This window comes from Miscanthus floridulus, chromosome 8 (genome assembly GCF_019320115.1).
Source record: "Miscanthus floridulus cultivar M001 chromosome 8, ASM1932011v1, whole genome shotgun sequence".
In the NCBI taxonomy this organism is placed as follows: Eukaryota; Viridiplantae; Streptophyta; class Magnoliopsida; order Poales; family Poaceae; genus Miscanthus; species Miscanthus floridulus.
In genome coordinates this window covers 178,869,228-178,938,112 of record NC_089587.1, presented here as the reverse complement: position 1 = coordinate 178,938,112, position 68,885 = coordinate 178,869,228, and the positions used below count along the sequence as shown (strand labels likewise).

At 47.0% G+C, this 68,885-nt stretch overlaps 7 protein-coding genes across 8 annotated transcripts; 5 read left to right on the top strand and 2 right to left on the bottom strand.

Annotated features, from left to right (window-relative positions):
- The first annotated feature begins 2,656 nt into the window (after positions 1-2,656).
- On the top strand, positions 2,657-6,568 carry LOC136477622 (serine/threonine-protein kinase AFC2-like). Its single transcript, XM_066475834.1, has 12 exons — positions 2,657-2,959; positions 3,560-3,740; positions 3,827-3,853; positions 3,971-4,124; positions 4,589-4,637; positions 4,734-4,848; positions 5,028-5,119; positions 5,246-5,402; positions 5,486-5,550; positions 5,622-5,719; positions 5,802-5,904; positions 5,986-6,568. The coding sequence occupies exons 1-12, from the start codon at positions 2,810-2,812 to the stop codon at positions 6,133-6,135; spliced, it is 1,341 nt and encodes a 446-aa protein (XP_066331931.1). The 5' UTR covers positions 2,657-2,809; the 3' UTR covers positions 6,136-6,568.
- A 3,672-nt stretch (positions 6,569-10,240) lies between these two features.
- On the top strand, positions 10,241-12,708 carry LOC136477621 (high-affinity nitrate transporter-activating protein 2.1-like). Its single transcript, XM_066475833.1, has 2 exons — positions 10,241-10,538; positions 11,383-12,708. The coding sequence occupies exons 1-2, from the start codon at positions 10,388-10,390 to the stop codon at positions 11,850-11,852; spliced, it is 621 nt and encodes a 206-aa protein (XP_066331930.1). The 5' UTR covers positions 10,241-10,387; the 3' UTR covers positions 11,853-12,708.
- Positions 12,709-12,912: 204 nt separating this feature from the next.
- On the bottom strand, positions 12,913-20,965 carry LOC136477619 (eukaryotic translation initiation factor 4B1-like). Of its 2 annotated transcripts, XM_066475831.1 has the most exons (5): positions 20,302-20,965; positions 18,390-18,516; positions 16,089-18,043; positions 13,683-14,063; positions 12,913-13,252 (listed from the first exon to the last, which is right to left on the bottom strand). In XM_066475831.1, exons 3-5 carry the CDS (start codon positions 17,243-17,245, stop codon positions 13,228-13,230), a joined length of 1,563 nt encoding a protein of 520 aa, XP_066331928.1. In that variant the 5' UTR covers positions 17,246-18,043; positions 18,390-18,516; positions 20,302-20,965; the 3' UTR covers positions 12,913-13,227. The 2 variants fall into 2 exon arrangements, with proteins under 2 accessions (XP_066331928.1, XP_066331927.1); XM_066475830.1 differs by having other exon boundaries at positions 16,089-18,516.
- A 147-nt stretch (positions 20,966-21,112) lies between these two features.
- LOC136477620 (elongation factor Tu, chloroplastic-like) lies at positions 21,113-22,808 on the bottom strand. The gene has a single exon (XM_066475832.1). It carries the CDS (start codon positions 22,723-22,725, stop codon positions 21,325-21,327), a length of 1,401 nt encoding a protein of 466 aa, XP_066331929.1. The 5' UTR covers positions 22,726-22,808; the 3' UTR covers positions 21,113-21,324.
- A 2,051-nt stretch (positions 22,809-24,859) lies between these two features.
- LOC136477618 (isocitrate dehydrogenase [NAD] regulatory subunit 1, mitochondrial-like) lies at positions 24,860-28,991 on the top strand. Its single transcript, XM_066475829.1, has 4 exons — positions 24,860-25,571; positions 27,507-27,746; positions 28,118-28,196; positions 28,467-28,991. Exons 1-4 carry the CDS (start codon positions 25,038-25,040, stop codon positions 28,739-28,741), a joined length of 1,128 nt encoding a protein of 375 aa, XP_066331926.1. The 5' UTR covers positions 24,860-25,037; the 3' UTR covers positions 28,742-28,991.
- Positions 28,992-29,959: 968 nt separating this feature from the next.
- LOC136474137 (uncharacterized) lies at positions 29,960-30,981 on the top strand. The gene has a single exon (XM_066471740.1). The coding sequence runs from the start codon at positions 30,195-30,197 to the stop codon at positions 30,795-30,797; it is 603 nt and encodes a 200-aa protein (XP_066327837.1). The 5' UTR covers positions 29,960-30,194; the 3' UTR covers positions 30,798-30,981.
- A 29,596-nt stretch (positions 30,982-60,577) lies between these two features.
- LOC136474136 (uncharacterized) lies at positions 60,578-63,631 on the top strand. The gene is made up of 5 exons (XM_066471739.1): positions 60,578-61,140; positions 61,232-61,406; positions 62,685-62,817; positions 62,916-62,987; positions 63,091-63,631. Exons 1-5 carry the CDS (start codon positions 60,724-60,726, stop codon positions 63,254-63,256), a joined length of 963 nt encoding a protein of 320 aa, XP_066327836.1. The 5' UTR covers positions 60,578-60,723; the 3' UTR covers positions 63,257-63,631.
- Positions 63,632-68,885: the final 5,254 nt, after the last annotated feature.

Here is a 68,885-nt window from a genome sequence, read left to right as displayed (position 1 = left end):
CTAATAAAGTTTGGGACTTGAAAATAATTCCTAAAGTAGCCAAAACAGTAGGCTGTAAAATAGGTCTATAAAACAAAACTTGACTCTCAAGGAAATATAGAGAGATATAAAACACGACTTGTGGCAAAAGGCTTTACGCAAAAAGAAGGGATTGATTACAATGAGACATTTTCTCCAGTCTCATGTAAGGATTCCTTCAGAATCATAATAGCATTAGTGGCACATTATGATTTAGAATTACATCAGATGGATGTAAAGACGACATTTCTCAACGAGGACTTGGAGGAAAATGTTTACATGGCACAACTGAAAGATTTTGTCATGAAAGGAAAAGAACGAATATGATGCCGTCTAAAGAAATTCATTTATGGATTAAAACAAGCTTCAAGACAGTGGTACTTGAAGTTTGATCAGACAATAAGAAATTTTAGGTTTAAAGAGAATGTAGAGGACAATTGTGTCTATGCAAAGTTTAAGAATGAGAAGTTTATCTTCTTTGTCCTGTATGTGGATGATATCTTACTTGCTAGTAGTGATGTCAGTTTACTGTTGGAGACAAAGAAGTTTTTGTTCTCAAAATTTGATATGAAAGATCTTGGTGAAGCTTTGTTTGTTTTAGGGATCAAGATTCACCGAGATAAAAGTAAAGGGGTATTAGGACTGTCACAAAAGGCATATATAGAAATGATCTTAAAGAGATTTAGTATGCACAAATATAGTCCCTCACCTACTCCTATAGTCAAGGGCGATAGATATGGAGATTTTCAATGCCCCAGGAACCAATATGAGATCGATCAAATGAAAGCGGTTCCATATGCTTCAGCTGTCGGAAGCTTGCAATACGCTTAAGTATGTACGCGCCCTGACTTGGCTTTTGTTATCGGGTTACTTGGCAAATTTCAGAGCAATCCTAGAACAGAACACTAGAAATTAGTAAAGAAAGGCTTGCGTTATTTGTAAGGAATGAAAGGCCCCATGATGACGTATAGAAGATCTGATTCACTCCATATAGTGGGATATTCAGATTCTGATTATGCGGGAGATGATAGAAAATTCACGTCTGGATATGTATTCACTCTCGTAGGGGGAGCTATTTCATGGAAAAGCTCAAAGCAAACCGTCACTACATCGTCCACAATGTATACCGAATTTGTAGCGTGTTATGAGGCAACGGGGCAGGCGAACTGGCTAAAGAAGTTCATACCCGGTTTGAAGGTGGTTGACGACATTTATAGACCACTTAAGTTATACTGTGATAATAATCCGGCAGTATAGTATGCTTACAACAATAAGTCAAGTAGTGCTGCCAAACACATTAACATAAAATATTATGTTGTGAAAGATAAAGTCCAGGATCATGTAATAAGTCTTAAGCATATAAGTACCGAAAAGATGCTCGCGGATCCGTTTACAAAAGGCTTACCACCCAACGTGTTCAGAGAACATGTAGTCGGCATGGGTTTAAGGGAAAGCCTATAATTTCTACACAAAAGAAGATACAAAGATAAGTATCTATTCCAAAACAGAGTAGTGTATTGTAGCTGTTAAATCTATCGGCAATTGACCGTGACGATAAGACATACTCTATGCGTTAATCTGTAATAGAATGAACAAAAGTAAATGATATGAAAGTGAAAGATGAAAAGAGATCAATGGGGAGATTGTTAGATTGATCTCTAATCCTAACTGGACCCAACGGCCCAGTTAGATCTTTGATTCGCGCCCTGATCGGGAGCGCCCAGCCCACCATGGCTGAAGGGCCCCTGTCACACTGCACTATAAAAGGAGGTGGGGGCCGGTGGCTCTTATCACGAGGTTGACCTAAGCCGAGCTCCCCACCGACACCAAAACCCTAATCCGACCAGAGAGGGGCGCAGCAAGTGACGGGAAGCCACCAGCCGCGCCGCCCGCTCCATCGACGTCGACGTCTTCATCACCCTCTTCACCGACTGTCTCTGCCCGTGCGCAGACTACACCAACGAACGTGATGGCGTCCACTGAACCCTCCCCCTCTACGGTGTCAGGTTCAACACCTTCTCCCTTCCCTCTCTGTCTCTCTAGTTCTACATGTATTAGGATGAACTGCGTCTTTTATCCCGAATAGAATCACTCTACTGGCTAGATCTATGATCCTAGTGATCCTACAGCACTAATAGGTGAGATTCGCGGTGAGCGCGGCGCGGTGGGGGGCGATCCGCGGGGAGGAGTCGAGGCGGGTCGGGAAGAACTTGGCGGCGGCGAATGCCGTGGAGGCCATGGCGATCCGGACGCGAGGGGATCGCGCGCGTCCTGTGCCCCGCGTGCGAGACGGCGACGGCGGCGCGATGCGGGAGATGAGTAGTGAGACGACCTCAGATGGGGAAGGGTTTTGGCTTTTTTGGGGTTGGTCAGTTGGTCCGATGAAGCGCTCGCGGAGCAGCTGAGGCCGCGGCACCCGGAAGAGGAAGCCGAGGAAGGAGGCTGCGGTCGGCGGAAGGGCAGTTTACGCCTTGACTAGGATATTTTGGACATTTTCACTGACCAGCCCACGTGTCAGGCTATCAAACAGAAAGTAAACGTAATTGATTTGGTAGAAAAAAAATAAAATGTCATAGCAAATAAGTGTGTTCGAATTTTTTGTGGCACATATGCCGCACCATCCTTTATAACGGCACACGGCTAAAAGGCTCATCAAGCGCGGCGGGTCGCTAGGGTTAGCGCATCGGAATCAATCGTGTCCTCACCCGCACGCCGAGACCAATCCCAATCCAGCCGCCGCCTCCGCTTCGCCTAGCCTCCGGCCTCCCCTCCGATTGGATTCGAGGGACCGATGGAGTGCATCGCCGAGATGCCCCGCGCGCCGCTGGACAGCCGGCCGCGCAAGCGGCAGCGGCTCGGGTGGGACGTCGGCCCCGCCGAGATGTACCAGGTTACGCGGCCGCGGCTCGGGTGGGACGTCGGCCCCGCCGAGATGTATCAGGTATAGCATCTTTTACCGCTTCTGTTTTCTCTCGCCGACCTATCACTGGGATGTCGATTTCCCATGCGCAGCGCGTCTATTGGTGCTCTTTCTAGGGTTAACTGCCATGCGCAGCGCGTCTATTGGTGCTCTTGTTCTAGGGTTAAGTGGTGGATCTGTAGAATAGCAGTACTCGTCGCCGTAGATTGAATCGTTTTGGTGTGGACCTATCATATTCCTCCCAGATGCTATTACTATTGCTAGGGAGCGTATGGTGGGTGGTGGGTGTGGTTGGCGTTGCTCTTTTTCGTGTCGATAGTATTATTTGGATTGGTATGGGTTATAATCTGTATAATCATACTGTTTCTTCGTTATTTATTCTACCTTTTGTAATGATCTGCTCGTCCTATTTTGTGTTTATAGGTAGACTTTAATTTACAAATTGGAGTATAGGTAAATTTGTGTAGTCACTGAAGGCGAATTAACTGTACCATTGAAGAACTTGGGAACTTTCTAAATTTGTATTATATATAAGCTGGGTGTAGCAGGATTTTGTGGTGATTTGGTTGCTTAATTGCTCAGTTAGATGGATAATTTATTGGTTCTTCTTTCCATTTTCAGTTAGGACTTTGTGGACAAGAAGTTGTGAGTGCCATCAGTGCTGTGGCGTTGGGCCTCTCTTCGGGCTGTGTTTCTTCTCAAGTCAACCAAGAGCAGCCTCGAGATGGTTGCCCTCCTCTGAGGGAAGATGACAAGGATGGGCATTATGTTTTTGCTGTTGGAGATAACCTCACATCTCGCTGTAATTATCTGCCTTCATCGTCTCTTGTTGCCCATATGAATCTGTTTCCATGGTTGGTTCTTATCGATTCTTTTCTATGTTTGCAGATAAGATCAATGCAAAAATGGGAGAAGGTCAGTTTGGATGGCCATGTCTTGTGAAATAATTGATTAACTCGCATTGGGATGCTGCGCAAGCGCAATACACGCGGCAGGTTATGTTCATAACTGAATGTGTCTGGAATACATCAGGTACCTTTGGTCAGGTGTTGGAGTGTTGGGATAAGGAAAGGAAAGAAATGGTGGCTATCAAGATCATCAGGGGCATTAAGAAGTACAGGGATGCTGCAATGATAGAAATTGGCATGCTTGAGCAGCTTTGTAAATATGATGAAAGTAGATCCAGGTGAGTCCGCTGGTTCAGTTAGGGCGCGTTTGGTTTCCTGGATGCAGCCCAACCAGGCTCCTCGCGTGCAGCTAGAGCATGATTGGTTGGCTGTGCTAGCCACTAGGCCTGTCCCAGGCCATGCAAAAAGGACGCCCGAAGCTGGCTCTGTGGATACGAGAAATTTTTTCGTTTCTATCGGGCCAGGCTGCCGTGGTGCAGCGCACTTGGGCGTGAGGTACCGAATGAGAGAGCAGTGGTGCGGGACAAGGGAGCTACCAAACAGCGTCTCTCCGTGACTTGGCTAGACAGAAACGATAACCAAACAAGAGAAGCTGCATGTGCTAAGCCTGACCGGCCGGAGCCAGGACGTTAGAATAAGAGCCAGGTTTCATTCATCCGGAAACCAAACGCGCCCTTAGCACCTCTCTGTGTGCTTTACATTCATAAGATTGCTTGTATATATAAGCTGGTCTATTTTGCAGTTGTGTTCAAATTCGGAACTGGTTTGACTGTCGTAACCATATCTGTATTGTAAGTACATTGTTAGATTATGGCAATTATGAACTGACCCAAAAAGATAACCATGTGGTGCTTAAACGTTGGTGAATTTGGATTAATGGTGAGCAGGTCTTTGAGAGGCTTGGACCAAGCTTATATGATTTTCTGAAGAAAAACAATTACCGCTCATTCCCAATTGCCCTAGTTCGGGAGATTGCCAAACAACTGTTGGAATGTATAGCATGTGTGTGCACAGTTCTTTCTATTACCCCTCCTGCACTATAACGCATATACATTAGTTTTATGCACTATCTGTGCTGCATTGCAGCCTATCATTAATCCATTACTCCTGCTTATCCTCTAAGGAATATCTAACATCTTGGGATGTTTATGTATTTACCCCCTCTCTGTAATGTGTTGCAGTTATGCATGAATTGCGCCTCATACACACTGATTTAAAGCCTGAGAACATTCTCCTTGTTTCTCCGGAGTACATTAAAGTGCCCGATTACAAAGTATATTTTGTTCTTTTTATTTAATTCACCTACTCAAGATTTACCTTGTGCTGTGCTTGTTTATTTCTGTTGTATTGCTTAGTGAACATCGAAAAATATGGTTCTGATCCTCTTTTCATTTGCTAGGTTTCATCCCGATCCCCAAAGGAGGGATCCTATTACAAGCGGTTGCCCAAGTCCAGTGCTATCAAGGTGATTGATTTTGGTAGCACTACCTATGATCAACAGGATCAGAGTTATGTGGTATCAACGAGGCACTATCGGGCTCCAGAAGTTATATTGGGTATCCATCGTGTCCAGTGAAAAGCTTTTCCTAGTTCAGCCTGATTTGGTGACATTTTATGACTGCGTGGATCTTGTGTTCAGGACTTGGATGGAGTTACCCTTGTGATATCTGGAGTGTTGGTTGTATTCTTGTTGAGCTTTGCACGGTATGTTATTGGGCCTAGGTTTGATTTGGCATGTACAAGTACAGGGAATCTGAGTTACCAAGGTTCTGCAGGGTGAGGCGTTATTCCAGACTCACGAAAACTTGGAACATCTGGCTATGATGGAGAGGGTTCTCGGACCTTTGCCGTACCATATGCTTAAGAGGGCAGAGTATGTTTCATACCAATGTAGTCTGAACATCAGTCCTGTGAGGTCTGGTCGATGTCTTGTGCTTATTAATCCTTGTTTGTAGTCGGCACAGTGACAAATACATCAGAAAAGTACGCCTGAATTGGCCTGAGGGTTGCACTTCACGGGAGAGTATGAAAGCTGTGATGAAATTGTCCAGGCTTCAGGTATGTCTAAGCAATGCTTGACAAAACATTCATTTAGTCAGCACGTGAAACTTATGTCGATGTTGTCTGTGTTCATGGCAGAATCTGGTGATGCAAAATGTGGATCAGGCTGCAGGAGATTTCATTGACCTTTTGCAAGGGCTGCTGAAGTATGATCGAGCAGACCGTTTAACAGCACAAGAGGCATTGAGGCATCCCTTCTTCACCGAAGGGTTTGGGCGAAGAAGATGAAATTCCTTGCAGCCTTCTTCACGGAAGGGTTTGGGCTAAGAAGATGATATTCCTTGCAGCCTTCTTCACCAAAGCGTTTTGGGCGAAGAAGATGGTATTCCTTACAGCCGACCTTGTTTGTCGGATTTGATGTCTTTGTATTTGACAGTCTGTACTTTTCTTTTTTCTACTGGTCAGTGGTATATATATGCCCTGTTCGCTTGGCTGATAAGCCATGGCTGAAAGTACTGTTGACTGATTTGTTGTGAAAGAGAAATACTGTTCGTTGGCTGAAAAAGTACGGTAGACCAATCTGTATGTAAAGCTGTAAGGGAGTTTCAATCTTGTTTGAAACTCGTGTAGCTAAAGTTGTAGCATAGGGAAAGCCAAATGGACACATTTGACTCTGAATCCTGACTTGTTTGAATTTTTATGTGAATGAAAGTTTGGTGAATCCTGACTTGTTTGAATTTTTATGTGAATGAAAGTTTGGTTTGAGCAGAATGTGCTGGCATCATATATTAAAACTCACGTCTATTTGGAGTTATTATCCAAGTTGTCGCACAGTAGTGTTCAGCTAAATAGACGCCGGTTGGTTGACTGCATTTTCTCGAGTTGTGCAAGGTGTTCATGAGCGAGTGTTTGCACGATTTGCTATTTGGGTCCGTAGTTTATTTGGAGCTTTTAGTATTTTTTTAGTTCACTCTTGTCGTACCCTACAACACAGCCAAGTAGCCAACACAATCGCGAATGGGCATGTGGTCCGGAGCTTTTAGTATTTTTTTTAGTTCACTCTTGTGTACCCTACAACACAAACAGTCATGTAGCCAATGCAAACGCGAATAGGCCCAGTGGTCGGGCTGTCTAGTGGGGTGTTACTCATCAGAGTTTAAACTTTGGTGATCGCACATTTTTCTAGAAATTTTAGGCACACTTACGCATGCGTGTTCGATGGTACTGCGTGTTTTCCACGCACTAGTGTGAATGTGGGAGTGTGTGGGTTGTGTACGTCCAAGTTGTACCCAATAAAAAAAGAGTAGCCAATACAAACTCTTTAGAGCGTCCTCAACACATTTATTAGGGCGTCTTTAACACACATCCAAGTAGCCAACATACATTCTTAGGACGCCTCCAACCGTGCTCAAATCACCAGCTCAACGCATACTCCTTAGGGTGCCATCAACAACACCCAACGATTCTCAATTTGCCACCTCAACACATAACCAAGTAGCCAACACATAATCCTTAGGATGTCCAACGGTGCTCAAATCACCACCAGCTCTAGCTCTGGTGGAGACGCTACTCAAATCGTCAGCTCAACACATAATCCTTAGGGCGTTGGTCCCAACGCTCAAATCGCCAGAGCCAACACATACTCGATACTCCTAAGCACATCCCCAACAGCGTCCCCGCGGTGCGCAAATCGTTAGCTCTAGTGAAATTTTGTTGTCCGCTAAGCCCACAGTCGCTAGGCTCACACGTACTCCGAAAAAACTCTCTCATCTTCAATGCTATGCATACCTATATTCTCCATTTCTCCTTTTTTTTTAGCTTTCAACCCGACTGGCGATTTGGTTATCCTGTTGGGGATGCTATGCTCGTTGAGGCTAGCCATCACATAATGCGACTATGCGATGCTCGGCTGGTGGCAGTCCTATTGTGGAAAGACGTTAAAGGCAGACTTATAAAACAATAATGGGGAAAATACTTGGTACAAGCTATGTTGAGCAGCAGACCTATAAAGCAATAATAGAAAAAAATACTCGGTACAAGCGTGTGTTGAGCAGGGCTCGAAGGTATGCGGTAGAGGTTCCTTGATCGAACTTACCACCGAGCATCGCATGGTTGAGTAAAGCAGAGAATTTGTGATGACCATTTGTAGGCCCACCTCGCTAAAATGGACTGTCACTCGTCCTTAATTGTGTGTGTGTGTGTGTATATATGTTGTTTTTGTAAAGTGGTTGGTAGTATCCTCACTGTGTGTTTGTAATTTATGATTTATGACAAGATTTGGAAGAAATATATATGTTGTCTCTATAAGTGGTGCATCATCCTATTTGATATAGCTGTTTGGAAATGGACGCATGTGGTACACCGGTGGAATTGTTTTGTTTTGCTTAGTGATGGATTTCTTGTAGAGTTTGTGATTGTCATTGATGCTGATTTGTTGTGAGAGGAAATTTAGCTGCTGCTGATGGTGATGTTGATTTGTTATGAGAGAAAAACACTGTTTGTTCGTTGAAAATTTCTGCTGAAGTAGTGCCGAAAAAACAGTGCATACATCTTACTAGTTGTATGGTTCCTTGGTTGGATTCTTTTATAAAGCAAAGCATTTGAGAGATAGTTGACGTATTACTAAACTTCTGCACCAATATCCTTGAAATGGAATCAAGGCCACGGAGGAGCCGTAAAGACGAGCAGAAGATCAGTGGCAACAGCGAGTCAGTTTTACCCCAAAAAAAAAGGAAGGCCACATCAAAGCTGAGGTGCCGACTAACAGAAAATGCTAACATTGCAGCTGAGTCCAACAACCAAAAAAAAAAACTCAGGCTGCGTGGTGAACACCTCCAAGCTAACAATGCAAGTACTGGGAATTTAACAATGCCTACAGAAGGCATCATCCCCTCAATAATTCGGTGCCTTCCTTTTATTTATCCATCATCAGTAGCCTAGCTATATACAAGTTTGATCTGACGAATCAAGGATCGCTAGCTCAGCCGAACCTCCTATCACTGTCATGCATGACATCTGCTCTTTGATAAGCCGTGCGCCTTGTCGCTAATTCTTGTTACGCGGTCGCGGAGGTAGAGGCGAGAGTCAAACAAACGCTGCACCTCGTAGCCCTTAATCTGCGCTAAGGGTCACATGACCCTGTTCCCTGGTGTGTACGTCTCCTGCATCACTGTATGTACGGAGTACATTTCTAATCGGCGAATCAATGCAAGGGTTTTGCCACGTCATTGGTGCCGGCATGCTGTCGCTCTGCTAGTTTGGTCGAAACAAATCAACAGGGGCCACCGTCAGCGACGAGTTCATACGTAACCTGAAATGAATTCGATGATCCAGTCGAAGATGTTGTGTCCGACTTCGTTCGCCGATGGAGCTTCGATTGTGTTGCAGATATTCTATGGATAGCAAGAAGGAACACATTTGGAGCTGGCCGTGGCCGACTGGCCGGTGACTGCGCAGATAAAGGACCGTAACCTCAGACGCGCGGAAACAGCACGTTTCGTCGCCGCTGGATCCGCGGCCGTACGATACGACGCTCCATTGTCATCATCTGCCTTGGGGGCTTGCGGCTGCGCGGCCGTGCTTTGCATTGCAGGCCGACAAGACCACGCGGTGAGCAACTGATACCTGTGATCTGTGAATGATGAGTGAATCTCCTGTACACCTTGTCGGCCTGGCCTGCCCGGTCACCGCGCCGCTGGAGGACATGCATCGCCAGCACGGCGCCACGAGACGGCAGCTGAGGAGCCGCAGTTCGTTCGCCCCCTGCGTGCCGGTTCGCGGATTCGCAGGACGGAGTCGGCCGCCGCAGTTGCCGCATCCCAGACGGCCGGGAATCTTTTGGGGCTCTCTACAAGCAAATCAGGTTCCGAAACATTATTAGACAAACACTCAAAATACAAGGCATATTCGTACTTTAGGTAACGCTATCGATACATATTTTTGTCTTCCCAACGATAAAAAAAAACTCGACCCGTAAGGGATGAAACCCAAAAAAACAACCATTTCTATAAATAGGTCTTCAGGAGAGATGATACTTAGATTTGGGTTATGTCTTTCCTAACATCCAAAATAGTTATTTCATATAGATACTCTATTATAGGCCATAGGCACTGTGTTGAAGACTCATTTTGAATTTAGGTTTGGTAACATGTCGGAGACGGACTTACATTATTAAACTGGCTGCTGCTGCCCTGCCCTTTGCCCTGCCTCGTAAAGCTCTGACTTTTGATCACATGATTGGCATCATGTTCAGCTTCACAATGAGTCGTACTCCTCGCCCATAGGTAGGGGCCACCACGGCCGCAAGGTCAACTACTCGCACCACAGCGCCTATATATTCGCAGCCCTGTCCGTACTCGTCCTCCAACCCAACCCAACCCAACCCAACCCCGACCTCGGATCCCTCATCTCGTCTCCGATCGACATCCAACAGCCACAGCAGCTAGACACCGAGCTGCCGGTCGAGCCAGCAAGTAGAGGCTCCGGTAGCGTAGCGTTTGGTTAGTTATAGCAAAGGGATCGGCCGGAGGAGCACGTAGCGATGGCTCGGCAACCAAGCATTCAGGCCTTGTCTGTGCTGTCGGCGCTTCTCTTCGCCGCCGCCTGCCTGCCGGCGCCGGCCGCCGCGGGGGTGCACCTCTCCACGCTGCCCAAGGCGCTCGCCGTCACCACCTCCGCCAAACCCGGCCAAGGTACGCGTCTATCCATCCATTCCCATTCTCATCCTGCTCCGTTATTCGGCATGCCGGCCGGCTCATAGTAGCACTTTGACTACTTGTGCCGCGAATGGTAGGCTGTGAACTTATCAGCCGACTTATCTAGAGTAAGTATTTTTCTCCTATAATAAAACAATTTTAGCTGGTTTATCAGCCGGCTTTAATACCAGCCGAATAGAACCTAAATTTCTACCATCCAATGTGCAGCGCTTTAACTACCCATGTTATTTAGACTTTTCAAAAATAATATATTGAAACGTACTGTAGGCAGCTAATTAACCCCACGAACAAGGATTGATCATGAATACGGTCTCTTAATTAGTAATATTTTTTTTGCATAAATTGTTTTTTTTACGAAAAAAACTCAAATGACATTGGTGCACGAAATCGGAGAATATGCTTCAGGTGCTCGTCTTTCTCTTAATTTCTTGCTGAGACAGCTGAACTATATGTTCGTCTGTTGCTTATACAAAGTTACAATGCGGCCGCGAAAGAAATGACACACTGAGAAAGATTTTAAAATCCATCTAGGGCGGCCAATAGTAGAATGGAGACACTTTCTCTAATCCGAGTGCTCTCAAGGGCAAAAAAAATTTGCAATCTCTGCCTTTGACAGTTTGTTAACTTGACTTACCGTACGTGTTAATTTGCGTGGAATATGACGCATTATCTCTAAACCAAATGTTTAGCTAGCTACTAGTTGTAGGATTCTACTTTCTCTACATAAGTAGTAGATAAATATTTTGAAACCTTGCAGTCTCTTTATATTTGTTCACAATTAACGAGCTAACTAAATATGTACACATGGGCATGTGCGCAGTCCTGCACGCCGGCGTGGACTCGGTGACGGGGACGTGGAGCCTGAACACCACGGAGCCCGCGGGCGCCGCCGCCGCCTACAAGAACGTGAAGGTGAAGCTGTGCTACGCGCCGGCGAGCCAGAAGGACCGCGGGTGGCGCAACTCCAACGACGACATCAGCAAGGACAAGGCGTGCCAGTTCAAGGTCACCCAGCAGGCGTACGCCGCCGCCGCCGGATCCCCCGACACCTTCCGGTACGTCGTCGCCCGCGACGTCCCCTCGGGCTCCTACTACGTGCGCGCCTACGCCACGGACGCGTCGGGCACCGAGGTGGCCTACGGCCAGACCAGCCCCACCGCCGCCTTCGACGTCGCCGGCATCACCGGCATCCACGCCTCCCTCAAGGTCGCCGCGGGCGTCTTCTCGGCCTTCTCCGTCGCCGCGCTCGCATTCTTCTTCGTCGTCGAGAACCGCAAGAAGAACAAATAGAGCAAGTGCGGCTGAGCGCCAAAGCGGGTCATCGTGCGCGCGGCGCGCCATACATATAATCGTCGTGCGTGATGACTTCTTTCCGGGCGCGACTATTTTGGTGTATGTTATGTTACTCTTCTGCAGTGTGCGTGAAAATTATGAAATAACCTGTACCGATAAGTGTCTCTGCTGATCCAGTTTGTAATGCGAATGGATTCAAAATCAGTCTACTCGAAACTCGGTTGATGGTTCATTGCCCACTTATTACAAATTTATTTATAGTTTATTTTGCAAGCAGAATGGGTACAAAAGCTCAGCGTAGTCCCTATTTACACATGATTTTTCTTCTTCTTCTGTTTACAAAAACAAAATTGAATAGCTTGGCTTAAAAACTATAATGTGATAGCATAAAATTTGCCACCTCATCTATTTCCCACTTAATTAAGTTGAATCTATCAATGAAATGGCAGGGCATGCGTCATTGACTTCCAATGCAAGATTCAATGCTCTTTCCTCTGAGCTGTTCTGAGAAGATAGTGAGGGAAGTATAAACTTCTTGAAGCTTGTAGCAAACATGACAGGGACAACAGAGATCATTCCATCTTAATATTAGAGTATGCAAAGAATCGTAAGCGTCGGATACTCCTTCAAACGCAATGAAGGGCCAACAAGGTTATGCCACATTGTTTCGACGGGTATTAGTCGAAACGAAGAGCCAATGAACATTGTCAACGGAGCAAGAAAATTGACGATGCGTGTGGATTGAAACAACACTATGGGCTAACAACGTCACAATCCTTGACAAAAAAACATATTTTCCACAAAGGCGAACCAAATCTTAGGTTTCCCTTTCAAGTTTCCAAGACGCAAGGAACTCGATTGCAGTGTAGTACTATACATGCAACAAGGAAACCATGCCAACAATAGAGGATTATACGGCAGCACAACACCAAGCATCCTGGCCATGTGGCTTCCTTCGGTATCTGGGGATTGGAGCCAATTCGCCCGTAGACTGGGGAGTAACACAGATTCATCTCCCTAATCTGGAGAGATATGGTCTAATCTACAACATTTTAAACAAGCCATTGACAAAGAATGTTAAAGCATAGTTACGCAGGAATCAACAATAATAGTTAGCCTATGAAAGGTTCAAAGCACCTGTTTTGACATGGAAGAGGAGGGCAAAAGAAAAATTACACGCAAAAAAAAAAAGGAAATGGAAGAAACACCATAAAGGTGATAATTAACAGCTTGGTGCAACGTAATCTGTATTGCCCACGATCCTCTCCGCTCTTCCAAGCCAAACAAAATGGGAGTCAAGTAGCAAGAGGAACATAACTTATTTTTCCGCAGTTTCGAAACGATGACAAAAAATCTGACCCCTATAGAGTTCTCACCACCTCTGTCCTGCGGGTGACCTGCAAATGGAGATATTATGCTTTATATACAAACAACTAAATTCACATGGCCACACTCGAGAAATGGTTTGTGGTAATAGAATTCTGAACTTCGATTCGTTGTATGTTAGTTATGTTGTGGTTTCTGTTGGACGACACATAACGAAACCAAACTTAATTAAGGGATATATATACACAGTAAAACATATGGGTACAATACTACAATGAGCAGTAACCTCACAGGTCAAAATCCAAGGACATAACATGTGGAAGAAGAACATGTGCTAAGGTTACATTATTAAATGATAATCGCAATTAACAAACAATGAAAAACAAGGACTATCCAATTAAATTTATGTTCATGTCTTAAGTTTGCAAGAATCATAGTAAGTTGTTTGTTTTGGTTCGAATCGAAAACTCATAACAAAACAAGCACAAGAAATTAGCATACCTCTCTGAAATTCTGTTGCCACCAAAAGAGCCTCTGTCTCTGCTCCCCTGAAACCCCCATCTTTCTTCAGTTGGTTTTGGATATTGCTCTGTGCCACTGCGGGAACGTGGCCTTTCCATGGACTCTTTTATTTGGGGTTCATCTACAAAATTAGTTGGCGGTGATGCTATAACCCTGCCTGCTCCAGAACCAGGTCTTTGCGAAAATCTGATCTTGTCATCCATCGCAATTCTAAGAAGTTCCAGCTGCTCTTCCATCTGAGTTATTTTCTCAGAGAGGCCTTTTGCATCTTCATGACTTATCTTGCCTTCACTTTCATTTAGTTCCACCATAAGTAGGTTGATCTCTTCTTTCAACACACTCTCTTCATTTGTCTCCGGTCTGAAATATCCATTTCCATGTCAAGTTCAATTGGAAATTATTCATAGGATATAGAAAAAAAAATGTAAATGTTTGTGTGATACGCATATATGTATTTAAACAAAAAAAACTAGCAAATTCATAATTCGGCAAAGCATGCAGCAACAATGAACTAAGTGGATCAGCCAAAAATAGGCAACTAACTGGATGAGTTCTTTGAAGGATTGCTTAATTTGAGTTGATCGAATTCTAGACAACGTACCCTCATAACAAAATCAGTTCACCCTTGTGACAGGCTATGCCACAGATTGACTTACTAATTCTTCTCAACACCAAAGCACAGACTTTGCAACCAAAGGGTAGATTATTGAAACAAGGAAAGTGAAAAGATGCATAGCTCTCCAAAAGACAAGCAATGGACCTCTGTATCTAAACTAAGGGAACTATTAAGTTTAGTAAAACTCTCACGATTCATTTGTGCATACTGCAGTCTGCACAGTTATTTCTGAAGGAATATAAAATAAAATTACTCGACACCATCTTAATAAGGTCAAGAACTCAAGACACTGGCAGTGGCAGAGCATTTTGAATACATTCTGATGCCGTTTTAGTGAATCAATAACGTAGACTTGGGAACTTTCCTAGTAAAACATTCATGATTCAGTGCTTATTCTATACAAGTGCATGGAAAGGCAAAATACTTTTCAAATGGCTGAGTAATGTCAACTATCTCATCATAAAGGACCAGAACCCCTTTTTTTTTTACCAAAATAGAACATTTATGGATTGACAGAGAACTTGCTAACCATGAAGAAATAAAAAGTTCTTATTGCATGATATTCAAACATTTTCTCCAAACAATACAGTGACTGAAGCACTAATGGCTTTGTTAGTGGAACGTAAGTGTTAGGATTACTGATCCATCCTACATGATGGCATGAGGACATGCTGGAAGTAGACATAGATGTTATTCCACAGGATCAGCAGGGAGTACACAAACAAGTTATTCCACATTGTTGTTATTGAAACCATATTACTCCATGACTCAGGGTGGACTAGTACTCCAAGTGGTAGATGATAATCATACTCATACAATACAAGGTGACTCAACCTAACATCATGTTTCCAAAGCAGATTTTAGATTGTAAACATATGAAACACCACACTATATAAACATACTACATGATACAATTTTAAAACACATTTCAATATAAACTTAGCATTAAAATCAGAACATTGTATGAAAAATACAGTTATTTTACAACAGAGGAATGAAAAATGAACTTTAAAGTATTTATTATCTTACCAGCAAAATTCTTAGGACTGCTAAAACTAAAAATAGAAAGATGATATATGTACTGCCAACTTAACAAGTGATTGGTAAAGAATTATTAAAGAGAAAGCAAAACAAACAGTTAATACAGCAACTCATCAGTATCAGTCAGAGTAGAATGGAGTCAAACAAATCAAAACCCTGATGCAACAGTATTTAGTATATGTACATATTCAGATTAACCAATCATGGAAACCGAAACGGTAGTAAAAGAAGATAATAAAGCTTTAACAGATCAAATGCAGCTAGCAGCAATACTTAACATATGCTCACAAGCTTGTTAAGTTTTTATTGACTGAAAAGGAAAAAATGAACACTCAGCTCCCAACCAATACTGGTTTGGCGTCCACAATAAACATTAGAAGCTCAAGGGAAATATGTAACAAATGCCGGCATCACTAACTCGCTATCTTCAAAAGGAGAATGTACAGCTATGATAATAGCCATAGCACTGTTATGGATGCCCCCGCCACTAAATAGTAAACTAACTTGTATTAGGTCATTTGTTTTAGTTGAAGCAACAACAAGGTGGCTATTAGCAGCACTAGGAAAATGCTCTAGCTAACTACCACAAATTCAAGCAGAGTTCTAATTATACCAAAACCAAATATACGAGCGTGCAGCGTTCCTAGTCTTAATTATTGAATTCACAGGCGAATGCTAATGGTGCATGCTTTGTGAGAATCGGCTCAGATCAATATATGGGCATATACCTATCAATACGGCGATGCTCCAGCTCTTGGTCAATCTTCCTCCAGTCCTTCCCTTTCTCTTGCAGAATCACCTCCCTTGGCTTTGCGTCACCAAAAGGATTCGTCTTCGGCCGTGCCCTAGGTGCGGCTTCAGTACCGGTGGCTGGTATTTGTGACCCGGGGCTCCCAGGCCGTGACGATTGAGCACTCTCTGGCCTGCTCGACTGCGAGCTGGTGGGGCGGCTAGTCCTCTTCTGATCAATCTCAGTTTCTATCTTCTTCCAGTCCAGCCCCTTATCGGCCAGCACGTCCTCCCGTAGCCTCGCGGCTCCAAATGGGCTCGGCCGGCTGCGTCCCGCCTCAGCAGGTGGGGTAGGGGTGGCCGAGGCATCACGTTTGGGCGGATCGAGCACGATGCGGGGCCTCTCACGCTCGCCATTGCTCGGCGCGGCACGGGACCAGCGGTCGGAGGAGTCGGCCGAGACGGGCGAGTCGCGGAAGACGCCGCCGCTGCCGCCGGAGCCGAGGCTCGGGTAGCGCGACGGGCCTGACGGCGGTGGCAGCTTCTTCCCGCGCGACCAGTCGCCATCGTCGTCGGCGCGGCCGACGGACGCGGGCGCGCCACCCCCGAGGCCGCCGTACCGGCTCCGCGAGCCGGAGTCGGCGGGAGAGGGCGCGAACGACTTCTTGCTCATGGACCAGTCGCGATCCTCGTCGGCGCGGGAGGGCATGTCGAGATCCGAGCCCCTGCCGGGCGGCCCGCGGCGGCCGTCGTTGTCAAACCCGCCGCTGCCGCGGTCCCCGGAGCCGTAGGAGCGGAAGCCGCCGCCGAGGCCGCGGGGCTGGTCGAGCTCGTCCGCGGACCGCTCCCTGGGGCCCGTGGGCAGCATCATCATCTCCGCCGTGGTGAGGCCCCGGGGCTCCGGCGGCGCCGGCGCCTGCCGCCGCCCCGGGACGAACCCGGCGAACTCCGAAAGCGAGAGCGTGGTGCCTTTGCTCTTCTTCTTGGACTTGCCGGCGGCGGCGCCCGCGGCGGCCTCGCGGAGGCTGGGGAAGCCCGCCGCGGGGGCGGGGGTGGGGGCCGGGGCCGCGGCGGCTTCGCGCTCCTCCTCCTCGGCGCGCTCGGCGTCCAGCGCCCACGCGCCGGCGCCACCGAGGCCGCCCCAGGGGTTGGACATGGCGGGGTCAGGGATCTAGCAGGGTTACGCGAGATCGCGGAGGCGAGGGAGGGAGGGGAGGCGCAGCAGGCTGGAGAATGCCGATCGAGCGAGCGGGGTGAAAAGGCGGGCGCGGTGCGGTGGACGGCTAAAAGGCGTCGGGCGCAGCGGCGGGCGCGCGGTGCGTCATGCGTGGGACAGTGGGGCCCCGGTTGGAGGCGTGCCGGGCCGGGCCGGGGCCGGGGCCGTGGCGGGCGTGACCTGACCTGACCTCGACTCGCCTGTCATGTCACCTCGGCTCCTCTGCTTCGGTTATTGGGCGTGGTGAGGATAGGAAACCGGCCAGCGCCTCATCTATCGCCGCCGGCACGATGGATCGCAGACGGGATTAGCACGTCGTCGTCGTTTCAGCGGCGTTTGCTTGGCCAGTTGGCGGCGCGGTTGCAGATCACGGGCTGCTGGTTTACGAGACTGTCATTGTACGTACGTGATTGAACGACTGGAAGACATGGCCGCACCGCAGCCGCAGCAGCAGTGTCGGAGCAAACGGCGGCGGGGCGGTGGTCACATTTTTTTTTTCGAATCGAAAAAAAAAGCACCACGAAACTGCGGTCATCTTTTTGGCGACGGACACGGCTGACGACGGAACACGTGGCTTCATCTTGCTCTCCATGAAAATTTCAACCTTTTCCTCTCTTGTCTTGGAAAGTTGGAATAAAAGAGAGTCGGCGGCATCTTTGTGGAATAATCTTCTCCGCAGCGGAATAACTTTCCGCACCGGCACCGGAGTTTGTGTTGCCATTCTGCTCCCTCACAGCCCTTAAAAAACTCATATTTTTATAAATATACAAATATTTTAAATTTAATTATTTTACAGTAACTTTATTTGAAGGTATAAACTCCCATTTTTTATAAATATAAAAATGTTTTAAATTTAATTATTTTATAGTAAATTTATTTGAAGGTATAAATGTTGATACTATTTTTTATAAATTTGATTAGAATTAAGAAAAGTTGACTTGTTCTAAATCCAGAACTATACTCTTCTAAGGGCGGACAGATGGAGTTGGAGTCATGCTCATGCTCATGCTCATGCTCGGCTGACAATGAATTCCAGTAGTCCTTTTCAAAAAAGAAAAAGAAGAAAAAACAGTAGTCATCTGACCTCAGTTCTTCATAGTGCGTGAAGTCCTCAGGCAGTTTGGTACATCGCCCCAGTATGTCAGCGTCAATGGTTAGGTATTTGCGTTGCGTTTCAAGTTGTAAATAACTTCGACTCAGTACATCGCCCCCTATATGTAATGTAAGCATCAATGATTAGAGAATTTTAGTTGCATTTCAAGTTGAAAACCCCTTCTGCTCGTTTCATTTTTCTAAGATGATGATGAGATAGCAAAGTCGCAAAAAGAAACGAAGACAGCGTTTCTGATCAGTTTATTGGCCAAAGAGCAACTCAAGGTACAAGAGAGGAACATATGAAAAAGGTAGCCGTGAAACTTGTTCGGTGGGTTGTAAAGCCGTTGATGCTGATTTGTGTGGCTGATTTTTTTTAGAAAAAAATACTGTACTATGACTTATAAGTCAGCGAATAAGCTGGCTGATAAGACCAGCCAAACACTACCTTTGTTGCGAAATGTATAGTAGAACAGGCCAATAATCTGGCCTGACCTGTACACAATCAAACGAGTACTGAATGATCTTTCAAAAAAAAAAAAAACTGAACGCCAGCATGAAGACTTTCTGGAGTGTTCGGCTGGCCGGCCGGCCGGCCCACTCACGGAATCACAGTGATTCCAGGCAGAACAATATTTCTCTCTCACAACAATTAGCTAAAATAGTGTTTTGGTTTATTTTCCAGTGCTGCCGAAGAGGTTTCGATCGATTAGGCGTTTAGTTTTTCTGTTCGTGCACAGTACTTCCGACAGGAACAGGAGTATTGTTCACTGCTCAGCCATGACGAGTAGTAAAGCAGGTAAGAAATCCAAATAGCTTAAACCAATCTCAATTCATGAGAAACACTACCTTTATAGTTGCACAGATGTAATGAATTTCAGTATCCACAACAAAGTTTTTCATTGACATCAAAGATGACGAAGCAAATCCAAGGATATGTCTAGTTATACAAAGAATGTCAATTACAGTCCATGCACATACTGGCCTGCTGCTCAAAGGAACCATCTCTGCAAGAAATACTCAGCTACTGTCCACTGAAACGGTGCTCATCTCCACAATGTTAAACCATCTTATATTATAAGAGACACACGTTTCGTAATACACGATGGAACAGTGCAAGCTCATGATGCGAATGTCAGAAGGTGTGAAGACTGAAGACATGAAGTAGCAATAGCATTATCAAACATAGCAAGCCAGTAACAAGGAAATGGCTTGAGCTTAACAGAAAAACACCCTCTAGTCCAATGACAATTGAAGCAAGTGTGGAATAGTGTGGTTGGCATGCATAGTTACATTGAGTTAGCCACCTTAATAAACAGTAAATAAAACTATTTAAAACGTGTTAAATTCCAACATAAACTGAAGCAAGCTTAATAACCACAAACCAACATTCCATGAAAAAAAATCGAGTGCCCAAGAGATGGCCACATGTGTAGTTGTTAATTTGCCGAAGTTTGATTTAAATCACGAAACATTAACAGAAGAATCAAAATAGATTCACCAAGAAAGTTTAGCAGCTGGAGTGAAGTAAGCCTTCAGAGATCTGACCTGGTCTGTATGATTAAATAGTTTTCAGTTTCTGGTGCATTACTTCAGACACAACTTAGTTTTTCGTTTCTGGTGCAATACTTCAAACACAGCAATATAATAGCCTAATTCGAGCCCCTTAATTTCCCCTTTAATACTGAAAGATGAGAAGTGAGTCCACAAACATCAACAGCTATACAAACAAGAATGTCATACCAGCCCATCTTCATACTGTTCTGCTGCTAATAGGACCATTTCTGAAAGAAATACACAGCTACTGTCTAAAGAAAGAACCAGTGGTCATCTCCATAATGCTACCCCAGCTTTAGAGCCACAAACAAATGTAATAAACACTGGACAAGAGGAATAGAGCTCACACTCATGATGCGAACGCCAGAAGAGGTGAAGTAGCATCTCCATAAGGGATGAGTGTCACCTGTGGTGTTTGGCAGGGGAGTCGGGACTTCGAGAGTTCCTCTTCAGATCATTGATCTCAGTAGCTTAGGCTCTGGTGGTCAAGTTTTTATTTCCTGTTTGCGGTGAGTTTGTTATCTGGTGTAGGGAGTTTTGGGTGTGTGGGTTTTTGGACTCGGGTTGGGCCTCTGCTCTCAGCTTGTTGTACTTTTTTTCTCTATATTAACAAAACGACACAGCTCTCCTGCGTAGTTCGAGAGAGAAAAAAAAACAGAATAGAGAATTATTACATTACATGAGTCTTAAACATGGAACACCCAACAAAATACGACTAACAGCTTCAGAAAGCAGCATATCTGCTACTGCTAGGACACAAGAACACAATCAATGAATGCGGTTGCTATACACAGACAGAACTGCAATAACCACCTTAAACCTCTAAGAAAACTTCTACTCCAGCATAAAATAAAGCAAACATTCCACGAAAACAATCAAGTGACAAATAATGGAATAATAAGAAAAGACATGATGGCTGCTTGCATAGTAACTAATTTGCAATAAATTGATTCATATCACAAAACCATTATAAATGAATCAAGATAGGTTTGCTAAGATAGTCCAGCAAGCAAGACTGTATCCGTTTTAGTGCTGCATATACTCTAATAAAAGGTGCAAACAAGCGACAGTCATGTGCCCGTGGCATCACCAAGCATCTTTAAGCATATCAACATTATACTACTATAGGGCAACACAATCAAGAAACAATTGAACATGTAACAGTAGATGGCACCTCTTAGACAAATCAGTTGCAACCAGAAAAGTGTATCTTTGTCGTGAATGTCATAAAGCATGCAAATTCACTTGACAAAAAAAGGCCATACTACAATTTCACATGAGCAACCCCTAAAACTCAACGCGTAATAACAACTACAGAGCATTTCGCTGAGTAAACAATGAAAATTCTCATGGTGGATGCTATATCCAGTTTACTCAATGATTTTGTTGATGACACCGGCGCCAACAGTCTTACCACCTTCACGGATAGCAAACCTCATACCCTGCTCACAAGCAACAGGCTGGATGAGCTGAACAATCATCTTGATACGGTCACCAGGCATGCACATCTTCGCCTCCTCATCCTTGTCATTCATAATCGTTGTCACACTCCCCGTCACATCGGTTGTCCGCATGTAGAACTGTGGGCGGTAACCAGGGAAGAAAGGTGAGTGCCGGCCACCCTCTTCCTTCTTAAGCACATACACAACAGCCTCAAACTTGGTGTGCGGTGTGATAGAGCCGGGCTTTGCCAGCACCATGCCTCTCTCTATGTCTTCCTTCTGCATACCACGGAGTAGCAGCCCGACATTGTCCCCAGCCATGGCATCATCCATGGTCTTCTGGAACATCTCAACACCAGTCACGGTGCAGGTACGGGTGTCCCGGATTCCAACGATATCGACTGTGTCACCAACCTTGACGGTGCCACGCTCGATACGGCCAGTGGCAACTGTACCACGACCGGTGATGGAGAAGACATCCTCAACAGCGAGCAAGAACGGGAGGTCGGTCTGCCGCTGTGGGACTGGAATATAGTTATCCACTTCATCAACCAATTTGAAGATGTAGTCCACCCACTCATTGTCGCCGCGCTTCAGGGCAGGGTTGGCCATGAGGGCCTCGAGCGCCTTGAGGGCGGAGCCAGCGATGATTGGCACCTCGTCGCCGTCGTACTCGTAGTTGCTGAGCAGCTCGCGGACCTCGAGGTCGACGAGCTCGAGCAGCTCCTCGTCGTCGACCATGTCCTTCTTGTTGAGGAAGACAACGATCTTGGGGACACCGACCTGCTTGGCGAGGAGGATGTGCTCCTTGGTCTGCGGCATGGGCCCGTCGGCGCCGGAGACGACGAGGATGGCGCCGTCCATCTGCGCGGCGCCGGTGATCATGTTCTTGACGTAGTCGGCGTGGCCGGGGCAGTCGACGTGCGCGTAGTGGCGGGTCTCGGTCTCGTACTCGACGGTGGCGGTGTTGATGGTGATGCCGCGGGCGCGCTCCTCGGGGGCGGCGTCGATCTCGTCGTACTTCTTGGGCGCGCTGCCGCCGACGGAGGCGAGCACCATGGTGAGCGCAGCGGTGAGGGTGGTCTTGCCGTGGTCGACGTGGCCGATGGTGCCGATGTTGACGTGCGGCTTGGTGCGCTCGAACTTGCCCCTCGCCGCGCGCACCACCAGCAGGCGCCCGCGCCGCTGCCCGCCCGCCGCCGCCGCCCGGCTCCGCAGCCGCGCCGGCTGCGCGGAGAAGCCCAGGGAGGTGGAGAGCCGGACGCGGCTCCTGCGTGAGGAGGCCTGCTGGAAGAGGAGTGAGGTGGAGGCCGAGGCGAGGGAGGCCATGGCGGGCGGCGGAGGCGGGGGGCGGGGAGCGGAGGAGCAGCGGGAGGTGGGGATTATTCTGGGGATGGATAGGGAGAGGCGACAGGCGAGGGAGGGGGTTTGCGCTGCTTATCTAGAAGGGAAGCGCAGCGAGAGGGCGGGGGATGGCCACGAGCGGCCGGCGGGCGCAATCGCCAGCCGCTCGATGGGTGGGCGCCTCGGGGCCGTGTCGGAGAGGTAAAAAAAAATTGGGGCCGTTTGGGCCAGAAAAAATGGGGGTGAGGCCCATGATGCGCCGCGGTGAACGGCAACCTTGGCTTTGTTTGGTTTGCTCCGCACCAAACTGCTCCGTCTACCGTGTCACATAGAGCCACGTAAACCGCAACGGGGCTTCAGATTGTTGAGCACAGCGTAAGGTCGGAGACGAGTGTCCTGCCCTCCTACGGGTCATTGGAAACGAAGATACCGTGACAGTGAAATTAGATTTGGTGTATTGGAGTTTGGAGACACTGATGACTGATGAGAACTTTATATGCACACGGCATGGTCCAGTGAAAGGTTTTTACGATTACGACTACGATTGAAAATTGGGTACTATGTATAGGAGCTAAATGCCCATTTAGCTGTGATCATAAGCGCACATCTTCCGAAACACAATATATAAAAAATAGACGCTCACTCACCTCTATAAATGTGCGATCAAGAGATATGCCACCTACAGTATTCGCGTCAAGTTGAGAATTTAAACCTTGCTAGACAGGCATCAAGTTTGAGTTGAAGACATAAGGTTTAACCATATCTCTCGTCAAACCAATTAATTTAGGTTCACTTCCTATACAACAACATGCTATAATATATATAATATAATGATGTTAAGAAAAATATTATGTTCAATTTCATGGGCATAGCAAAAAAAAACATACAAATTAAAGGCATACTCCATCCGTCCTGAAATATAGTGTAGTGTGACTTCTAAAATTTGTACTAAAATATAATGTATTCTATGAAGCGACTATGCTTAGATTTGGCAAAGTTTGTTCAAAAAAATAAAATCATAATTTGAGGAGAAACTCTTTAATTGGGTTTAATCTATGGGTACATGTGTCATTTGAGTATTCTCTTAAGTCGTTTTAAAATTTTTAGATTGCGTTATAGTACATGATGGAGGGAGTACGAGACTAATAATTATAATAGCAATACACCATAACCGTGGCACTTAAAGGAGTTTTAGTTTCACGAGAGCTCGTGCCGACGGGGGAATAATGTTGCACCTCATGGTGCATAAACATCTAGACCGGTGAAGGGAAATGGAGAGCAAAAGCAATCTAGGCCTGCCCCTTCTCTTCATTATCTTAGAACTCTTCATTATATAGTTAGTGGATACAACATGGATGAGAAAAATTCATGCAAAGAAAAGAAGAGTAACTAAATGGAGAAAATCTATATATCTAGATTTAATATTAAAAATCATAAATTCTATCGCGCTCTTACTCATTGGGCTCGATGTTGATTCAATTTAACTTGGCTCGGCTCATTTTTTTTCTTAAAGTGATCAACTAACACTTTATTAGCTTATTAAGCTAATGAGCAAGCACCAAGCTAGCTCGTAAGTTAAACGAGTTAAGTACTTTGCGGTTCAAAAATCTAAATAAACTATACCCCTCCATCCAAAACACAATTCTAACACTGCGTCATGTTTTAGTATTAAAATATCAATATACTAAAAAATATCAATATTGATATAATATACTAAAAAATATTAATATTGATAGTTAAACGGGTAAGTTTGATCAATTATAAATAAAAAAATATCAATATTTATGATATTAAAATATTATTAGATTAATAACAAAATGTATTTTTATAATAAACTGATTTAAAGTCATGAATATGACTATTATTTACCAGAAACTTGGTCAAATGTCTAAAATTGATTTATGTTACGTATTATACTTATTTATTTATTTGTCTTGACATATGTATATAATAAATGACTCCCTCCGTTTCAAATTATGCATGGGCTCAGAGTAATAACTAGTAAAATATATTGGTTGAGCCGCTTAATGAGCTGGCTCGCGAGTCAAATAATTAAGCTGACTTGCGAACTAAATAAGCTAAAGTTGAGCTAGAGTTTTACATGGTGAGCTGAGTCGAGCCAAAGCCAACGAGCTGGAGGGAGCCCAGCAGAACGCGGAAACCTGTCGGCCCGTTCTTCCCTTGGCCTTCTCGAGTCCTCTCCCTGTCCCTGGCATCCTCGCTGCCGCGGCCTTCCTCCTTCCTCCCCCTCCCCCGATCGCATCCACCCTGAAACCCTAGCGGCCTAGCCCCCGGCCATGGCGCGGCGGTCGACCCCTCTCCTACGCCGCCTCCTCGCCCCGTCACCTCCCCCCTCCCCCTCCACTCCCCTCGCCGGCGCCGCCTCCCGCCGCACCGTCACCTACATGCCCCGCCCGGGGGACGGCGCCCCGCGCGGCGTCACCCTCATTCCGGGCGACGGCATCGGTCCCCTCGTCACGGGCGCCGTGCGGCAGGTGATGGAGGCGATGCACGCGCCGGTCTACTTCGAGATGTACAAGGTCCACGGCGACATGCCCACGGTCCCCGCCGAGGTCATCGAGTCCATCCGCCGCAACAAGGTCTGCCTCAAGGGCGGCCTCGCCACCCCCGTCGGTGGCGGTGTCTCCTCCCTCAACGTGCAGCTCCGGAAGGAGCTCGACCTCTACGCCGCGCTCGTCAACTGCTTCAACCTCCCTGGCCTGCCTACCAGGCACGACAATGTGGACATCGTCGTCATTCGGGAGAACACCGAGGGCGAGTACTCGGGGCTCGAGCATGAGGTCGTCCCTGGCGTCGTTGAGAGTCTCAAGGTATGGAGAATTCCATGTATTGCTCTACAAGTAATAGCTTGGTCGATGCAGTGTGTGGCACGCTGGCAGCTAATATGTGCGTACGGCTAAATGTGCCAAGCTTCTAGATACTGTGTCAATTATTGAATCTACTGGTCTAATTGTTGATAGAGTTATACACACCCAGTCTCCAGATTGGCTGGTGAACACAAGCATGATGATAGAATTGCATCAGGAAGTTGAATCAGCAGTCTTGTTTATTTTATTTGGGAAAATTAATCTGCAATCTTTTTGGGTGGCCCTTATATTATAGATACGATGGTAGATTGACATGCTTGCTATACTTGTTTAGGGTTTCTGATTGGTAGGTTAATGGTTGAATCTTGAAATATAGTAACCGGTGCATTTGGGCATTCAGTTGAGAAATCAACGCGTTTCTGCATTTTGTACGGAAAAACCTGATGCGTTTTTGGCAGTTTACTTTATTTTTATGTGTCCAGCAAGCTGATCTACTTGCTGTGAATCTGAGGTTGAGATATCGATGTCATTGGATAGTTCATACAGCGTTCCATGGTGACTTGCTTAAGTGTAGCCCCAAGTTAAGTGAGATGCATTTATAATTTATAGGTCTTCTATAAAGCTATTGGATGTTTGTGAAGGATGTATGTTATCCCTGTCATTCTTGATAGTATGGAAATAGTGAAAGTGATATATTTTGCTCAAGGAATATTAATCATTATTACTAATCTTTGATTGATCTGTACATAAAGAAATTTTCTATTGAAGATTATGTAGTCACGTTATTACAATAACAATAGTCTTTGTGTTCATTTATAACTATCATTGTAATATCTATTTCAAAAAGTGGTGAGCACCACCAAGCTTAGCATGTGGGAGTGTGAGTGGGTTTGGTATTGATCTATGAAAGAAAATGGGACTATTGGAGATGGAGGAAGATGAAGTATGGTCATGGAAATCATGGACCTGTGATAATACTAATGTCTTTCTTCTAATATGCATATCTTCTCTATTTAACATGACATCACTCTAATTGATCAGAAAAAAAATCCAATTGCCTAGGATCCTTAGGCAGTGCCTGACCGCCTGCCTAATTCCTAGTGTTCTTTTGAAACATTGGATATAATAGTAATGGCAAATTTAATGGCTATTACTCTTTGTTAATGACATCTTGACATCTGAGCACATAACATGCATGTTAGAGTTTAAAGATAACTTGCATCACCTTATTCTCTAAGTTCTCCGTGTCACGCGAATCAAAGAATACAATTTTAATTTGCTATGTTCATGTGTGGAGTAGTGAATGTAATTTTTCATCATTAATAAAATATAAAGTTCAAAGGGGCGTTAAGTGTTATTCGTTCATACACCCCATCTAACTTTCAATAATGTAGTAACAGATAGGGACTGGAGTTCCTAGTATGTATCCCGATTTATGGCCTAGTTGATGTAACCTTAGAAAGTTGCCAAAAATACCACAGTACTGTGCAACCTATTTTTGTTAACTTGGTTTTTTTAGTTTGTTCCATGACATTTCTATTTGATGTCATGAATGGTGGGCCTAAACTCCAAATATTGGTTTAATTTTTTAAATTTTGTTATACTGGTTGACTATGGTACCCTGTTTTGACTTGGCGGCGAATGCTCTTTGGGTTATCGTTGCTCAAAAGCCAGATATCTCGGAAACCCACATTTTACAAGTTGCAGTGTAATAAACCTCTCTTTACATGAGTGCTTTTTCACCGAAACTGTATCTGCTGTTGGAACATATTGCAAGTTCTTTTAGTACACATTCTTATGGCACGCCGAGTTTTCCCACAATGCCATATGCCCGTATCTATTGTAAAGTGCATAAAATATTGCTGCTCCTTTCTATTTTTCCATATAAAAGAATATTTCACCTCATTACTGTTTACTATCACTTTGTTGATTTGCTAGGTGATAACAAAATTTTGCTCTGAAAGAATTGCCAAGTATGCTTTTGAGTATGCATACCTTAACAATCGAAAGAAAGTGACAGCAGTGCATAAAGCCAACATTATGAAGCTTGCTGATGGTTTGTTCTTGGAGTCTTGCCGTGAGGTTGCAAAGAAGTACCCTGGAATTCAATATAATGAAATCATTGTGGACAACTGTTGTATGCAGCTTGTTGCAAAGCCTGAGCAATTTGATGTTATGGTACGTGTATTCACTCTTATCACTTAATTGACACAGTTTCTCACCTAGGTGATGTTTGATGTGGTTTTCTTATTCTACAAAAGCAAAATACAACACCTGTTGTCTTTATGATCTTGGATATGCCACATGTTATATACTCATATACCTACAATCTTATGCTGGTCTTTTGTGGACTATATGAATACCAAATGAACTATGCTCTGCAAATGTGATATAAAAGCATGTTGGTTGGTAATGTCGCCAAGCTCACATTTTCCTTTGTTTTCTCTGTTCTATATGTTTTTTTTTTCCAGAATAATCTGAAGATTTCAAATGATTTACTTAGATTACCTGTGGAGTTTGAACATACTTTTCTTTGGTTCCTCTTATAGGTCACCCCAAATCTTTATGGCAATCTGGTGGCTAATGTAGCTGCAGGTATTGCTGGAGGCACTGGTGTCATGCCTGGAGGTAGAGTTTTAACTATGATTTACGAATCCTACACGTGCAAATAGCATACATGGTTTTATGTAAAGTTGTATTTGCATCTGCCCATTGTTTGATCTTTTTTTGGCTCGTTTACTGCATCCATCTATGTGTTTTTTTTGTTTTCGTACTGCTGTTAATCTTTTCCACGAGTTTTGTATAGCAAGATTGTGCAAGTTTAGTACTCATAATTTGAGCAGATGCAGTATACAAATTTGGAAGGCCTGTGAATCTTCATGTGCTGCATCTTTTCAGGTAATGTGGGTCAGGACCATGCTATCTTTGAGCAAGGTGCTTCTGCAGGAAATGTTGGAAATGAGAAAATTGTGGCGAAGAGGAGAGCTAACCCTGTTGCGCTGCTGCTATCTTCTGCCATGATGTTGAGGCACTTGCAATTTCCGTCATTTGCTGACCGGCTGGAGACGGCAGTTAAGCGTGTCATTGCAGAAGGCAAGTACAGAACCAAAGATTTGGGCGGCACCAGCACCACCCAGGAAGTCACAGATGCAGTCATTGCCAAACTGGGTTAAAGACCAACCGTGTGTTTAATACATTTTTCTTTTCTCTTGGGCTAGGTAACTAGTCCTGACTAAATATTTGTTCCTCGTAGGTTTAGATCACCATTTTGTTCGGCAAATCCTTGTACAATCTTCAGGTATCTCGTTTCTGACCTGGTTTGGGTTTGGAGTAACTGAGCAAACTCAGTATTAATTTTTACGCAAATTTTTGTGACCTTAATTCTTAACTGGAAATAAGAGAAAATATGGAACAGTTCTCTTTTGGGCTTGCTGGTTGCTGTCATGCTATCATGTATCCTTATGTATTTCGTAATCAAGCGCGACCTTGTCTGTTTGTTTCATAGTGCTTACCGTCCAACTGCTGTTTGCGTTGGTTGCATTCTTATTGACCATTAAACCGAACAGTACCTTTTGTATGCCTTGAAACTATTAGAGTACTCTCTGCGGTCCTGTTTATAAGGTGGCATGTGCGTATTAAGGTTCATAGTTTGGAATCTCTGACCAATAATTTATAACTATTGTAATACAAACTGGATATGGTTGTATTTATAATAAAATGTACTAAATGATAGCGAATTTATAATCATAAAAAATATGGTATAAAACAAATGTGGCAGTGTAATTTCAGAGAAACTGAGTGGAGGGCGTAGTTTCTATATGTGGAGGAAACGACTATCTTTTTTTTTTTTTCCTATAAGAGGAAAATATGTTTGGTCTTCACTCGACTTTTGATCAATACTAGAGCCTCTTTGGCACGGCTCCTGCAGGGGCTTCAACTCCAGCTCCTGCAGGAGCTGTGCCAAACGTCTGTTTTGGAAATGGCTCCGCATGGGGAGCCGGTCAAGAGCTGGAGCCATTTTTTGCCTGCGTAGGAGAAACCTCAAAAACGAGCTTCGCGCGGCTCCTTGCTGTGGGTTCACGTCGTATAGTGCGAAGGAGCCGTTTTGCCAAACGTTTTTTCAGAATGGCTTCAGCTCCTCCAGAGGAGCTGCTCCTTCAAAGGAGCCAGAGTCGAAGCCATTTTCAGAGGAGCCAGAGCCCTGCCAAACAGACCCTTAGTTTAAAAAAAAAACACTTTTGATCAAGATTTTCTGAACTATATAATCCCCGTGTAGTACCATTCGTATGCATCCCCGGTTTACTTTGGTCAATCTTCTAGGCTGAAGACTTCCTTTTTTTTTGAGAGAGAGAGGAGCTGAAGACTTCATATACGCTTCAGAATTCATATAAAAAGAAATTCTATATACTCGGTCCATGTTATATTTTTCTCTGGCAAGCCCGGAGTCCCGGACCGTCTCACCAGTAAACATCGCCCTTGACAAAGCGGCCCGGCCCATCCAGCCAGCCGCCATCCGCTGGTACTCTTCATCACAAACCCTAATAAACCCACACCGCCGCCTGCTCGTTCGTCCTCCCGCCGCCCCTCCTCCCAAATCGCGCCACCAAGCACCCGACCGGTTCCCCCATGGCCTCCCACCTCGACTTCCGCTACCTGGATGAGGGCCTCGGCGGCGAGCGCGGCAAGCGCAAGCGCCGCGAGGAGGCAGAGGCGGCGGCGGCGGACTTCATGGACCTCGATGCCGACGCGGCCCGGCCTTCTAAGCTCCGCGCCATGCCTTCCCTCTCCGACCCGTCGAAGCCGGCCTCCTTCGGCCAGCCCACCTACGACGGCGTCATGGCGGGGCGCGTGTCGGGGTGCCGGTGGAAGGAGCCCCGCACCCGGAGGGCGTCGGCCGTGATGGTGTCGCGGAAGCCGTCCCCGCTGGAGCAGCGCGTCCGGGAGAAGTCGATGAAGCGCGCGTACCAGGCCCGCAAGGCGGAGCTCAAGGAGGAGATCCGGCAGAACAAGGTGGCGAAGCGGAAGGCCCGCGAGGAGCGGGAGAAGCGCAAGCAGGAGAACGTGCTCCGCACGGGCACCAAGCTGCAGCGGGTCACCAACCCCAAGACGATCCAGAAGATCGCCAAGTCCAAGAAGCGCAAGCAGCTCAAGGTCGTCCCCGACGAGTTCCTCGGCGGCAAGAAGTCGGAGGCCAACCGACGCATGCAGGTGCCTGGACTCGAAAATTGAATCTGACAGGCCTTGATCTCCGTGTGTATGTGGTGGCTTTGAGTTCACATTGGTTAATTCGACGACGATTTTGTACTGCTTCTGGTTATGTAGTTTCTGGTTATGTAGTTTGAAGTATGATCAAATTAATTAAGTGATTACAATGGTATGCAATATAAGTTATCAAGTTCTGATGTGAGATTTTGCTGCCGCATAGCCAATTTTATTCGGATTAGGGTCTTCCGATATAAATATGGTTGTCGATGCTTCTATGCACTTAGTCAGTTGTCATCACTGACCTTTGTATTGACTACCAAAGGGTAGGCTGCGTTTAGTTCGCGAAAAAATTTTGGATGTCACATCGGAAGTTTTTGACGTTAGAAGAGGTTTTTGATACTAATAAAAAAATTAATTACATAGTTGTACTGTTCCATGTTGAGCTTGAAAACTAAGGCCTGATTTAGTTCCTAAAAATTTTTACCCCAAACTATCACATTGAATCTTGCGGTACATGTATGGAGTATTAAATATAGAAAAAAAAAACTAATTGCACAGTTTAGTTGGAAATCGCGAGACGAATGTTTTAAGACTAATTAGTCCATGATTAGCCATAAGTGCTATAGTAACTAACATGCGCTAGTGATGGATTAATTAGGCTTAATAAATTCGTCTCGTAGTTTCCGGACGAGCTATGTAATTAGTTTTTTTTATTAGTATCCGAAAACCCCTTTCGACATCCCTGAAACATCCGATGTGACGTCAAAAAATTTTATTTCGTGAACTAAACACAGCCTAAACTCAGGCCCCGTTCGTTTGGCCGAAAAAACAAGGTCATTGTTCCGGCCGATTGTTGTTAGAAAAACTACTGCTCTGATCGAAAAATAAGCTTAAAAAAATGGATTATACAAGGCCTGGCGGATAGATTTGCGCCGAGAAATACATCGCTCCATGAAAATGTATATGCTTTGCTTTTGTTGTGATATACACCTGCTCCTATATGAAAAATGTATATGTTTTTGCTTCTGCTGTGATCTACAGTATGTCCTGCTGATGCATGAAGTTCAAGCTCAACCTTATCGAGTTGTTTTCACTCAAAATTAGGCCTTGTTTAGTTCTTTTTCAAAACTTTACATTATATTCATCGAATATTTGGACACATGTATAGAGTATTAAATATAGATTAAAAAATACATAGATTGCTATTACTTTGCGAGACGAATCTTTTAAGTTTAATTAGTCCATGATTTGATAATATGGTGCTATGGTAACATATGTGCTAATAACGAATTAATTAGGCTTCATAAATTCGTCTCGCGGTTTACTGATGGATTCTGTAATTTTTTTATTAATTTCCAAACACCCTAGGTGACACCTCTATATAACATTTGATGTGTCATCCTAAAACTTTACTCCCTAAATTTAAACAAGGCCTTATTACGATAGTATGGAAGATGATATGACGCCAGACACAAACAGAAAGTGGCAAGCAGGGGCAAAATTTACAATTCTGTTCCGGGACACAGGCTTCGGACCTGTCTTTTTGCTTTCTTTCTTTTTTTTGACAATTTGGTTCTGTTCTGGACAGTGGCTTCCAACCACTGAAATGCAAATGATTGCGATAGCAAATCAAATGCAAATGATTCAGAATAACTTGAGAAAATGCAAGTTCTTATGGTTAGTGGAACATGAAGTGTTGGACTGCTGATCGTCTTGCCCGTCGAGGTCTGCCCTGTCCGGAACGCTGTCCTTTGTGAGATCAGGAGCAAGAGACAATTAATCATCTTCTAGTTTCCTGTCCCTTTGCAAGGCAATACTGGTATTCCCTGCCTATGTTAAGTTGGGTTTGTTTAGCTTATAAGCCATGGCTGAAAGTACTGTTGGCTGATTTGGTGTGAGAGAAAAATACTATTTGTTGGCTGATAAGTCATGGCTTATAAGCCAAATATGACCAAGCGAACAAGCTGTTGGTATTTGATGATTGGTGGGACAGATCGTAGCATGATGCCCCGGAACAGCAAAAGAAAGGTCTCAATTCTACGGAGAGACTAGGGGCTTAGGTTCTTTGGACTCACCGCAATTCTTGTGTTTTTTGACGGAGCTGCTCCTAACATTGCAAGGGCTCTTAATGTTACTAGCGAGGAACGGCGCCTTTGGGAGATAGGAGGCGCAGCCTCTCTTCCTTGACTGCCCCAACACTTTTGCCTTAGAGTGGTCTGGTTGTTTGGTTTTGTGATCGTCTTTTTATGTTTAAGCAGACGAGAATGTAACTTTAGTTTGGTTTGTGTAGAGTGTGGGTGTGGGTGTTTGGGTTCTTGTCCCATATTTTCTTCTTAATATAATGATAAAGTGCAACTCTTGCGTTTTCGAGGAAAAAAACATCAATCACAACATAATGAGCTTGATGTCCTCACAAATCCACAATTTTAGAACTTACCAACTATTGCTGATTTATGCCATCAACTAGCTGAAATTTAAAAAAAATAAAATGACTATTATTTGATTGGCAGGTTATATAGCATCCCTCCTTTTTGGTATTTGAGTTCACAACTAAAATATTGGTAATTTCTATGATATGAAGACATGCTTAGTGAGATTAAAATGAAAAGGTTAGTTCATAAGAATACTTTTGCCTGCAACAACTTTTATGTTATGAAATATATGAAATCATGACTTTTATGTGTTACATCTGGTAAAGTATATTGTCAATCTTCATCTCCCCTGTCAGATTTATTATAACAATCGCTGGTCTCCCTGTGTAAAATTCCTGGCTCCACCACCATGTCCTACTTTTGACCATCGTGTACCTACTGTTCGCTTGAGCTTATTCAGCACTACTTTCCAGCAATAGAATAATGTTTTTCTTTCACAATATTTCAGTATAAGCCAAATTTTAGCATAAGCTAACCCATTGACCTAGGGACCAGAATTATGGGAGGTGTTTGGAATTGAGTTGGTGTCGACGAAATACGCCCGACAGTCTATCGAGGGGTATGTCCACGGTGGTAGATGAATCAGTGGAGGTGCGTGTGAGGGAACTGAATGGTGACACAGAATGCAAGAGACAGCGATTAGACAGGTTCAGGCCGCCGACTTGGCTTAATACCCTATGTCATGTGTCTTTCGGTGTGTTGTATTGCGTATGATCAGATAAAAACGAGGGAGGTCCCTACCCACCTTATATATCCTAGGGGTAGGATTATAGATCGGTTGTTTCTATCCTGATCGGTTTTACAAGATAGGAAGTTACAAATATTACGGGATCTAGTATATCCGAGCAGGTTTCTTAGATCACCGAAGATCTTCACGCAGTCTTGCGAGGCATGCCGACCTGTGTCGTGCTTCGCACGGCGTCGTCTTATAGGTTGGGCCTCCACTAGTGGCATGGCCAATACGCAGTCATGTGGGCTGGACCTCCCTTAGCGGCTCGGCCCATATACAGCCCTGCTAGTATTGAGGGTTATACCCCCATAACTATTCCCTGAGCGCCTTGCATCCGTTGAGCAACACCGTCTTGAGCTTGTCCGAGCTGTTGACCATGCATCCAAGCTTCTGAACATACCGTTCGGGCTGTTTGAACATGTGCCCGAGCTGTTTGAGCATGCGTCCGAGCTGTCTGAGCATGCATCCGAGCTGTTCGTCTGGTTGCTGGAGCCGAGCACACTCGAAGCTAAGGTTTGTCAGATGGATGTAAGGAGCTCAAGTAAAAAATAGTCTCCATCTTAGGTGAAGTGTGCCCACTTAGGCTCTGGGCGTCGAAGTTGGTCGCGTGCCGTCCTTGCCTTAGTTAGCGCGGAAGAACTTAACCGCTTTGAACAGATCTAAGTCAAAGAAATAAGCACATTCACCGCAAGGTGAAGTGTGCCCACTTAGTCCTCAAGCCTGGCACTAGGTGAAGTAGTCTCGTGGTGCCAGGGTCCAAAGTAGTAGTCTTCAGGTGCTGAACCAGTTCCTAGCTTAGCTAAGAAAAATAGCACAGTCATCGCTAGATGACATGTACACACGTAGTCCCCAAGCATGCTGTAAGATTACAAAGAAATCTTGTAGTAGCGTTAGAGAAAGAAAATATCGTGTCGTAGCAACGCTTGGCGTTGAATATCAATCCACGTTTAACACGGTTTGACACAGTGGCCCACTAGGCCCACTCAGTGGCCCAGCGGCTGGCGCAGTTTCCCAAAAAACCCTGAAAAGCGGAGGGTCAGGGGTCGAACCGTTATAAGAGCGCCACAACCCTGGCGCACATTCCCCACTTTCTTTCCACCACTTCATCTTCTTCCTCGCGCCCACACCGCTTCGCCTAGCAACAGCTCTGCCACTAGAGCAACTACAAGCGCACAGTCTCCTCTTGGCCATGGATCTGTTAGATGGTGCCCAAAAGAAATCACAGCGGTTCGAGTAGAGCATCACATAAGCTCAATCACGCCAAGGAATGGGTGGAGTCCGTCAGCAACGAGGCGGCGCTCAATCGGTTGGTTGAGGATGGCGTGCTGCCTAATAGAGTGAAGGCAGGATGGTGTCCGGCTCGCGATGAGAGCTTTCCGACTCCTCGTGGCGACGAATTAGTAGTTTTTGAAGATTATTTCTATCACGGATTTGGTATTCTGATCCATCTATTCCTCCATGAATTGATTGACTATTATGAGATTAGTCTTTGTAATCTGGGCATGAATTCCATCCTTCATGTCTCTGTCTTCATCCATTTATACGAAGCTTATCTTGGCATTCTTTCGTATTTTGATCTCTCCTATCACTTCTTCTGTTTGAAAGCCTAGGGGGATCTGGATCTAGGATCATAGGTAGCACATACTTGCAGCTTTAGGATGGGATGGTTGGCCATTACATCGCCACCCCATTGAACACAAATGTGAAGTATTGGGCGCAGCGATGGTTCTACATGCCATAGGGGGAACACTATGTGGCATGCGCATTGATCAGATTCCTATGGGGTATTAACCCCTGTACCCTTAAGGCTAGGTTTGGGCCGGCCCGGACCAGGGGGTCTAGCCCACCAGAAGACGATGCGCGGCCCAGCCGATCTGCTCGGAGTCCCGCGTAAGGAATCAAGCAGACTTGGAGATCAAGCAAGATCCTGGTCGGTTAGAATAGGAATCCTTATCCAGCCACCTATGGCAATTGTAACTGGTTGGGATTAGTTTCTAGATCTGTAACCCTACCCTCAGACTATATAAGGCGGGCAGGGGACTCCTCTAAAAAATTATCTCATTGACATACAACAATACAATTAGACGCAGGGCGTAGGTATTATGCCTTCACGGTGGCCGAACCTGGATAAAACCTCGTGTCTATCTTGCATCACCATCTCGTTCGTAGCTTGCGCACCTGTCTGCCGATAATCTACTATCTTGGGCATACCCCTAGGTAGACTACCGACCATATTTCGTCGACAATGGCGCGCCAGGTAGGGGGTGTGTGTACTGCTCCCTAGACGAACAAGATGGTCATCATCCCTGGTTCCATGGCTACACCAAACGGCCTCACGTTCACCATCGAATAGATCACCTAGACCACTGGCTCCGACAACTTCATCACCATGACCACGGAGGAGGCGCAGATCCAATCTACGTCGACCACTGCTTCACCAGCATCAGCTATGGCTCTGACCATGTTGGATCTAGCTCTGGCCACACCAGCAACGTCTTCAGCCATGCCGACAACCCATCGTTCGCTTCCTCGCTACAAAGGGAGGCAGATCGACAACACCGACCTGGTTGACTCCATCGATCGGGTCGGCACCAAGCTTGCTGAAACCCTAGCTCTGGTAGATTCGGTTCAAAATCAACCGACCGAGCAGGTAACCACTACCCACAACAGATCTACCCGACCAGCTCAGGCCAGTCATCCTACATGACTCGGTACGAATCTCGTGGTCATGTCTACTCCTATAGGGCGCTCCGTTCGTCGCTGACTAGCCCCCGCAATGGGTCTCTGGCTCTCCGAGTGCAAAGCCTTGATGGAGAATTACCAGGCTCAGCCCTGCGGCCTGCGAAACACTGCTTCCAACTACGCGTATAACATACAACGTTGCTCGGATTTGTGTTTCATACATCGACCTCGGCCAAAGCCACGCAACTTCATCAACATGGTTCGGATTGAGGAGTATCAAGAAGGATCGGTCCACACAGTTTAAGAGGGCGGTTCAAGCTCCTCGTCCAGCATCACATCTATTGGCTCCATCCGCACTGAGCTTCAGCATTGTGACAATGAAGAAGTTGAATACGATCTGGATATCCCAGACCTCTCCCTGGGTTTCCCACGATTCCCCTCCTTCCCACCAAGGCGAGGAGACTTGATCAATGTCGTTAGTAATGACGAACCACCGGCAGTTGGCGAAACAGAACAAGAAAGGCTAGCACGCAAAGCACGCAATATTGACCGGTTTAATCACAGACAAGCCAAAGCCGAGGCAGAAGAGGAGGCACGATGCATAAGGTTCCAGCCACACGATCTCAACAATGCCTTTGATAGGGTAGGGGAAAAGCAAGTCTTCAGGACTCCAAGCACCAATGTAGCTATTGCTATGGTGACAATGCAATGACTACCCAATACCCCGGAAATCTAGGCAATTCGTGATGATGTACAAGCTTACCTAACGGCTGCTATAGCCCAGACTACAGAAATTACAAACCAAGCCCGGGCTCCATCCGTCTCAGTTGAATCAAGCCGCAGTCGCCAGTACTCAAGTCGCCCATAGCCAACCAACCAACATGGCTCGCGCAACAATGACCCACCAGACAACCGTCAAGGTGGAAACAGTGGTCATGATGGTGGTCGGGACGACAACCGCCGCAACAACTGGGACGATAATCGATGAGACAACCGCGATAATCGTCGTGATAACCGTGGTTACGGGGTCAACCAAGGTGGCAATCGGGATCACCGTGATGGCAATAACGATCTCCGCCATTCCCTCGGAGGACGTGATCTGCGCGATCACATTAACCAAAGAGCCAATGATCATGCATCCCATGAAAGCTATTGCTGTATGGAATATGATACTACCCATGGCCCTCTGGGTTTGAAGCAGTTTACTCCTCACCTTCGCCAAGTCATGTGGCAAAAAAACTTCAAGCTCGAAAAACTCTAGAAGTACGACGGTAAGGAGAACCCCGAGTTATGGGTCATGCTCTATGAAACCACGTGTAGATTAGCCATGGCTGATGAGCACGTCATGTCTATTTACTTCCCAGTCGCCGTTGGCCATGCAGGCCACTAATGGCTAGTCAGCTTATTGGCAAACTACTTTGATTCTTGGCAAGAGCTCAAGCAAGCATTCATCGACAACTTCATTGCTACTTGCGAACAACCTGGCAACAAATATGATCTGTAGCGGATTCGAGATCGTAAAGATGAACCACTGTGCGAGTACATCCGACGCTTCTCGGAGATGCGCATCAAGGTCCCATCAATCTCCGACAGTGAGGCAATCAAAGCTTTCATCACTGGTCTCCGCTTCCATGATGCCCTAAGGGACAAGCTCCTCCACAAAAGACCTAAATCGGTCACAGTGCTCCTAGCTACTGCTAAAAAAATATGTGGACGCCAATGATGCTAAAATGATAATCATCGAAGAAGCAACAAGGGTTCCACGCTCCGACCACCCCCACACCGCAACGACCACCGCGGTAACCGTGGTCAGAACGACAATTTTGATCGCTGCAACCAGCGCAACGATTCTCGTGACCACCACGACCAGCGTAATCAGTGGCGTAATCACCGTGACGATTATAGGGGCAAGCGTGCTCGGGAAGATGACGGCGAAGTCAACATTGTTAAAAAAGGTGGCGGACGTCGCAACTACGAAGAAGACTACGCTAAAGCATTGAAAGGACCCTGCCAGCTCCATCCCAAGTCAAACCATACCATGGAGAATTGCCGTGTTCTCAAGTCCATCTACATGCACCAACAGGCTCCAGATAAATCCGACAAGCCTAACGACACAGGGAGCAGCGTAATGAGGACAACGATGATGAAGACGCAGATCCCCATCACAAGTACATCAAGCCAACCGACCATGTCCACACCATCATTGGGGGTAGAGTGTCCATCGAGACCAAATGCGAGCGCAAGTTGCTCGCCCGTGCTTGCTTGAACGTGGCCAATGCCGACAACCTCATCGCCGATCCGTGACTCCCTCCTTGGTCTCACCGCGAGATCTCCTTCAGCAGAAAGGACCAATGGGCTGCAATACCTAAGCCAGGGCATTTTCCTCTGGTTCTCGACCCTTGTATCAACAAGGTTCAGTTTGATAGAGTGCTGATTGACAGCGGTAGTTCCATTGATATACTGTTCAAGAATAGTTTGCCAGCCCTATAGATAACCCAGGCTGATCTCAAGCCATATGAGGCATAGTTCTGGGGTGTTCTCCTCGGACAGAGCTCCACACCTCTCGGGCAGATTACTCTACCTGTGCAATTTGGTACCCTAGACCACTTCCGCACCGACTATGTCAACTTCATGGTCGCTGACTTCGAAGGCACCTACCATGCTATCCTTGGCCGACCAACGCTCACCAAGTTCATGGCCATACCTCACTACAGGTATTTGGTGCTCAAGATGCCTAATGAGAAGGGGGTTCTAACTCTCAGGGGCAACATATACGCAACTTACACCTACGAGGATGACAGCTTCAAAATAGCAGAGGCTCACAACCTCTCTATTCGCATGGCCAAGACCACGCTCGACGCTAAGCAGACCCCAACTGACCACCTGGAGATCCTAGAGCTCGAGGCCCCACGCAAGAACATCAAGTCCAAAGAGCACAAAGAGATTCAGCTGGTCAACGGTGATCCCAGCAAAATGGCCCTTATCGGGGCCAACCTGGATCCTAAATAGGAAGACACGCTCGTCAGGTTCTTGAGGAGCAACGTGAGTGTGTTCGCATGGAAACCCGCTGACATGCCCGGTGTACCTCGAAACTTGATCGAGCACTCCTAAATGTCGATGGCAAGGCCAAACCCATCAAGCAGAAGCTATGACGGTTCGCTCGCGACAAAAAGGAGGCTATTTGGGTAGAAGTTACATGACTTTTAGCAGCTGGATTTATCAAAGAAGTGTATCATCCAGAGTGGTTAGCCAACCCAGTTCTTGTACGCAAAAAGAATAAGAAATGGAGAATGTGCGTTGATTACACTGATCTTAACAAACACTGCCCTAAAGACCCCTTTGGCTTACCTCGCATAGACAAGGTCGTAGATTCAACTGCCGGTTGTGAGCTATTTTCCTTTCTCGATTGCTACTCTGGTTATCACTAGATCGCTCTAAAAAAGGACGACCAGATCAAGACATCCTTCATCACGCCTTTCGACGTCTACTGCTACACGACCATGCTGTTCAGGCTGAAGAATGTTGGGGCTACCTACCAACACGCCATATAGGCTTGCCTCAAAGATGACCTTGTCGAGGCTTATGTTGACAATGTAGTTGTTAAAACCAAGGAAGCACACACCCTTGTCGACAACCTAGAACATACCTTTGCAGCCCTTAACACATTCCAATGGAAATTAAACCCAAAGAAGTGCATCTTTGGTGTTCCATCTGGTATACTGCTCGACAACATCGTCAGTCACAACGACATATGCCCTAACCTAGAGAAAATAAAAGTTGTCTTGGACATGAAGCCGCCCAAAAAGGTGAAGGATGTTCAGAAGCTTACCGGATGCATGGCTGCCCTCAGTCGTTTCATATCTAGATTAGGCGAAACGTTTCATATCTAGATTAGGCGAAAAAGGACTACCGTTTTTCTAGCTGCTCAAAGCATCTGAGAAGTTTGAGTGGTCGGAGGAAGCAGACGCTGCCTTTACATAGCTGAAACAATTCCTTACATCACCTTCGGTCCTCACTGCTCCTAGAGAAGACAAAACCCTCCTGCTTTACATTGCGGCAACTAATCGAGTGGTCTCCACTGCCATGGTGGTCGAGCACGATGAGCCCGACCACATCTACAAGGTACATCAACCAATTTATTTCATCAGTGAGGTGCTCAGTGAATCCAAGACCAGGTACCCACAGATTTAGAAACTGATCTACGCCATATTAATTACATCCCAAAAGTTGAAACACTACTTCGACGGATATCGTGTGGTGGTCATCACCGAGTACCCTCTAGGAGACATCATTGGCAACAAGGATGCAAATGGGCACATCGTCAAATGGGCAATGGAGCTATGCCCTTTCTCCTTGGAATTTGCAAGCCGTACTACAATCAAGTCTCAGGCACTTATCGATTTCATCGTCGAGTGGATAGACTTAAGCACACCTGCCTCTCAGGGGCCCGCCGAGTATTGGAAGATGTACTTCGATGGCTCTCTCAACATTGATGGTGTAGGAGCAGGAGTCCTTTTCGTATCACCATCCAAGGAGTAGCTCTGATATGTCCTCAGGATTTATTTCCCGGCGTCTAATAATGCCGCCGAGTACGAAGCATGCCTACACGGTCTGCGCATTGTGGTCGAGCTCGGTGTCAAGTGTCTCTATGTCTATGGAGACTCGGCTCTAGTTATCAACCAACTCAACAAGGAATGGGATACGACCAGCGAAAAGATGGACGCATACTGCAAAGCGATCAGAAAGCTGGAAGGCAAGTTCTATGGCATCGAGTACACACATGTGGTTCGGGACAAAAATCAAGCAGCAGATGCGCTGTCAAAGTTAGGATCATCCTGAGCCAAAGTCCCACATGGCGTATTTGTTCAAGACCTACTCATGCCCTCCATCAAAGAAGAAGATCCCGCGGTCGACAAGCCTCCAGACCAGCCATTGGTGGCTACGGTTCCGATGTCAAACACCACCAAACCACCTCCGACCACTATGAAGCCCGACTAGAGAGTACCTTTCATCAAGTTCCTAATAGATGGTAGCGGTTACACCGATTGGACAAAAAACGAACGCCTGATGCGTCGCAGTAAGCAGTATCTGCTCATCGATGGCAGATTGTGGCGCAAGAACGCGAGGGAGGGAATTTTGATGAAGTGTATAACCCGGGAGGATGGTGAACATCTCCTAGACAAAATCCACTCTAGCTCCTATGGCAATCACGTGGCCTTGAGAACGCTGGTCGGCAAGGCTTTCCGAGCAGGGTTCTATTGGCCGTCAGCCATAGCCGATGCAGAGAAGCTAGTCCGCCATTGTGAAGGTTGTTAGTTTTTCGCCAAGAGAATCCATGTACTAGCACATGAGATTTAGACCATACCAGCCTCTTGGCCCTTTGCATGCTGGGGACTGGATATGATCGGGCCTTTCAAACCGGCTCCTGGAAAATTTACATGTGTCTTTGTGCTGATCGACAAATTCTCCAAATGGATAGAGTACATGCCCCTAGTCAAGGCATCTTCAGAAAAGGCTATCGCATTCCTCGACTAGGTCATCCACCATTTCAGCATACCCAATAGCATCATCACTGATCTGGGTACTCAGTTCACCGAGAACGCTTTTTGGGACTTCTGCGATGAAAGGAGCATAGTAGTAAAATACGTCTCGGTGGCACACCCTAGAGCTAATGGATAGGTCGAGCGGACAAATGGTATGATCCTAGACACACTTAAGAAGAGGATGTATAGAGAGAATGACAAAGCTCCTAGGAGATGGCTCAAAGAGTTACCAGCCATGGTCTGGGGTCTCAGAACCCAGCCCAGTCGCAAACCGGCGTATCACCATACTTTATGGTTTATGGCGTTGAGGCAGTGCTCCTAGCAGATATAGCCTTCAAATTAGCATGGGTAGAGAACTTCAACGAAGACAAGGCCAATGAAGTGCGGGAGCTAGAAGTGAATAGTGCAGAAGAGAAGCGACTCGATTCTTCCGTACGTACAGCCAAATACCTTGCTATTTTGCGTAGGTACTACAACAAGAACGTCAAGGAGCGGTTCTTCATGGTCGGGGACCTGGTCCTAAAGTGGAAGACGAATCAGGCTGGTGTCCACAAACTCGCAACCCCATTGGAAGGACCCTTCATGATCAACGAGGTTACACGCCCTACATCTTACAGGTTAGCTCGCCTAGACGGCACAGACGTACCCAATTCCTAGCACATCAATAAGCTTAGGCGTTTCTATGCTTAGCTACTAAGATATGAACCCCTCTTGTACTTTTGATTTATTTCAATAAATCTATTATAATTTCTCTGACCACTCTAATGTGTCACTTTGAAGTCTATTGTTATTCTAACTCTACCAGTTAAAACCGACCACCATTCCTTCTCGGGTTCTCAGAGCAGGCCCTGTCTCCAGTTCCTCCCAACGCGTGCATGGGATCCGCTCTCTACACTATGGGTGATTGGTAGGTGCTCTCTGGTTTGACTTATGTGTCCCTATGTGTGCACAAGCTATGCACCTCACACTCTGATCGCAAGACAAACCAGGGCCATACAAACCTTTCAGGATGACGTGTCGACTAAACTGGTACAACTAAATAGAACGCCAACACATTCTAACTTAGTTACATCAACATGATATCCGAGCTTAAACATGTTTTCTACAAAACAAACAAGCTTATGTTGATATACAGTTACGTTGTTACAAGCTTGCCTGAAAAGGTCCAATTTACAATAACCCAACTACATCTTCTTCTACAGCTATAGCCTACACTATTGGTTGGTCGGGGCATGCGGCGCCTGCTGCTTGCTGGGCCTGACATCGTGCTCGGGTCTCGAGGACTCTAGCATTGATCGAGCTGAAGAAGATGGCCCCACCGATGCCTGGCTGGTCCGGTTGGCTTGAAGATGATGGCGCTCCCAGCTGACTTGTCGACGGCGTTCCTTGTACGGGTGGTGTCACACCTCCACACAGGCTAATATCGCTAATTATTTTCGCCGACAAGTCTAGCTAGGTCATCCGTAGCTCCTCGGTCTTATCTGGATCTACCTCCTTCGGGTATCCAGCCTCCAGGCGCTTGAGATCGATCAAGGGGTAGTGAGCACGTACCATGCTTAGCACATGTGCGCCTGCGTACTCTCCTGCCTCCTTCATGAGCCCCTAGAACCATCCCCATGCCCTTTGGCATCTCTCGATCAATCCTAGCTACGGTGTCCTTGGCACATCTTCTGCTAGCGCCGGATCAATGAGGTTAAGGACCGGCAAAATGCCCTTTGCCACCTCCTGGCACTGGCTTTTCTAGGGATCACGGTCCTTGGTGATATCTTGGCATTGCGCTTTCCAGCCATCATGGTCTTTCATCATGGCCTCCAGATGCTTCTTTGCATTGATTTTTATAACTGCAAACCACATATGTTGTTAGGACAATAGACCACGCCAAACTACGGTAGGCAACAAAAATGAGCAAAGGCGGTTGGACAACTTACCTTTCAGCTCCTCTGTCATCTTGGTCGTGTGGTCCTAGAGCTACGACTGGTCTTGCACCAGTTTTTTGTTGTCCTCATTTAGGCGATCACACTCCCTGACCACACGACTGTTCTCCTCTTGGAGATGGATCACTTCAGCTTCTAAGCCTGCACTACAGCTGTTACTACCAACAACACAACAGCACTTGTCAGTAGTCGGTATGATAAAATGGCTACTTACTTGTTCTTTCCTGCTCTTTCTTACTGAGCTAGATGACCAGGTTCTGGTTCTGGGAATCTTGCACCGTCTTTTCATGATCGGTGGCTTCAAGTCGCTGGCGCAAGCGGTCCACCTCCGTCGTCAGCTCCTTGTTGTTTGCAATGATCCCCTCGATCTGGTCGAAGCATTTCTTGAGGTACCTTGCGGTCTTCATTAAGTCCTATGTGCAGATAGCTAAGTAAGACAACTATGACTAGACCGCAAGACTAGGGGGCGAAGCGAAGCTTACCTGCACTTTCGTAACAAGCCGCTTCGCTGCCCGTTCAACTTTCTTGGTTTCTTCGACCTCCGGGATTTCCTCATGGATAACCCATTGGTCATTCCGCCAACACGACACATAAACATGTTGTCGCTTGTCTTGCAGATGGCCCAGGACCTCCTCCACCTCGTCCTCTTTGGGCTCTTCTTTGGGTCCTGGTGCTGGCCCGACGTCAGCAGCATCTGTGATCACCACAGCCTTCCCATGAGCTGCAGCATCGGTAAATGTGGTCTGTGCTCTCACCTCCGGTCGCTGCTCCTTGGTCTACTCTATTTCCCTCGATGCTGAGGTGTTGCCCTTAGTAGGTTTAGCACTTGGAGCACTCGTGCCTGGCTCAGCTGGTCCCTCAACCACCTGCTCGGGGACTGTTGTCTGACTGTTCGCTTGCTGAGGCCCCGACAGATCTTCTACTATGGCTTCCTCGGTGGTCGGCTACTGGGTAGTCTGCTTTGTACTTATTGGCGATGCCATGCTACTTCTAGCTAGCTGGTCTGAACTTTCTGTGGATGCCGAGCTAGTACATCCGAGATAAGTTTAGAAAGCAATCATATTAAATGCAAATTGCTAACTTATATCAAGGTTACAAATACTTACATGTTGGAAGCACGGAATGGTGTGAAGAAGGCGCGTCTCTTCGGCCGTACTTGCTCCATGTGCTGTGCGGATGACTCCTGGTCTCCCTCTACATCCAGCACTGTCGCTGGGCCTTGGTGCTCGACCCCTCCACCACTTGTCCTTCGCATTGAAATGGTCGATGGCATGCTCGGTTGAGTTGTCGCTCCCATTGCCAGTCGCGTTCCTTGCCTAGCTACTCCCGAGGTCGACCCGGTTGCATTCTTCACTGCTGTCGGCGATGTGGGTCCCACAGGCGTGAAGGACCCACCTTGCTCCATCGACTCTAGTTGTTTCCTCCTTTTTTGAGGGACAAGTTAAAAGGTGTCTGCATCTTCTCCCTCCTCTACGCCATCATCTGACCAAGCAAAAATCGCCTGTCGACGCTTGCTGGTCGGGTTCTCCTCTGGGTCCTCCTCGGGCTCATTGATATTTAGCGCTCCACCGGTGAGCAGGGTGGTTACTGATCTCTTCTTCGACTGTTTGGGGGCAGCTAGCCGCTTACCAGTAGCTTTGGCCGCTACCTCCTCTCCAGCTCCGAGCTTTGCCCAGTTGACGTCCTCGTCCTCGATCTTGACGCTAGTCTGGGTGGTGGGATCAGCTCCTTGTGGCCACTCTACTCTAGGGGGTGGCGACACAAACACTGTCGCTCTATCTCAACCATTAACCTAGGTAACAAAAGGGAGTGAACATAGTAAGTTTCCACTTACCCTACCACAATATAAGACTACGGGTACACGGCAAGATGGGTTACCTTTTGGGGGAGGTCGAGCAAGCTTGAAAGCATGCTCGTTGTCGCTCAATCTGGCATAATTTGGATTGGCTAAGTTAAATAGCTCGCCAATTCTAGCTTTGACTTTGATTTTGTCAAGCGCCCTTTGCCTCGTCCTCATCGAGTCTGCACTCCCTTGATACTCATAGCCAGGATGTACCCTCCTCTAGCAGGGCTGGACCCATCGGCTAATGAAACTACCGACTACGCTTAGACCATCCAGTTTTTTCCATGGGACCATTCCAAATATTTCTAGGATCTGTCCCAGATGCTCGGGCTTCTCCGACTAGCTCGTCTTCTTCTCCGGTATGTAGCCTGCATCGCACAACGTGATCGTGTTTGGCTCTTCGCGGATGTAGAACCATTTTTTGTACCAGTCATTGAGCGACGTGTTCCATGGGCAGTGCAGGTACTAGGCTTTCATGCCATCATGGAGGTTGAGGTATACTCCTTCGGCTATCTTCGAACCACCGCTTCCTTTCTTCCGCAGACAGAAAAGATGGCAGAAAAAATCAAAATGAGGCTGGAAGCCACCATACGCTTCACACAGATGAATAAAAGTGGTGACAAGGAGGATCAAGTTGGGATGCAGATTGCAAATCCCAATCTCATAGTAAAGACAGAGCCCCTGAAGAAACGGATGCATCGGAGCCCCAAATCCCCATTTAAAGAAATCCTCGAACACCACAATCTCACCTGGTTGTGGATCAGGGTACCTCTCGCCCTCCGGCGCACGCCATCCTGCGAGCTCCTTGTTGTGGAGTACCCCCATGGTGACGAGGTCTTTAATGGTCTGCTTGTTGCTTTTCGACTTCCACCACTCCTTCGCCATGACCACTGTTTTCTTCTACGCATCACTTTTTGCCATTTCCTTTCATTTTCCGCCTCTGACTCTGGCCTTGCTGGTGAACGGGGAGTGTTCTAATCTTCAACAGCAGCGGGGGATTAGCAGAGGCGGCAGTCAAAGCGGCGGTAGATTGATTGGTGGCGATTTCGGATGTGTTAGGGTTGGTTGGCGAGAGGAAGATGAAAGCTACGGTTGCGAATGGCAATGGGGTTTAGTAAATAGTAACTGACCTATCATATACCATATTTAACCCAAGAGTTATGCCGTTTCATCCGCCCGGGATTCTTGGGGGACATGCGCACGCGCCGTAGATGCATGTTTTCATGTTTGCAGTATTACTCAGCCTCGAGATCTACGCCAATATATGCGCCTCTTCGTTGCCAGTGTGGGAGGGCCCACGCTGACGCACCTACTGATAGGTGCCATGCAACTGTTTGCTTGACAAGACAAAAAGGCAGTATGACGTGCTATACCCATCTACTTTTTTGACCAGACGTGTCAGATCGGACTTGTCAGAACAAATAAATAAATAAATACATAAAATAATAGTAAAAGTGGCATATGTTTTTTTGCCACACTTTTTGTGCTTGGGGACTGTCCCGACCACCCTTGTGCTCAGGGACTGTTGTGACTATCCTTGTGCTCGGGGACTGTCCCGACCACCATCGTGCTTGAGGACTGTTCTGACCAATCTCGTGCTCAGGACTATCTTGATCGCCCTCGTGCTCAGGGACTGTCCCGACTACCTTTGTGCTCGGGGACTGTCCCGACTACGGTTATTCTCGGGGATTCGTCGTTTTCCCCATACTGCGCTCAGGGACTGCTCCGACCACTCTCCGACCATTGCTTGAGGACTGCTCTCCTTGGCTACATGTGATTTGTACTCACATACAGTTGAGAGGCATTCATTTCTTCTCACTTAGACCTTGCTACAAGGCTGATACCTTGCCTTCCAGCAAGCTCAGGGACTACATCGGTATGATGCACCTGCCGGTGTAGCTCATATCGCTTGTACAATGATTGGATTCTCAACTTAACTGGGAATTCTTTTTAGACCCTGGCACCATGTGCCTACATCACCTACTACCAGGCTCGGGGACTAAGTGGGCACACTTCACCTTGCGGTGAACATGTTTATTTTATCAACCCCTACGCTCTGACAGTTGGCCATAACTATTCCTGTACAGGGGTCACTTACATTTCTTTTCAGAAATACAAGTGGGAAAACTTGATCAGGAAAGAAATCTTTTTCTTTTTCTTTAGAACACCATGCATTCTTCGGACAACCGGAATCTATGGCTATAATTATGGTCTGCTGCTCTCTGTGCTGACTAGAATACTGGCACATTTGTTTGGTCAATGTTTCAACCAGTTGGAGATGACATGAAGACAGACTGCATTAGCCGAAGAAGATCAAACGGCGTGTCACAACATAATACATGGTGCTCGGGGACTAGCTGTGGGGGTATTAATCCCTATACCCTTACGGCTAGGTTTGGGCCAGCCCAGACCAGGGGGTCCGGCCCACCAGAAGACGATGCGTGGCCTAGCCGATCTGCTCGGAGTCCCGCGTAAGGAATCAAGGCAGACTTGGAGATCAAGCAAGATCCTGGTCGGTTAGAATATGAATCCTTATCCAGCCACCTATGGTAATTGTAACTGGTTGGGATTAGTTTCTAGATCTGTAACTCTGCCCCCCAGACTATATAAGGCGGGCAAGGGACCCCTCTCAAAAATCATCTCATTGACATACAGCAATACACTCAGACACAGGACGTAGGTATTACGCCTTCACGGTGGCCGAACCTGGATAAAACCTCATGTCTATCTTGCATCATCATCTTGTTCGTAGCTTGCGCACCTATCTGCCGATAATCTACTACCTTGGGCATACCCCTAGGTAGACTGCCGACCATATTTCGTCAACAATTCTCATGAGCAACGCCAAGTGGTTGGAGAGACCTGGTGTCAATGGGATGGAGCAAGTGACGGAGCTGTTGGCACTGATCGACCGAAGAAGGGTGGATGGCGTCATAGTAGCGATGAACTTCACTTTTCGATGATGCTAGCCCAGCAATGAGAGAGCATATCATGGATATGAATTCTGGGGAGATACTGATGGGACCCGTGAGGTGCCAGAGCCGATTGACCGAGATAAAGTCATGCGGCGAATTGGATTGTTGTTTAACCTCATGGGGCGTCATAGGATCAATGATCAGTAGAGGGCCTTCGGTGTTGGGACCCTCCCACCATGGGCAAGAGTCTTTTTTTAGTTTTGCTTGATCCCTTATCTGTTGCAATATACTCATTCATTTTCCTAAAGATTCGTGGGCAGGATCGGGCGGTATACTTCTCGGTGATGCCGTCAGCTAACTGGCCGAGGGGTGTTGATGCCCGACCAAGTAGTCCTCAGCGACGAACCAGCCTAGAGGCTGGTAGGGACAACTTGGCTAACCTTGATGATGGAGATGAAGACAAGCGGATGTCGTATGTCCACGAGAAGCTCTAGGGGAAGCGACCAGCTAGCGAAGAGCCATCCCCAAAAAGAAGAAAAATAGTTGGATTGTCTCACCATGAGGATAGGCTGGTAAGCATTGGAGCGTCTGCCTAGCCTCAAAGACGGTGGGTGGTGCTGTCGATCTTGTCAGACGATGATGGACAAGCGACGCCTCCTTGACCGAGGGCCATGATGCCCCCACCGTCTATGTCAGTTGGGGCAGAGACGCACGAGAGGCAGTGAATGTGGGAGGCTGTAGTGACAACGCCCAATAACGCATGAGCGATACTAGCAGTAGTAGCTCAGATGGCGCCATCAGTGACAGCCCGGACGGCTACCGCAGTCCCCGATACCACGCGAACGACTCTAGTGGCGGCAGCGTAGGTGGCCACCACAGTCCTCGAGACCACGCGGGTGACTCCGGTGGCGGTAGTGGAGACACCGAGGGATCGGCTGCTGGACAGACCGATTCTAGGTGGGGACACAGGTTTTGAGCTATGCAGCGGGAGTCCGAGTTGTAAGTGCCTTATTTATTTGCCATATTTCTTCAGCATGATGGTTTGCTTCTTGACAATTTTTTTGCTTGTTGTAGTGTGGAGTCGATGGAGGTCCGCAGCCATCGACTGCTGATGACAAAAGGCACATAGAGGAGCCGACAGCTCCCCATGTAGAGCAAGCACAAGCAAGGCTAGATCCGGTTGCCCCCACCATGGAGCAACCGATGGTTGCAGAACCAACCGCCCCTACTATGGAGGAGCCCTCAACAACTAGACCGACCTTGCCTAACGATGGATTACATGACGAGGCCAATCCTAGTGTAGAGGAGGCATGGAATGTTGCGGTGACATTGAGTGGCCTTGTTAGAGTAGGTACGAAGCCTGCGGGGCATGTGCCGAGCAGTGCGATGCAAGGTCTACCCGCGGTTGCTGAACAAGCGTCATCTATAGCGGCATCAACAGCGGGAGTGGTGCTCTGATGCTCTATCCGAGCACGGCAGCAGCCAAGGAGGGCACCTTTGCCGGTGGCCGCTATTAAGATCGAAGAGATAGTGTGGGAGCCCACCCCGCCTCCCTAACTCCTCTACATGGTCGTTCAGCGCGGCGAAGAGTTTGAGATGCTAGAGGAGGGGGGGGGGGGGCGAGCGCAGAGACAAAGAAGCTGAGGGATGATATGACATCGATGATGGGCCATATTGAGGTAAGCCTAAAGAGATCTTCTTTGTCCTTTAAAGGCCATAGTCTGTTAATCTATTTGCACGTTGTAGAATGTGATGAAGGTGTCCGAGCAGTGCCGGTGGCAGCTAGAGGAGATGACTCTGGTACTAGAAGAGAACAAGAGTTTGCAAGCATCGGTGAAAGACCTCTAGGCATGCCTGCTCTAAGAGCGCCACCGCAGGGAGGTCCTAGAGGTGAAGGTTCTAGCGTGGGAGAAGGAATGCCAGCAAATGGAGGTGGAGGGCCTGTCGATGGCTGAGCAGCTTAGCAGTAGCACTGATCGATAGAAAGGTAGGTCTCAGAATTTCGCTTTGCTGGTATTTAGCATTGTGAGACGTCTGACTGTTATACACTGCATTGGAGATGGAGCTCGGCCTTTCCTAGGAGGCCTTCGACTAGCTTCAGGAGGCAAAGGAGAAAGTGGAGGAGAAGGCTGAGAAAGTCACTAAAGATCTTCGAAGTGAGTGTTTTCATGCTATTTTGACTTGTGCGGCGTTTAGCGCATGCTTAGCATATGGCTATCTTGTTTGCAGTGTATGGACACTAGGCCTAGGCGTAGTTCCAGGTGCTCATGGATCAAGTGAAAACCCATGATGACAATCTAGAGACGATGATTGTGGGAATCCAACTTGTGCTAGACTGCATCGGTGTTGAGCAACCCGAAGGGGCATGACTACCCGACGATGGCCCATACCAGTTGGTTGTGGATCATTGCCGAACAACATGGGCAAACTTCAAGGAGCCATTGTCCATGGACCCGCATAGCTACAGTCACACTACCCTTCAGTGGATCTCTAATGGGTGGTGATCGGGTACGCGTAGGGCACGGACACGGAGAAGATCGCTAGGCTAGAAGACGATGCAGAAGAGCCATCGAAGAGGTTGGCCGAAGATGCCAAACTGTTTGGTGAAGGGGGGAGCAGTGCTCCATAGATTAGAAAAAATTCATGTTGAATTGTTGTACAAAAGTGCTTAGCAACGTTTGTTGAACAATTGTTGTTATGGTATGTTTGTGTTTATATTTGATATAAACCATCCGATCGGTAGTGTATAGCTGAGTCCCCAGCCCTAGATAGCATGTTAATGATAACGCGGGGCACAAGGGCCCTATGCATGTGAGAAGAATAGGGCTAAGCTAAGGAACCACTGCTGACCACCCATGATGTAGAGGGTGGACGCTCATGCACATGCAAGGAGAAGTCAGAGACAGGGTTGTCTCTAGAGGCGTTCGAGCGTCAACATGTCTATTCGGGCGTTTGCCTTAAGCGTAGTTGGCGTGTCATCTTTAAGATGCTGTACGCAGAAATAGATTCACTTAAAAAAGCACAAATATAACAATATGGAGAAACATTAGAACAAAAACTTTATTGAATACTCGAATATGAACGGTACATATCTTTGAAAGGAGACCCTTCAAGGGTAGAAACACCTAAGAAGATTGATGTGCCAAGAGTTTGGGACATCTCTTTCATCCATGTCGCATAGCCTGTAGGAACCTAGTCGGGTGACCGCCGTGACAATGAAGGGGCCCTCCTAGGGTGAAGATAGCTTGTGCATCCCATCGGTCTTCTGCTTCTTGTGGAGCACTAGGTCTCCGACCATGAAGAATCAATCGTTGATGTTGCGGTTGTAGTATCTTCGCATGCTATCAAGGTACTTTGCTATCCGAACACATGAAACTAGGTGCTCCTCCTCTAGGCTATCCAACTCAATGAGCCAGGCTTGGTTAGAGTTTTTTCGTTGTAGTTCTCCACTCTGGGTGCTCAAAAAGCGATATCGTCTTGTAAAACGGCCTCAGAGCCAAAAACCATGAAGTATGGGGAGACGCCAGTGTTGCGACTAGGCTAGGTCCTTACTCCCCAGACCACAGCTAGCAATTCCTTGAGCCACTTGCCAGGATGCTTCTACTCGGTCTTGTAGAGCCTCTTCTTCAACGCATCAAGAATAATGCCGTTGGCGCGCTCAACTTGGCCATTAGCCTTGGAGTGCGTGACCGAGACATACTTAACTAAGATGCACCTTTCATCGCAGAAGTCCTAGAAATTAGCACCGGTGAACGTTGAAAGGTCCTAATATGGCTAGAGGGGGGGGGGGTGAATAGCCTACTTAAAAATCTATAAATCAACTAGAGTAATTTGATTAGTATGACAAATAGCGAAATGCAAGCTTGCTCTAGCTCTACAAGGGTTGCAAGCCACCTATCCAACAATTCTAGTTGCAATGATTACTAGGCACACAACTTGCAATGTTACTACTCACTAAGAGCTCTCAAACTTGCTATTCTAAAGAGCTCCTCTAGATGAACTTAAAATAACAAAGCAAACTCTCAATTCTAATTACACTAAAAAGCTTGCCACAACTAGTTTGCAAGAATATAAATGAGTGAGTAGGGTGATTATACATCCGTGTAGAGGAGTGAACCAATCACAAGATGAATACTAAATCAATCACCGGGAGAATACCAAAGGGCAAGAGACAACCAATTTTTCTCCCGAGGTTCACGTGCTTGCCAGCACGCTAGTCCCTGTTGTGTCGACCAACACTTGGTGGTTGGCAGCTAAGAGGTGTTGCACGAACCTCGTCCACACAATTGGACACCGCAAGAACCTACCCACAAGTAAGGTAACTCAATGGCACGAGCAATCCACTAGAGTTACCTTTCAGCTCTCCGCCAGGGAAGGCACAAGACCCCTCACAATCACCACGATCAGAGCCAGAGACAATCACCAACCTCTAATCAACGATCCTTGCTGCTCCAAGCCATCTAGGTGGTGGCAACCATCAAGAGTAACAAGTGAATCCCACAGCGAAACACGAATGCCAAGTGCCACTAGATGCAATCACTCAAGCAATGCGCTTGGATTCTCTCCCAATCTCACAAAGATGATGAATCAATGATGGAGATGAGTGGGAGGGCTTTGGCTAAGCTCACAAGGTTGCTATGTCAATGCAAATGGGCAAGAGAGTGAGCTTGAGCCAGCCATGGGGCTTAAATAGAAGCTCCCACAAAATAGAGCCATTGGGCTACTCACTGCATTGAATCACGGGTCGATCGGACACGCCGGTTAGATTGACCAGATGCTGGACCTCTACGTCTGGTCACGCGATGCACGCCACGTGTCCCCTCTCTTTAAATACTGAGCGCCTGATCCCAACGGTTAAGTGATGACTGGACGCGCTGCTACAAAGTGACCAGACGCTGGACCTTAGTGTCTAGTCGTTTCCAGTAAGGTTCCATTCGCGCAAAATCACGACCAGACGCGTCCGGTCATGCTCGACCGGACTCACCCAGTGTCCGGTCACTCAATGTCTCCACTGTGCGCCACACGTCAGTGTACGTCTGCATTGACCGAACGCACCCTGCCAGCGTCCGGTCACTCTTCGCGCTAGCATCCGGTCACAAGACCGAGACATGTGCTCACTGCTGCTACTAACTGGACTCAGGACCCCAGTGTTCGGTCACTATGCCACTAGCGTTCGATCACTCTATGAACCCCTGTCTTTTGTACATAGGGCACCGATGGCACTGTCGGACTGTCCGCACTCTACGGGCGGACACTCCGCCGGTGAAGTTTCTAACCCTTGCTCAAATGTGCCAACCACCAAGTGTATCACCTTGTGCACATGTGTTAGCATATTTTCACAAATACTTTCAAAGGTGTTAGCACTCCACTAGATCCTAAATGCATATACAATGAGTTAGAGCATCTAGTGGCACTTTGATAACCGTATTTCAATACGAGTTTTACCAATCTTAATAGAACGACTATCTAACCTAAATGTGATCACACTCGCTAAGTGTCTTGATCATGGAAACAAAATGGCTCCTTCTATTTATACCTTTGCCTTGAGCCTTTTATTTTTCTCTTTCTTCTTTTCCAAGTTCAAGCATTTGATCATCACCATGCCATCATCATCGTCATGATCTTCACCATTGCTTCATCACTTGGAGTAGTGCTACCTATCTCATAATCACTTTGATAAACTAGGTTACCACTTAGGGTTTCATCAATTAACCAAAACTAAACTAGAGCTTTCAACGTGGACCCCAAGTCGGTGATGATGCTGTTCGGTAGGCCAAACTGGTGAATGATGTCATCAAGCAGCTCGGCTGCCTTCTTTGCTATAGCTTGGACCAGGGGTTTGTATTCGATCCACTTGGAGAATTTATCGATGTAGATGTAGACCTAGCAGAAACCTCCTAGCGTGGGCTTGAAGGGCCCAATCATATTCAATCCCCAGCATATGAAGGGCCAAGACGCAGGAATCATTTGCAAGGCCTGGCCGGGACGTGGATTTGCTTAGCGAAAAACTAACAATTCTCACACCGGCGAATGAATGCCTCAGCATCGGCAACCGCTGAAGGCCAATAGAAACCAGCTCAAAAGGCTTTGTCGACCAGTGTTCTAGAGGCTGTGTGATTGCCACAAGTGCCAGAGTGGATCTCCTTGAGTATCTTCTCGCCCTCTTCCACGGAAACGCAGTTCTAGAGTAGCTCTCCCTTAGCGTGCTTGTGATATAACTTTCCTTCGACTAGGACATAATGCTTGCTGTGGCAAGTGAGGCGTTCTCTCTTTGTGTTGTCACCCGAGATGTCTGTAGTGGTGAGGTATTTGATGAAAGGTTCCCTCCAATCACTACTTGGGCCAGGGATCGATGCGACTAATGGCTCGACAAGTGGCTTTTCTTCAACGCCTTCTTGCACCTACTTGATGGATGGCGTCACCAGGTCCTGGATGAACACTCTGGCTAGAACTTTGGCCTGGGTTGACCCTAACTTTGACAGCTCATCGTCTGCTTGGTTGTCAGCCTAGACCACATGGTGGTACTCGATGCCATAGAACTTGTCTTCTAACTTTCTTATCGCGGTGCAGTAAGCGTCCATCTTCTCATTGGTGCAATTCCAATCCTTGTTGAGCTGATTGATCATGAGTGCGGAGTCACTGTACACCTAGAGGCCTTTAATGCCGAGCTCAACAGCTATACAGAGACCATGAAGTGCGGCCTCATATTCAGCGGTATTATTCGATGCTCAGAAGTGTAAGCGAAGGACATGGTGAAGCTTATCCCCCGATGGCGAGATGAAATATACACCTACCCCAGTGCCCTCGAGGTTGAGAGACCCATCGAAGTACATGGTCCAGTGCTAGGGGTGGTCGACCGAGACAGGAGTCTACATATCCATCCGCTCAGCGATGAAGTCGGCGAGCGCCTATGACTTGATCGTGTGGCAAGGCCTAAAGTTGATAGTATATGTGCTGAGCTTGACCACCCATTTAATGATGCAGCCATTAGCTTCCTTGTTGTGGAGGATATCGCTGAGTGGGTACTCAGTGACTACCGCTATGTGGTAGGCGTTAAAGTAGTGATGAAGCTTACAGGATGTGATTAGGATGGCATACAGCAGCTTCTAGACCTAGGGGTAGTGAGTCTTAGACTCGTTTAGGACCTCACTGATGAAGTAGACTGGGCACTAGACTTTGTATGCGTGTCCGACCTCTTCTCGTTCAACAACAATGGCAGTGCTGACTACCTAGTTGGTCGCTATGATGTAGATTAATAGGGTCTCATCCTTTTTTGGGGCGGTCATGATCGGAGGTGTGGTGAGGAACCGCTTGAGCTCGGCGAATGCCTTGTCAGCGTCCTCTGACCAGACAAATTTCTCTTGAGCCTTGAGTAGCTTGAAGAAGGGGAGTCCCTTTTCACCTAGATAGGATATGAAATGACTTAAAGCCACCATGCACCCCGTTAGCTTCTGGATGTCCTTGACGTAGGTCAATGGCTTCATGTTGGTCACCACTGCTATCTTCTCTAGGTTGGCTTTGATGCCATGGTGACTAACGATGTTGCCTAGCAGGATTCTGGATGGAACGCCGAAAATGCACTTAGTGGGATTCAACTTCCATCGGTACACTTTCAGGGCTTTGTAAACTTTGGTGAGGTAGGCGATGAGGGTGTCGGCAGTCTTAGACTTAACCACCACGTCATCGACATAAGCCTCGACATTCTTCCCGATCTGGTCCTTGAAGCAGCGCTAGATAGCTCTTTGATAAGTTGCACCCGCGTTCTTGAGCCCGAAGGACATGGTGGTGTAGCAATAGGCGGTGAAGGGAGTAATGAATGACGTCTTGATCTGGTCTTCTTCCTTCAGCATGATCTAGTGATAACCAGAGTAGCAATCTAAAAAGCTCAGGAGCTCACAACCGACTATAGAATCTATGACCTCGTCAATGCGAGATAAGCCGAATGGGTCTTTAGGGTAGTGTTTATTGAGGTTGGTGTAATCAATGCACATTCTCCATTCTTTATTCTTTTTTCTTACAAGAACTGGGTTGGCTAACCACTCTAGATGATACACCTATTTGATAAAACCAGTAGCTAAGAGCTGAGTTATTTCTATCCTAATGGCCTCCTTTTTGTCCTGTATGAATCATCGAAGCTTCTGCTTGATCGGCTTAGCGGTCACCGAGACATTTAAGGAGTGCTCGCTCAGCTCCCGAGGCACACCGGGCATGTCTGCCGGTTTCCATGCGAACACATCAACATGCTCCCTTAAGAAGCTGATGAGCGCGTCTTCCTATTTGGGATCGAGGTTGGCCCCGATCCGAGTAGTCTTAGACTGGTTGCCGGGGATGAGGACCACTTCCTTCACCTCCTTGGACTTGGTTGATGCTCGGGCGACCTCCATGGTTGGGATCTCTAGGTCCTGGGAAGAAATTTGCTATGAAGACGTGAGGCAGTCCTGCATACGGATGGGGATGTCAGTAGCCTCGGCAAGTGCGAAGCTTTCCTTCTCGTAGGAGTAGGCGACATTGATTGGCGTGTAGGGAGAGGACCCCCTGCTCCATCGGTATCTTCAACACCAGGTACGTGTAGTGCGATAGTACCATAAACTTGGCGAGAGCTGGTCGGCCAAATATCACATGGTACGCCATGTTGAAGTCGGTAACCAGGAAGTTGACATAGTCGACGCGGAAGTGCTTGGTAATGCCAAATTGTATAGGCGATGTAATCTGTCCTAGAGGCAAGGACGCTTTTCCGGGAACGATCCCCCAGAACAGAGAGGCCATGGGGGTAAGGTCTTCTTTCTTGATCCCTAGCTCCTCTAGGGACCTAGCGAATAGGATGTTGAGGGCGCTCCCTCCGTCGATGAGGACCTTCTAGAAGTGCACATCCTTGATGATGGGATCTAGGACTAGTGGGAAACGCCCTAGGTATGGGATATCCAACCACTGGTCGGCCCTAGAGAAGGTGATCAGGTGCTCTGACCAATCGAGGTACTTGGGATCAACGACCGGGCCATCATATGTAGCGATCGACATGACACGTCGGGCTACGAGCTTCTGCTCCCGCTTGTCTTCAGAGATAGCTCTCCCACCAAAGATGGTGGCGATGGTCTTGGTGGGGTCCTAGTAGGTTGAGCCCTTGTTCTTGCCTCGTCCTCCGCCTTGATCGTCTTCGGTCTCATCATTGTCATGCAGTGGCTTCTTTGATGATTCGCCACCGAGTGCTGTCTTTAGGCCTCTGCACTCTCGCATGGTGTGCTTGGCATCCTTATGGATAGGGCATGGGTCGTCTAGCAGCTTGCCAAAATCAGCGTTGTACGTGCGCTTGGCACGGGCATTCACAGTGTTGATGGAGTTATCAGGCCAGCGACGGTGGCCTTGTCTGTCTCTTGAGCTATCCGGGCGGTCGTCACGCCGTGCCCTGCGGTCATCTTAGCAGCGGTCACGGTCGTCGCTGTGGTCTTGGTCGTCACGGCGGCGGTCGTGGTCATCGTAGCGCCTGTCTTCACGACGGTCATCATCGTGGCGTTGGTGGTGAGCAAAGCGGGCAGCCCGTTCGGCTTCTTCAACGTTGGCATATCCGTTTGCTATTTGTATCAGTTCGTCGATGGTTGTAGGCTTCTTGCGGTATAACTAGCCACAGAGTTACTCGTGCCAGAGCCCTTTGGTGAAAGCGGCGATGGCCTCACCGTTAGTGATGTTGGGAACGGAATTTCTTGTCTCCAAGAAGCGCCTAATGAAGTCATGTAGGGACTCCCAGAGGATTAATGAAGCTTCTCTAGGTCATACTTGATGCTGGGCTGCTCGCACGTAGCCATGTAATTATCGGTGAAGACTTTCTTGAGATCATCCCAAGATCGGATGTAATTCTCCCACAGGCCGAGGAGCTAGTTGTTCACAGACTGGTTAAGCATGACAGGTAGATAGTTCGCCATGACGTCTTCATCTCCGCCTGTGACTCTCACGACAATCTTGTACAAAGTTTGCCACTGAGCGGGGTTGGCCTTTCCGTCATAAGTGTTATAACCAAGAACCTTGAAACCCACAAGCCACCAGATGGCTCGGAGCCTTTTCGTGAAGGGGTGAAGTCTGGATGCGTCGTCAGGGAGTGGCGCTTGATGGGCAGCAAATCCCTCATGTTTGGCGTCGAATTGCCAGCGACGCTCCATCTCTGCTTCATAGCGTGCGGACCTACTGTTTTCGATGCGGCCGTAGACATCTGCGCCGGTGTTGATGTGGTCATGAAGGTCGCGAGGGAGGGGTTGATTGACCTCCTGGTTGCAGTTGCTGCCCCGACCTCCATGGGTGCGCAGTGGGCTGCAGTCGTGGTGTGAATGAGCTTCATAGTTGTCTCTGGATCCTCTATAGTGGTAGGGACCTCTAGCCTAAGGTCGGGGGCCCTCGGCGCTGTGATGCTGGCCTCCTCCGTCGCGGCGGGAGCGGTGGCTATGAGCTGATGTGGTGGAATAAGATGGGGGCGTCGTTTCAGAACTCGTTGACCTGGACTTGCGCTGCTATGATATGTGCTCGGTCCTTCTCGACCTCTGGAGTGTGAAAGTGACGGCTAGATTAGCGCTTGGAGTCTGGTAGACTGGTTGGTCGCCCACCATGTCAAATGTCTCCTCCTGATTACGTTGATGGCGGGGCGTGCCACGACCATCCTCGTCGGCCCCTTGGGCTGCTTCTGCATCTCGGCGACATTGGCGATGGACGTTCTTCGCTAGACGAGCTTCGTGCTCTTCAGCAGTTTCATCGTCCTTGGTGACGCTGTCGTAGCTGACGTGGAAAATCATGCCCCCGAACCCTAGAGGGAAAGTAGGGCAGCTTGAAACGGTCTTGGTTGAGCCCTCAGAATAATCGTCGGAGCTCTCGTTCAGAACATTGCGGAGAGATTCGGTCAGAAGAGAGGGATCATCCGAGAGCTGACGAACAACCCACCATGTAGAGGTTGACCACGAGCGTGGGCTGACCGGAGTCAGTTGGGTCGATCATGTAGAGGTTGGTGACGTGGTCACGCTCGACGTGGTCGATAAAGAGGTGGTGGATGGCAATCTGGTACACATATCCCGCACCCTCTAGCCCAAAGGGATAGGGCTTCGGCAGGTCCTTCATCAGGGCCTCGTAGTCGGCCAAACGTAGGCCGGTATCAGAAAGTGGTCAGCGCCGCGCCGTGCGCCTCTCTAGAGCGGCCGTGATCACCAGATCAGAATCTGGCCGCTTTGAACGATGTGGCCGAGTAGGTCACTTGGTTGTAGCGGCTTGGTGATCTTGGAGTACAGGAAATTCGTCGCTCGCTCTAGATTGATCTAAGACTGAATCCACAAGGAGCTGACATTCCGCTAAGCGGTCTGTGACCCGATCGATCGATGCGATTAGATCATCATTGCTGATGGATCTCCTAACCCAGCGGCGGGGCGCTGGGATCGGAGATGTCGCTGTAGGTGTTGGCGCGATCGGCGTAGGGTGATCCTGCACCGCCTCCGCAATCTCCCCGCTGCTGTCGGGACCGATGACCCAAGTCATGCATCCGGCCGTGAAGATCTGCCCTGCTAGGGAAATGCCATGGAGCTCGAGAAGGTGACCATATGGTTCGCTATGAATTCAGCACGCACACCCCATATCTGGCGCGCCACTATCGACGAAATATGTCCGACAGTCTATCAAGGGGTATGCCCATAATAGTAGATGAATCGATGGAGGTGCGTGTGAGAGAATTATAGAACGCAAGAGACAAGCGCTCCTGCCTTCCCAAACCCCAGACCCAAAATTTTGAAACCCCAATCCCCAACGCCTTCCGCTCCCCCGTGCGCCCGCGCACCACCAGATCCCCACGGCCGCCAAGGCACCCCTCCTCCTCATCCTTGCACGCACGCCCCCTCGGCCCCTCCCATGCCCGCGGCGTCAGAGGCCGTGGGCGCCCCCGGCGGCGGCGACGGCGGAGACGTTGAGCAGGAGTACGAGATCCGCAACGACGAGGGCTTCGTCTACAAGGTCGCCAGAGGGCTCTACCCGGACGCCGCGCCCTCCTCCTCCCAGCCGGCGGCGGGCCCCGACCCCGAGGCTGCCGGCCTGCGCCGCCGCCGCCGCGCGCTCCTCCGCCTCCGCGACAAGCGCTTCCGCGACCTCTCCCGCTGGGAGGCCCTCGCCTCCGAACTCCTCGCCCCGCTTCCCGCTCCGCAGCCACCGGCTTCCCCTCCCGCCTCGTCCCATCCCGAAGCTGCCGCCGCCGCCTCCTCCTCGTCCCATCCCGTCGCTGCCGCCGCCGCCTCCTCCTCGGCCTCCGTCCTCGACGACCTCCTCGCACAGGTAGGTCGCCTGGCTTGCTCAGCCCCTTCTTCCACCTTTCCTACTTCAGATTAAGATTAGTAACTTTCCCTGGCTACGGGTGGCTGTGCAGGTTGAGATGCAGACAGACTTCTTGAAGAAGGCTCGGCAATGGTGCGACGAGGCCAACGCGCTGTGCGACGCTCGTGAGGCAGCCATCTTTGATTCGATTGTTCCGCCGTTGTGGGGCGGCAACCCAAAGGAGCTAATGGTGGGGTTGTGCAGTCCAGAAGAAAATACTGCCTCTGGTACTAAAAATTAGGCACTTACCTAATTTAAATTTGCACTTTTAGAATACGACTAGTGACTGTCTAGTAGGCACACGCTCTTGAAAAGGTTCACTGGTGGTACTACAACTGAATTGTTAGATCGGGAAAGTTTTAGCTTTTCCATATGCACAGTTTTTTCCTGGTACTACTTCCATTGGGCACTGAGGTTTTGCCATCTTTGTGTCCATGATCCTGAGTAACAACCTGTGACTTTGAGAACTGATGCAGTTTAGAAATAGGAAATTCAGTTTTACCTCTGAAAAATCACCCAGCTGGGACTTTACCGCTGAAAGTGCTTATTTTTTATATTCATTTAAATACCACCCAAATGTTTACCCCCCCCCCCCCCCCTGCTGGGCAAGCTACCACGAGCTATATTTCTGGTATGTTGACAACAACAATCACAGTTAGACTTGCCACTCATCAAAATCTTTAAACTTTGCTAAGGGCTTCAAAGCATCTGAAGTTTGTGAGCTCTGATGGTACGTGTGAGCATGTGAATAAAATTTAGACCAACTGAGAAGTGACTCAGTGAGGGAAATGAGCTGCAAGTTTTAAGGTGAGGGGAATGAGCTCCTACTTTAATTGGTAAATGAGAACCACTACAGGCTGCAGCAGATGATGGCCTTGTTTGGCCAGAAGATCCAGAGTTTGTAGATACAACATTTGGTCTCTCTAGAGGAGATGTGAATTATAATGAGGAAGAGCAGCATCACCGAAGGGAAAAGCAGGATGCTGCTGCTGTAGATTTTGATCTGAAATGGTTGCTAATGCCTTGTGCTTATGCTGTATAAGCTCCTCACACCATATATGACGAGACATCTCAGAAATTGACAAGGGCTCCACATTTGCTGATATTTGATGCTATGTATCAAGCAAAGTGCCATCAAAACAAAGTTTCCATCCAAAATATTACATAGAGATAATGGGTATGTGGTCTGTGGACAGGGAATGTGATTGGAAAATTCATGCAAACAAACTACATGGTGGCAGCACGTTCGTCGTGAACGCAGGCCTTATTTTTGCTCATTATGCAATATTCACCACTACTCCCTCCATGCCAAATTATAAGTTGTTCTAGCTTTTCTAGATACTTAGTTTTTATTATGCATCTAGACAGCTTATAGCTAGATGCATAGCAAAAACAATTTACCTAAAAAAGCTAGAATTACTTATAATTTGGAAAGGAGGGAGTACTTTTGTTGTGATGGTTACTGCTACTTCTTTTTTATTTAATTCGTCTTGTTCTTTATGTAGGTAACTTGGATGAACAGAATGGGCCCCAAGAAGCTTCCGGAGTGTCTTCAGCAGCAGCTAAAATGAGAAAAAATAGTATCAAGAAACAGAAAGTGGGTCATGACCTTCTTCCTCCCATTCTCAGTGAGAGCAGGTAATCTAAAACTTTGCAAAGAATTTCGCTCCTTACTGCAACAATTGGTTATATTGCTCACATGTTTTTGATTTGTTACATTGCTCACTAATATGCAGGAAGAGGAAAAGAGTAACTAATCTTTTAGGCTCCAATAATGTTGCATCACAAAGCTCTGTTGAACCAAAGAGGTTTGACCAATGCTGGCTCCCAAATCCTTATTTTACATTTTCATTTGCCCCTGACATGTTGCACTCTACAGAATGACTTGAATAAGAACTTTTTCCTTGGCAGGAAGAAGGCATCAGGGAGTACATCTACTGCCCGAGGCACTCCAGGATCAGCGTCGAGAAGGAAGGCAGAGTCGACTCCAGCAAGAGCTCCAGACATTGTTTGTAGCCCGGGGCCACTAACCAGGAGAAGGGCAGCAGCTAAAAACGAATCACCAGGAGGTTCATAATTGGCAGCACTTATCGAGAAGCCAAAATGTCTTATAATTTGGATTGGAGGGACTAGGGAAGGAGTATGTGTTTGTACGCAAGTGTTGTTTGCTGCTGATGTACCTAGAAGATCCAAAACAACTTATGATTTGGAATTGAGGGAGTAGCTTATTCTTTTGCTGGTGATGTTACCAGTTTAGCCATTAACTGTCATCTTGTGTATTTGAGAAGTTCCAGCTGCAGATGATATTTGTTAGTGTGCAATCAAGTATTGCTGTATTGGTAGTGAGTTGTTCACATAAGTGCATGACTGCTCCTTGGAAACACTGATCATGTAATGGCTGTTAGTTCTCTGAATTTTACACGACATGCTGACAGTGTATTCTATGTTTGAAGTGGAAGCTACTTGTGCTGTTGTATTTCTCAACTCCAATCGGACTTGCCTGTGATCTCTGAAAACGCAAAGCACAATTGGAGGCGTTTCAGAACATAAGGACTAACTAGCGTTGGAAGCTTAGGCATTCCATGCTGAGTTCTAGCACCGTGCTAAATGTCTGTCATGTATAGGAGGAAAATCAGTGCTTTTTAACACTGAGGATGTGCTTTTTAACCTGGGACTATTTGTAAGCACACCCATAAATCATAAGGGCACTCTCAAGTCCTAATATAGTGTAGACGTCTAGTTTTCATAGTACGTTATTGTTTTGCTGACGCTTTGCTGAAAGAAGAGTAAAAGACGAGATTGATGGAAATCGTTTCCAATCCCTCGCTTCAGGATCCGTTGTACCCTTCCTCGTCCGCCGCCGCAGCTCCTCGACCCGCGTGGCCTTCCTGTTTCTCATCTCCCCTGCGTGGGCGATTTTTTTTTTATATTTTTAACACATTTTATAACTATTTTCTAAATTTGACACTGTTTTTTTTTATTTTCAAATCTAACACTTTTGCCCGCGCCTATTGCCCTGGAGTGGTCAAACAGCCTAGACACGGTAGAGGGGATGACGTGGCAGCGATCGAGCCGCTGATTGATGACGTGGCCTGCTTTGCCGCGCTGCAGATCTTGGTGCGGCACTGCCGCGCCATCGCGCAAGGCGCGGCAGGGCCGACTTAATGTCGCGCTGCAAGCCTCCCTCCCTCCCTCTGCCTTACTTCGAACAGAGGTGGAGGGCGCCCGCGCCGCCCCCTCCTGCCTCTCCCAAGGCCTGCCGTCGCCCGGCCCTCCCTGCCCGCCTCCCTCCCCCATCCCCTCTTCCTCAAGCTTCTCCTCGGCCTCGGTCACAGTAATGATGCTTTTATTTGTGGTTTGAATGGTGGATTCAAAGATTATGAATGGTAGCTAGGGTTTGAAGGATAAGTATAATTGGGAACTATGGGCTAGGGTTTGGAGGAAATTATTACACTAGTAGAGAACAGACCTTTGATCAAGGGCCAAACCAGGCTTTTTAGTCCCGGGAAATATTGCGCCCGGGACTAGAGAGACCTTTAGTCCCAGATGGTGGCTCCAACCGGGACTAAAGGTCCTTGCCCAACGGCTCCTACGCCAGGCCATTATGGCAGGGGACCTTTAGTCCCGGTTGGAGCCACTAACCGGGACTAAAGGTCGACCTTTACTCCCGGTTGGTGGCTCTAACCGGGAGTAAAGCTCTTGTCCCGGCTAGTGGCGTGGCCCGGAACTGGAAAGTGACCTTTAGTCCCAGTTGGATCCACCAACCGGGACTAAAGGTCCCCCCTATAAATCCTGCTGGCCGTCTTCTTCCTCTTCGAGCCCGTCCGAGAGCTTCGATTCAAATTTAAGCAGTGTTCTTACTCTTTCTCCATCCATTCTTCGATTCCTCCATCGATTTCTTCGATTCCTCCGTCGATTCTTCGGTTCTAAAGGTTACCAACTTCATACTCTCATGTTTTACCATTGTCTTATCTCATTCTGTTCACTATATATATATGGTTCTTTATTGTGGTTTTTTTTTCATTTGTAAGCAATTTGAGCTCAAAATCACTTCAAGCTTGCATATTTACATGAAGGAAGGTTAAAGTAGCTATTAAAAACTAGTATTCACCGTTCATTTGTAGCATGCATAGCACACTTCATTGTTTAGAGATATAGAGAATTTTAGAGTTTTTTTAATTTTATTGTTTATAAAATGAGAAATTTATAGTGTATTAAAAAATAAGTATAGAGAGTAGATGACAACTGCTTCTGGGTCCTCGGCCTCTCATGGGTTTCCAAAGCGACTTAGGCCAGGCCTCCCACTCATTGCATGCGGCAAGTGTTGTGATGAGACGAAGATTGTGATGGAGTACCGAGTGAAGAAGGAGGGTCCCAACAAGGGTCGCATTTTCTACAAGTGTCCGGATCGCAATGTGAGTTATTTTATCGTATTTAATGACTATGGTTAGTTTATACCTATTTTCATGATGGTTGTGATTAAAGTTCTAATTTTCTGTTTTAATTTCAGTGGGATGGCACTGGATGTTCAGGCTTCTACTGGGAGGAAGAGTATATTGAACTCGTGCAAAAATATCTTGCACAACAGGCAGATATGGCGGCTAATGAGGCAGTGATCCAGCCGAAGAAGCCCAAAGATGTTGAACAAACGGAGGATATGTCTGTTTTAGTTGGGATTGGTCGTGAAATTCTTGTGCTGCTGAAGTGCATTTTAGCTTTAGTGTTTTTAGTGGTAGTTAGGATTGTCTACATTGTAGCGAGGCTTTCTTAAATTTATAGCTTTTGTGGTGGTATGCATGTTGTATAATTAACTAATTATGTTCTAGGTTTTAATACGGTATTTATGTCATGTAATGCAGATGAGTCGGCATTGGATGTACAATGCTGATCGTCGCTCCCAAGAGTTCATGGACGACGTGCATTCTTTGTTACGTGCGGCCGAGGCAAACAAACACAATGGTTTCATGTGCTGCCCATATGCCGTATGTAAGAATACGATGGAATATGCTAACTCAAAGACTCTTCATTCACACTTATTCAAGTTGGGTTTCATGCCAAACTATATTTGTTGGACGAAGCACGGAGAAACCAGAGTTATAATGGAAGAAGGTGAAGAAGAACAATGGGGCGATGATGACATTTTTGCTGAATATGGTGCCTTCAATGATACTATAATGGGGGAAGCTGAAGAAGAGGTGGGGGCAAAGGAGAAGCCCGCTGAAGAAGAGGTGGGGGCAGAGGAGAAGCCCGCTGAAGAAGAGGTAGGGGCAAAGGAGGAGCCCGCTGATGATCTTGGTCAGGCCATTCGTGACGCACATAGAGAATGCGAAAGTGAAAATGAGAAGATCAAGTTCGATCGCATGCTAGAGGATCACAAGAAATTGCTATACCCAACTTGTGATGTGGGGCAGAAAAAGTTAGGTACCACATTGGAATTGCTGCAATGGAAGGCAAAGAATGGTGTATCTGACAAGGGATTCATAGAGTTACTAAAAATCCAAAAGAAGATGCTTCCGAAGGATAACGAATTGCCCAGCATTACGTACGAAGAAAAATAGGTAGTCTGCCCTTTAGGATTAGAAATCCAGAAGATACATGCATGTCCTAATGACTGCATCCTCTACCGTGGCACGGAGTACGAGAAGTTGGATGCATGCCCTATATGTCACGCGTTGTGGTATAAGATCAGGCGAGATGACCCTGGTGATGTTGAGGGCGAACGTCCCAAGAAGAAAATCCCTGCCAAGGTTATGTGGTATGCTCCTATAATACCACGCTTGAAACATCTTTTTAGAAATAGAGACCATGCAAAGTTGAGAGGTTTATGGGAATCCTAAAGAAATATGTTCACAACCGTGCTCGGCCAGAAGGAAGCATCGCCAAGGGCTACAGAACAGAGGAGGTCATTGAGTTCTATGTTGACTTCATTCCCGATATTAACTCGATTGGTGTTCCTGAATCGTGACACGAGGGGAGACTAAGTGGAAAGGGGACACTAGGGAAGAAAACATATATTGGTAAGGGTGATGATTATTTCAATAAAGCACACTACATAGTTCTATAGAACTCCTCCTTGGTAGATCCGTATATCAAGACACACAAGAACCTCCTCCGATCTGAGTTCTCAAGGAAGTCTGAAGCATGGATTATGTGTCAGCATATGGAAACTTTCAGCGACTGGTTGCGAAAAGAATGTTAGGGTGATGAGAGTATTGATGAGGAGCTGTATTTGTTGGCTAGGCAGCCATCATGGCATATCCTCACATACAAAGGGTACGAGATAAATGGGAATACATTTTACACAGTAGCACAAGATAAAAGGAGCACCAACCAGAACAGTGGTGTCCGCATAGATGCCACCAACCCTAGTGGGAACAAGCAAACATACTATGGCCGCATAGAGGAGATATGAGAACTAGACTATGCATCTCATTTTAAGGTACCTTTGTTTAAGTGCCCGTGGGTAAAGACGACTGGAGGCGGCGTAGCAGTCGACAACCAGTATGGAATGACAATAGTGGACCTCAACAATATTGGGTACAAAGGCGAACCATTTGTCCTTGCGAAGGATGTGACTCAGGTGTTCTATGTCAAGGACATGTCTACAAAACCAAAGAGAGGGAAAAATGACAACCACCCAATCAATGATGAGCCAAAGCGCCACATAGTTCTTTCAGGAAAAAGAAACATCGTCAGAATTGAAGACAAGTCAGACGTGTTAGAAGATTATGAAAAGGATGACCGAATTTTACCCTTCACAGTGAACAAAGACCCTAGCATCTAGCTAAATGATGAGGACACTCCATGGTTACGGCGCGATCATAACCAAGGGACATACGTTAAGAAGAAGTTCATTACTGTGCCCGCTTGATATATATATTGATGTTCAATAGTGTGTATTAGAGATATTATGTAATAATTGTGAATTTATGTTTGATGTTGAATTATGTCACGTTGAAATGATGTGAAAACAAATTTATGTTTGATGTTGGGATTATGTCACGTTGAAATGATGTGAAAACAAATTTACGTTTGATGGTGGGATTATGTCACGTTCAAATGATGTGAAAACAAATTTCCAGTCGAAACACAAGAGTTTTTTCTGAATTTAATTAAACACTATATTTTTGCATTATCGAAATAGTAATTTAAACACTATATTGTGTTTTAAAACTTGTTAAAAAAATTAAAACTTTAGGTCACATAATTTTCCTGTGTGCAATAAAGCAAAATAGAATCTATATTTTTTAAAATATTTTTATGTCCTTTATTTAATTTTTTGTGCAATTAACAATCCTTTTATCATTTGTGTAAAAAGAAATATATTAAAATCCTAATGAATTGGCGGGCAGCGAAACTGCAGTTTGTCTGCCCACCAAAAACCTTTAGTCCCGGGCGTCACCACCAGCCGGGACTAAAGGTTACCTTTAGTCCCGGGCGCCACCACTAGCCGGGACTAAAGGTGTGACCTTTAGTCCTGGGCGTTAACAGGGCCCGGGACTAAAGGGCCTTTAGTCTCGGCTGGTGGTGGCACCCGGGACTAAAGGTCCTCTCCCTTATATAGCCTCTGCGCCCGCCCCGACCCCTCTTCTTCCTCCTCCCCACTGCTGAGCCAAGCCCTAATAGACCCGCCGCCGCTCGTCCGATCCGCCACTGACGCCGCACCTCGCGACCGCCCGCACGCACACCGGCGCCCCACCGCCCCG

What these genes read in the sequence shown, in the direction of transcription:
- LOC136477622 (XM_066475834.1), top strand. Translation starts at nt 2,810, where the DNA reads ATGGAGTGCATCGCCGAGATGCCCCGCGCGCCGCTGGACAGCCGGCCG. An exon ending in GCCCCGCCGAGATGTATCAG is followed by an intron (nt 2,960 to 3,559) that starts GTATAGCATCTT and finishes TTCCATTTTCAG; the next exon opens with TTAGGACTTTGTGGACAAGA. An exon ending in ACTGTTGGAATGTATAGCAT is followed by an intron (nt 4,849 to 5,027) that starts GTGTGTGCACAG and finishes AATGTGTTGCAG; the next exon opens with TTATGCATGAATTGCGCCTC.
- LOC136477621 (XM_066475833.1), top strand. Translation starts at nt 10,388, where the DNA reads ATGGCTCGGCAACCAAGCATTCAGGCCTTGTCTGTGCTGTCGGCGCTT. An exon ending in CTCCGCCAAACCCGGCCAAG is followed by an intron (nt 10,539 to 11,382) that starts GTACGCGTCTAT and finishes GCATGTGCGCAG; the next exon opens with TCCTGCACGCCGGCGTGGAC.
- LOC136477619 (XM_066475830.1), bottom strand. Translation starts at nt 17,245, where the DNA reads ATGTCCAACCCCTGGGGCGGCCTCGGTGGCGCCGGCGCGTGGGCGCTG. An exon ending in GAGCATCGCCGTATTGATAG is followed by an intron (nt 14,064 to 16,088) that starts GTATATGCCCAT and finishes TGGATATTTCAG; the next exon opens with ACCGGAGACAAATGAAGAGA. An exon ending in GGCAACAGAATTTCAGAGAG is followed by an intron (nt 13,253 to 13,682) that starts GTATGCTAATTT and finishes CTCCATTTGCAG; the next exon opens with GTCACCCGCAGGACAGAGGT.
- LOC136477620 (XM_066475832.1), bottom strand. Translation starts at nt 22,725, where the DNA reads ATGGCCTCCCTCGCCTCGGCCTCCACCTCACTCCTCTTCCAGCAGGCC.
- LOC136477618 (XM_066475829.1), top strand. Translation starts at nt 25,038, where the DNA reads ATGGCGCGGCGGTCGACCCCTCTCCTACGCCGCCTCCTCGCCCCGTCA. An exon ending in GCGTCGTTGAGAGTCTCAAG is followed by an intron (nt 25,572 to 27,506) that starts GTATGGAGAATT and finishes TTGATTTGCTAG; the next exon opens with GTGATAACAAAATTTTGCTC. An exon ending in CACTGGTGTCATGCCTGGAG is followed by an intron (nt 28,197 to 28,466) that starts GTAGAGTTTTAA and finishes GCATCTTTTCAG; the next exon opens with GTAATGTGGGTCAGGACCAT.
- LOC136474137 (XM_066471740.1), top strand. Translation starts at nt 30,195, where the DNA reads ATGGCCTCCCACCTCGACTTCCGCTACCTGGATGAGGGCCTCGGCGGC.
- LOC136474136 (XM_066471739.1), top strand. Translation starts at nt 60,724, where the DNA reads ATGCCCGCGGCGTCAGAGGCCGTGGGCGCCCCCGGCGGCGGCGACGGC. An exon ending in AGAAGAAAATACTGCCTCTG is followed by an intron (nt 61,407 to 62,684) that starts GTACTAAAAATT and finishes TTCTTTATGTAG; the next exon opens with GTAACTTGGATGAACAGAAT. An exon ending in CCCATTCTCAGTGAGAGCAG is followed by an intron (nt 62,818 to 62,915) that starts GTAATCTAAAAC and finishes ACTAATATGCAG; the next exon opens with GAAGAGGAAAAGAGTAACTA.